Below are 72,089 nucleotides of genomic sequence, written 5' to 3'. Positions count from 1 at the left end.
CAGGGCCAACCAGAGCGTTTAGTTCCTACTTTAGTTTCATTGCTTTCCAGTGCAATAGCAGTATCGAGTGAAGAAGTCAAGAATCTGGTTAGTTTTGTACAAACGCCTGAGCACAGTGGACAGTGGGGGCGATTGAGAGTAAACAGAGACAGCGTGTTGATACCGGCAGGTCAGGTAGCATGGGTAAAGTGCAGAGTACCACCCAAAATGGATCAGTCTGGCACTATAGCCCTGTTTGAGCCAGATGTACACAATGTGCAGTTGGAGCAGCTGGATATGGGTGAAGGGCTTTTGGAAATCCAGAGTTCATACGTATCAGTCCCTGTCGGCAACCACTCTACATGCGACATCACCCTGCATCGCAACAGCATCCTAGGGTATGTCCACCCCATTGAGACAGTGTTGGAATCGGACATGTCAAATGAAACAAATACCAGTGGAAAGGTTCATGGTTCATCAGTGGCAGTGGTGGAGGAAAACTCAACCCTGTGGCATCCACCTGTCAATCTCAGCCATCTAAATGAGGATCAGCAAGCAGTGGTTAAGCAAATGTTGCATGAGGAGTCTGCATCCTTTGCCCGAGATGGAAGTGATGTTGGCTGCATCCCGAGTCTCCTAATGTCCATCAACCTCAAAGATGACATACCAGTACAACGTGCCTATTCCTCAATACCCAAACCCTTGTTCAAGGAAGTAAAGGATTGCATCCAAGACCTCCTAGCGAAAGGGTTGATTGTGAAATCTCAGTCCCCCTACTCGGCACCAGTACTCTGTGTTCGTAAAAAGGATGGTTCACTGCGTTTGTGTGTGGATTACAGCCTCCTTATTAAGAAGACCGTACCAGACAGACACCCTTTGCCGAGGATTCAAGACCTGATCAACACCCTGGGAGGGTATTCTTGGTTTAGCATCCTTGACCAGGGAAAGGCTTACCACCAGGGCTTCATAGCCGAGGGTTCGAGACACATGACTGCCTTTATCACTCCGTGGGGCCTATATGAGTGGGTAAGAATCTCTTTTGGCCTGTCCAATGCACCAGCGGCATTCCAACGCAGTATGGAAGGGATGCTGGATGACCTCAGGGATGAGTGCTGTGCTCCCTACCTTGATGATGTGTTGTGTTACGCCAGGTCATTTGAGGAACATGTAGAAGTAATCAGAAAAGTCCTTCAGACTCTTAGGCGCCACGGAGTAAAATTAAGGCCTGAGAAGTGTGAACTCTTTCGCCAGGATATCCGGTATGTGGGTCGTTTGGTGTCAGCCAATGGGGTAAGGATTGACCCTCACAATCTTGAGGCAGTGATAGCACTGAAGAGTAACAGACCCCAGACTGTTGGAGAGGTGCGGAGATTTCTTGGATTCCTTGGATATTATCGCCCATTCATACAAGACTTTTCACGTGTGGCCAAACCTATCTACGAAATACTCCAGACTCAGCCAGGGGCAACAAAGAACCAGTACAATCCAGGAAAGAGAAAAGGTCCCCAGATGCCTTCGCGAACGTCAATGGAATGGACCAGTGAACACCAGAAAACCCTCAACCTGCTAATAGACATGCTGGTAACCCCCCCAGTCCTGGCATACCCAGACTTCAACCTTCCATTCGTGCTGCACACTGATGCATCAGAAAGGGGCCTCGGCGCCATCCTATATCAGCACCAGGATGGGAGGTTGCGGGTCATCGCATACGGCTCTAGGACCCTTTCTCCAGCTGAAAAGGGTTACCGACTGCATAGTGCGAAGCTGGAATTTCTTGCCTTAAAATGGGCGGTGTGCGAGAAGTTTAGGGATTATTTGTTTTACGCCCCTCACTTTACCATCTACACCGACAATAATCCCTTGACCTACGTCATGAGCACGGCAAAATTGAATGCAGTAGGCAATCGATGGGTGGGAGAACTGGCGGATTTTCGCTTCGATATCAAGCACCGACCTGGCAAAGCCAACACTGATGCTGACACGCTGTCACGCCTTCCTCTTGATATTGAGAAATATGTTGCAGAGTGCACAGAGGACCTCTCACTAGAGGTGATACGAGCAATCTGGGATGGAACTCATGCAGCTAGGAAGAAGGATGTGGCTTGGATTGCAGCACTGAATATGGCTCAAGCAAACATGGACCAATCTTCCTCTGCCCCCTTGTTGCCGCCTGTAAGCAAGGATGAACTCGCCAAAGCTCAAAGGGATGACCCAGTGATCTTAAGGATAATGGAGATGAAAGAGACAGATAAGGTGCCGGATGAAGACAGTAGGAGAAGTGTGAGGGGTCCAGCCAGGAAACTCTTAAGAGAGTGGAGCAAGCTGTCTTTGGAAGATGGGTGTCTGTATCGGCACGTGGCTGGAAGAAAACAGCTTATTCTTCCAACAAAGTATAGACAACTGGCTTTAGAGTACCTGCATGATAGGATGGGACATGTAGGCCAAGAAAGAGTAATCCACTTAATGAGGGAGAGGTTCTACTGGCCACACATGAAGAAAGAAGTAGAGGAGTACATTACTAAAAAGTGCCCATGCATCAAAGCAAAAAAAACAGTGACACATGTCCGAGCACCTATGGGGAGTTTAACGTCCAGCTCGCCAATGGAACTTGTCTGCATCAATTTTCTGCATCTGGAACAGAGTCAGGGAGGGTACGAATATATATTAGTTGTCATAGACCACTTTACACGATTCGCTCAAGCTTACCCTACGAGAAATAAGTCCGGACGGACATCGGCTGAGCGGTTGTTCAGTGACTACATTCCTCGCTTCAGCTAACCTGGAAAGCTACATCACGACCAGGGCAGAGAGTTTGAGAATGCACTGTTCCGGAGTCTCAGACAATTGGCTGGAGTGCGTCACTCGAGAACATCTCCATATCACCCTCAAGGGAACCCAGCTGAGAGATTTAACCGGACTTTCCTCCAGATGCTCCGAACGATGGCTGACAAAGAAAAAGCAAAGTGGAAAGATCACCTACCCCAGATTGTACACGCCTACAATTGCACTCGTCATGAGTCAACCGGGTACTCTCCATTCTACCTGCTTTACGGAAGACATCCTCGCCTCCCAATTGATTTGATATTCGGGCTGGTTGAAGATGATGAGGGGCAAACACCCCGAGGTTTTGCTGAACAGTGGGCTAGAAGAATGGATGAGGCATACCAAATAGCAAGTGAAAACAGCAAGCAGGCAAGTGCACGAGGCAAAGCCCAGTACGACCTTAAAGTCAGAGGTGTAGTGCTAAGACCCGGAGACAGGGTATTGGTCAGAAATCTCAGTGAGCGAGGAGGTCCGGGAAAACTCAGACCATACTGGGAAAAAACATCTATTTGGTCACAGAGCAAGTAGCTGACAACCCGGTGTATAAGGTGAGCCCTGAAAATGGAAGCAAGAAGGGAACACGCACTCTGCATCTAAACCTGCTGTTATTGGTAAATGACTTACCCGTGGAAACTCCATTGGATCCTGGGAAACCTGTGAAGCGGAAGCAAAACAGTCAAAAGGACAGAGAGACACAAGGCAAGGAGCCCGCTTACCATGCAGGAGAAGAGACTTATTCGGATGAGAGTGATACTGGAAAGTGTTGGTTGAGGATTCCTGCTAGTTGGACAGAACCTAGAAGAGAGAATACTTACCTACCAAGTCCAGAACCAAATCAGGAGAATCTTCAGGTAGAAATGTTGTCACCAGTACCTGCCTGTGGAGAACAAGATCAAATGTCAGTGTCACTACAAGGGGAAGATATCCAAAGCAGTAGTCAGCCAATGGATGAAACAGTTCACTGCTCCATATTCCCACCAAGGAGTGAAGACTGTGAAGTGGAAAGTCCACAGATAAATGATGCAAGGGACTATCCAGCAGAAGAAGATCCGATATTCATAAGACGATCTGCACGGGAACGAAAACCAAAGTTCATGTTCACATATGAGACACTAGGTCAACCCTCAGTACAACCCCAGAACACACTCAATCATGTAGCAGCTTATATAGTCCCATACTTACCTGTGTGGACAACACCTTATCCTTTGACACACTCCTTTCAGATCTCACCTTACACTGACATGAACACATTCAGACCATTCACATATTCAATGCCAGTATATTGAAACAAATAGATGCAATGTGTTGAAGAGTATTTAATTGTGTGAGTTTTTTGTAACTGGAGCCTATTTCATTTTGTTGGGGAGGATGTGACACCCTAAAGTATGTACACATTATGGGTATTGTGATTTTGAAAGAACAAAGTTTGCTTTCTATACCCTGTTTTTCGTTTTATATATATATATATATATTGAATATGTTAAATGTAATTGAAAGCTAAAAAACCACAAAGTTTAAAATACTGTCTGTTACATATATTTCATATGCTCAATTTCATGGAGAGCTGAAAACTGCAACGTTTGAAAAGTTGTCTATTGCTGAGAAAGATCGGGACTCTTATTTTGAAAATGAACTGAGGATTTGCGTGAAGGAGCAGTGTCGCACAGGTGCTCTCACAATTGCTGGGGATTGTGTGCGACACAGACACGTTTGCTCCTGTCTCCTCATTTATTCCTGTTTTTACAGAACTTTTTAATCTGCTCACACAGCCTTTTGCACGGGGCCTGTAACAATATTTTAAACAGCAAGTGAACAGTCAAAGTTGATGTGTTGTAAGTAGGAAGGATAGACAAGCTGGTGGAAGAAGTGTGATGCTCTGGGCAATGTTCTACTAGAAGATATTGGTTCGTGATCTTTATGTGGATTTGACACATACCACCTACCTATCTTTCAGCAGGATAATGCACCCTGGCAAAAGAATGGTTTGAGGTACATGACAAATGGTTCAAGATGTTGACCTCCGGAGTCTCTCAATCGAGCATCTGTGGATGGAAAAAACTTCTTAGACGACTTATATGTTCTGGTCTTGATGTCAGATACCACAGCACATCTTCAGGAGGCTTATATCGGGTGGTATCAAAAAGTTTTAAGACTAATGGTGCTAACTGGTGCTATTCTAACCACGTGCATTACCACATATGTGATTTCATCATGGTCTGCAAGTTAGAACAAAGAGCAAACGTAAAATTCTTTGTGAAACTGGGCAAATCTGCCACAGGGACATTTGACCTGACATATGGCGATGATGCAATGAGTCCTTCAAGAGTTTTGAGTGGCACACGCACTTCAAGAAGATCATCACTGGTAGTCGACAAAAGATCAGGAAGACCTTGAACAAGGCAACTTGTGCATGATGATCGTCAGAAAACAATCCACATGATCTCACTTCAGCATCCACCCTACTCGCTAGATTTGGCTCCTGTGGACTTGCGGTCACCGTATACCATTGCAGAGATTCAGAAGGTGCTTGACGCATCGAAAAGACGACTTCCAGGACATATTCAAGAAGTAGCAGGAATGCTGGAAGCGCTGGATCTCCACAATGGTGTCAAAACATTGACTATTTTGAAGGTCATAACGTGTAAGCATAGATAATCAGCTTTCTTGTAAAGCCACCATGTAATTCATCCCTTGACAGGTCAGAAATGTTTTGATGCCACAATGTAACCTTTACAATATTAACCAGGTGAGTTTAAAATTATGGCCTATCGGTGTATTGGAACGTAACAATGAGAGGTTAATGGTAGCTAATTGTATAGGTAAGTCTCTCATATATACACTTTGCTCTTACTCAACATTGATTTATTAGAACATTAATGATTTATGGGCTGCGTTGTTTGGAAATGATTTTATTCAAAGGAACAAAACTAGACAGAACCATAGTAATAACTGTGTAAAAGGGCTGTAGGAAGAAACACTGCTACTACTAAATCTACAGAACCAGTCTCAAGCGACAGAAAACAAAATTGTTGCAGTGTAAGCACTACCAGGGCATTAAGTGCACTTTGTAGATATCAAGATATGTTAAGCATCCATACATCTTATATTGGACCGAAAAAAAAAATCCATTGTATAGTTTTGTGTGCTCGTGTCGAGCCTCCTACATGCAGGACTGAGAGAAAATGTGAAATATCACTCCCTCCTCTTCACTCATTCACTCCTCAGCTACATCCTCCCACTGCACAGCCCTTCTGAGCCACCATTGTCCTGTCAAGGCCGAGCAAACATCCACCCTGAGATCGACAGATGAGAGAGGGAGAATAAACATGACACGTCGGAAAACAAAGAGAGCAGGAGTAAAACATAAAAGATGATATTTATGAAGAAGCCGTAACTGCTACTGCCACTGAATGTCTGTGAAGCTTGCAAACGTCTTTAAAGTACAAACAGGGTTATTTTATTCTGATTTTTTATACACATGAGCACTAACATTTGAGCCATGACTTGTCTTTTATTATTATGATCTGCAAGTTGAAACTTTAGCAAGTTCATATACTATAGAAGTAGCTTTGAAGGTATACCATTACAATCGGCTCTTATTTACGCTGTCCATCAGTGGAAATAGGATCATCGCTGACCAGATGTTATGTAGGTGGAGGACCATTCTCAGCACAGGAGTGACATTGAGATGCGTGTGTGTGTGTGTGTGTGTGTGTGTGTGTGTGTGTGTGTGTGTGTGTGTGCACGCATGCAATTGAGGTGAATGTATCATGCACAGCACTGTTCCATAGATGTCTTACTGTGTTAAGAAACACAGCAAAAATTCTCCAGACAGCAGTGATACTGAGCTTATAAACTAAAACTCATGATTAATTGTAGCTCATCTGCCTTAAGGTTCTTACTTTTCTACACTGTCAGCTTTTTTCAGCTTGGACCTGTCCATTGTATTCTGATTTCTCTCACAAACAAGCTGGATATTTTTTTGTTGTTTGCACCATTCTGTGTAAACTCTGCACACTGCTTAATGTGAAAGTCCTTTTGTGTGAAAAGCTCTGCACTTAATAAAATGTTCAATCAAAACACTAGAGGCTATGTGCTTGCGACTAAGATCACATTTGAAATCCCATTCTGGGTTTTTTTATGTGGAAATTACCTGAAGCTCTTGATCTGTATCTGAATGATTATCTAAAATAAGTAGGTGAATAATATGGATGTTCTTAATAATGTGTTTTTTGAGTGTAATTGTGATTGTCATTCTTGTTTATTAAACAAAAATTATCGTGCACATTATAGCACATGGCCAAGCTGTAAATGCTAACATTTTAAATAATTAGGAATGCACGGTTTATTTATTTATTTAAATATTTCTTTAATAAAACCCATAAAATAGCATGTTTTATTTTCAAATACCAAAATAAAATGTATTGATTTGAATAGAAGATAGATTTTTTTATTTTTTACAAAAACAAATACCCATGAAGGTGCATAAAAAATGAGCTTAGCTACTCCTTTTTGTTTATTATATATATTTAAAAGGGTATGTAAAATTAATTTTATTACCATCAATTCTGTTTTGTCACATACATATCACATACAGTATACAAACAAAGGTAAAGCATACCATAATGGAGCTCACTGGAGCTCACAGAGCATTTCCATGCTGGAACAGATTTGGGTCTCCTAGTTTAAGTGAAGTGAAATTGGAATGCTTCTGCATCCAAAGACATCATTTAGAATTGTGTGCCTTCAGCTTTGTGGTGATAGTTTGGAGACGAACCACATATGGCTGGAAAGTCAGATGACCATAATAATACCTTTGTTCATATAGTGCATATCAAATATTTCAATCCTTGTACAGTCCCAGTGCAGTTCCTTTTCTTACATTATGGTATGTGAACCAATCCTATTTTATTTACAGCTAAGACTGCATCATCTTAGATCCCATTTTATGAATAGAATAGTGGTGTTGCACTTGATATGAATGAAGTAATTAAATCTATGAGCACCTTACAAATATATGAGCTCCTCCCCCCTTACCATAACTATAGTCATTCATAAGTTTACACACCAACTGGAGCAGTAAGTTTTGGCGTTTTTTTTTTTTAGCAGCAGCAGCAGCAGCAGCGTGCCATCCAGACCTGAGACACAAGACCAGGTTTCACATTTAGAAAAGCAGAAATGAATCAATTCATTGTAATCTCTTTATATAATGGAACAATAATTGCATTCATTATCTGCACATAACACTGCAAATCAGATTGAGATTTAGGTTGTTTTACTGGCCACAAAATATAAGAGCAAAACCTTGACAAAGAAGTCGCAATAATAAGTGAAAGTGTAACACTGAAAATAACAGTAAAATGAAACCAATTCTGTAGTGTCCCTCTCAAAGTATCTTCCCACATTACCTGAACTGCCTTCAGCAAACCGGCAACATGCCAACAGAGAAAACATCAAAACATTAGTGTCACCACACCTGGAGGATGGAGAAACACACACACACACACACACACACACACACACACACACACACACACACACACGCGCACACGTACACACGTGTGTGTGTGTATACATGTTTTTTAGATTAAAATTCTGATATGCACTAATGTGTAAGATAAAGATCTCGATTCCACTGAAGCAATCGAAAGAAAAAGCCATTTAGCCGAATTCCTACATATAAAAATATTATACAACATGATAGTATTTGTTACTGTGTTAACACCCCAGTGTTTATCCTTTTAATTTTTAATGTTTGTCAGGATTAGGCAAGTTCACAAAGCAGCCACACCTTCATTTCAGTAGAAAATGCTAGGTGAAGAAGGGCAAATTAATGATTAGTAACCAAAAACTTGAAATGAGTCACAACAGAAGAAAACAGGCAGAGGTTCACAAACCGCAAGAGAATGCTTAACTTTATACACTAGGAAATTTAGCGAAATTTTGCAAAAGGTAGTCTAGAACACTAACAGACGGGACTGATCGTTAGTAAGCCAGCACAGAGAATTCATGGAATCTTCTAGTATGTCTAAAAGTATGTCTACATTATAAGAGTGTCAGCTCCCCAGACACACAACCTGGGCACTAGCCGGGTAACTGAGGAGCAGCTTGACTAAGATCTGAGACGTCATTTGGTCATACACTTGGCCTATCATACACTGTAAACTCTGTAATTACTGTAGCAAATTGTGCACACAATAACTGTCTACTAATGGAGAAATGTAGGGCTCTTGGAGGAACCAGAAAGGAACCAGAAACCACCAATCGTAGAGGATTGCTAAATTTAAAGATTGCAGTACAGTTCAGTCAAGTGATAAGTTTCAGGGTTAACCTGTCAAGACAAAAGTATGAGTTCAGGGTAGAAACCAAGAAGCCGGGTTGGACTATAGGAAAGTTGCTATTATTTGGGATTATGTATTTGCCATTTTGAAAAAAAAATGTGTAAAGTTCTTCCAAGAATTACCTCCACTGGAAAATAGAGGGTGATCATTCAGGGTGAACTGATTTATGATATCAGTGAAGGAATGCTGCAACAGAGTTTTATTAATTTCCACATGGCTGGTAGCCAGATACCAAGTCTTGTTAGGGTAGGCTGAAGTAAACTGTGGTCTCTGTCTGAAACTACATTTTCAGGTATGATGCACAATATGGCATCAATGGACGTTTGTGAATGTATGTGGACACCTTTGCCAGAAAGTTTGAAGCACTCAATATAAAAAGTCTTTGTTTAGTGCACAATTTGTCTTTACTGCAACTGAGTGGTCAAGTTTAAATGCGTTCTAGGCACAATGTGACATCAATGAAGACATCGTTTGCCAAGGTTGGAGTGATAGTGACCTGTACATAGATCGGACTTCCTCACTGTACACTGTACACTGTATGACTTCCAGTGATATAAATTGGAACATAAACTGCACCCCAAGCCTTTTCATCTAGCCTCAGTGCGTGATCTCACTAATAATATTGAGAAAAAGAAAAAGGGGGTGACAATATCTAAAATGGTATATGGATACATATACACATATGGTTTGATGGTCAAGTGTCCACATAGAGAATTTTTCATTTAAAACTCTATCAACTATTATAATGTTGTGTTGCCTTGTGAGAATAGTAAATAAGATAATTATTATGTACTATGAGGTAAAAACACCTTCACACCAGCAGATCTTCATTACTGTGGCATAGTTGTGGTGCATGAACCATTTAAATGGAAATTTTATGGCTAAGTAGACTACCAGACTTTTTTGGTAAATTACTGAATGGTCTATACCTCAATGTTCCATTGCAACAGCAATACCTTTTTCAGTGATTAAAGTACATTTGAAAGTGTATTAGATGACAGATGCAACAAATGACAAGTAATGGATCATGGTTTCTTCGGGAACACAGTCTTTATCATAAGTACATTATAATCCAGGATACAATTTAGTGTAACAAGTAAATAGGAGAATCTTATTCAGATTAGAATACCTTGAATATCTTGAAGAGCAAGGATCTGATAGCTACCAATGAGTCTTAAAAGCTCTCCAAACAGTATCTGCATTCCTTGAAGGATATCTTAATAGCCAACAGCACATCTCCCCAGCACAATCCACAATCACCACATCTCCTGCGGAATACAGGTTTTAGAGATCTATGTGCACAGATTCATTTTTAAAAAAGATCCTGTTATTGAGGCAAAACCACTGTCACTTGGTAAAGTAATATTTTCATTATAAACTGCTGTAGAGGTTCAGGAGATTAGAGGCGTATTTTCTAACCATTTTTACTTTTTGAAATGATACAATTAGGAAGCAACTACACACAAATATTGTATCTCCAGCTAATTTTGTGACTACAACACCTTTTTATCATATTGTACCTTTTTTCAACTCTAATCACAACGTTTGGAATAAAATAGCGATTTTGTTTAAGAATCTTTTATGCATTAGAATTGATTTTCTAGCGGATGTGTCAACAGAAATTGTAGAAGTGTTCATAACAGATTATATGCATGCATATATATATATATATATATATATATATATATATATATATATATATATATATATATATATACAGTGCCCTCCACAATTATTGGCACCCCTGTTTAAGATGTGGTCGTGGACTTCTAAAAATTCTCCTTTTTTTTAAAACGACATAGAACCCAAATGCAAAAAAAGAGAAAAATCCAACCTTTCATTTAAGTACATAACTTTGGTGGTAAAAAAAATCATACATTTAGAAAAAAAAAAACTTGAAATCATGTGTCCCACAATTATTGGCACCCCTAACAATTCCTCTGTAAAATTTAATTGTTTTTTTTTATATATATTTTCTGTAGTTGCTAAGGTTGGTCAGGGTATCTAGGGACTTTTAATTAGTAATTCATGATTTCCTGTTTCCTGGGGTATAAATATGACGTGACACAGAGGCCTAATTCTCTTACCCATTTGTCAACATGGCAAAGACAAGAGAACACACCATTCAAGTAAGGCAGATGTGTGTTGACCTTCATAAGTCAGGCAATGGCTACAAGAAAATAGCCACTCGCCTTAACTTGCCGGTATCTACAGTCAGAGGAATCATTAGAAGTTTAAAACAACTGGAACAGTGACAAACAAGGCTGGAAGAGGTCCCAAGTTTATCTTGCCACAACGCACAGTGAGGAGGATGGTAAGAGAAGTAAAAAAATTTCCCAAGCTCACCGTCACAGAATTGCATCAAAGAGTGGCATCTTGGGGTCACAGAGTCTCCAAAACAACCATCAGACGCCTCTACATGCCAACAAGCTGTTTGGGAGGCATGCAAGGAAAAAGCCTTTTCTCACTAACACTCACAAACGTAAACGCCTGGAGTTTGCTAAGCGGTACTGGGACTTCAACTGGGATCGTGTGCTTTGGTCAGATGAGACTAAGATTGAGCTTTTGGCAACAAACACTCTAAGTGGGTCTGGCGTAAAACAAAAGATGAGTATGCCGAAAGCACCTCATGCCCACCGTGAAGTATGGTGGAGGATCTGTGATGCTGTGGGCCTGTTTCTCTTCCAAAGGCCCTGGGAACCTTGTTAGGGTGCATGGCATTATGAACGCTTTGAAGTACCAGGATATTTTAAATAAAAACCTGATGGCCTCTGCCAGAAAGCTGAAGATGGGTCGTCATTGGGTCTTTCAGCAGGATAATGATCCAAAACATGTGGCAAAATCTACACAAAAGTGGTTCAGCAGTCACAAACTCAAGGTCCTCCCATGGCCATCTCAGTCCCCAGACCTCAACCCAATCGAAAACCTGTGGGGCGAGCTAAAGAGAAGAGTGCATAAGAGAGGACCCAGGACACTGGATGATCTAGAAAGATTGTGCAAAGAAGAATGGTCAAAATCCTCTCTGTGTGTTCTCCAATCTTGTGAAATGTTATAGGAGGAGATTAAGTGCTGTCTTGTTGGCAAAAGGAGGTTGTACAAAGTATTAACATCAGGGTGCCAATAATTGTGGCACACATGATTTCAAGTTTTTTTTTTTTCTAAATGTGTGATTTTTTACCACCAAAGTAATGTACTTAAATTAAAGGTTGGATTTTTCTCTTTTTTTGCATTTGGGTTCTATGTTGTTTTAAAAAAAGAAGTGCCAATAATTGTGGAGGGCACTGTATATATATATATATATATATATATATATATATATATATATATATATATATATATATATATATATATATATATATATAGTGAGGAAAATAAGTATTTGAACACCCGGCTATTTTGCAAGTTCTCCCACTTAGAAATCATGGAGGGGTCTGAAATTGTCATCGTAGGTGCATGTCCACTGTAATCTAAAAAAAAAAATTGTCCAAATTCATTTCAGAAGTTTTAAATCACAAAAACACACACAATCAAAATTATGACCTGGCAATTGTGATCTATTTACTTAGAAACTTATTTTTACTAAATAAATAGACTATAAGATTTATTACCAAATTAGCCTATAATTATACATTAGGCACAGTGACCAGAATCCTGTGGGCCATATGTTTGAATTAAAAAAATCAAGCATAACGTCAACATTTAGCAAGAACAATAGGTGTAATCAGGCCAAGCAGACATGCCCATATTATACATGACAACCTGTCAAACCACTTTCTCTCAATGATTGCAAATATACACACGGATTAGCACAAACAGGAAAACACAGGTTTCTACTATCAAAACCACTCTATTGAAAATCCTTCATCCACTTAGCTCTGGCACGGCCACTCTTATTCAAACATGAGTATCTAAATAAATATTGGCCAGCCAGAACAGGAAATAATGGCCTACTTTACAGAATCAGCATGTGCAACTTTGGCTAAGATAGATGGTTTCTGATTTTTCTTCCATTACAACAATGTGTTGCTCTGAGACAGACCACACATCGGGTGAAGACAAGCCGAACAGAGAGTGTGGATGTGTGTAGAATTTGTTGGCCGTGGATCAGTAACAAGCGTTATCTCCGAATTTTAAGAATTTTTTAAGGAACATTTAACACAAGGTTGTATTATTTTGATTGGAATTTATTTAAAGTGTAAAATATAAAGTGTAGCTGTAACTTGAGTTCTGAGTTAATATTAGTAGTATATTTGTAAGGTGATTCACAGTGCATCTCTATTGATATATATTTATATATATACATTGGAGACCCCTGGGTAAGTGTACTTGTAAGTGATAGCATAACATCTGAGGCTACAATCTGGTGTTTGTTTCTTGAGGTTTAGGTTAAGTGTAAGGGTGAGAGAGAATGTTCTTAGAAAGCCCTTGTGTGGATCTCATACATAAGTAACATATTTTCTACTTTTTCCGCACAGTAGGAACATCTAGTTTGTAGAGACCGCTTGCTGGCTGAAGGGTTATATAGGTAGAATAGACACGGTTCAGTCCCGGGACATGCCTTGGAATTGTGAGTAGAAGCAGCTGGCATTTCCGCACACAGCAGGAAAATGCATTCTAAAGATGCCTGACCTTCAGAAACCTCAGAGGTGGTGCATTTTTTTGTAATGTACTGTACAATACTGTTTATTGATTTTGTTATTGAAAATGACTCTAATAGAGTATGATGGATTGTTTAGAGGGTTTTTTAGAACAACTTTGCAAGATTATACTGTCAGTAAACACTATGCTAACATGATCACATTAGGAATTCAAAGTGTTTGAGAGCAAGAACTCCTAAAAAATAGGATGTGATGTGGAAAATTCCACATTTATATTCACATGGAAATTCAACAATTTAAATAAATTGTATTTAATCATCATATCATTATAAGTCACCCAGGCGCTTGGCATCAAAACTGGAGAAATCTTTGTTGAAACAAATACATCTAAGAGAAGATTCTCAAAACAATTCTCACGGAAGTGTGATTGATTGCGTAAATCCATTTGGTGTAATAAACAGTGGACAGAATTATATTATATATATATATATATATATATATATATATATATATATATATATATATATATATATTATATACTATATGGACAAAGGATTGTAGACACTGTATGTCTATTTTGAACATCCCATTATAGACTTATTCCTCATTTGCTATTATATAATAATAACTTTCATTCGTCTGGGAAGATGTTCCACTAGATTTTGGAGTATGTTTGTGGAGATTTATGCTCATTCAGCCATAAGCTAAATAGAGCTGGTTTTTATGCACAGGAGCATTGTCATGCTGGAGCACGTTTCCCTACAAATTTTATGCTACTGCATCCAAAGACATCCTATACAGTTGTGTGCCTCCAACTTTGTGGTAATGATTTAGGGTGTAATGACTGAAAAAGTCATGTCTCCCAATATTCTTGTCCATATGCTTTATATTTATATACTAACTATATAAATATAATTATCTGCAAGTTTCTGGAAAATGTAGATTTCTCCAAAATATTTAAGGAAAATGAATTAAACACCCAAAACTACCTGCTGTCGTGTTTATAGAGTTAAGTTCTGCATTATAAGTGAATGAAACAGCTACAAATAAGTGTTTGAAGGTGTTTCCAAACTTGTTGATGTTTTAAAACAACAGTGTGGTAATAAGATAATAAGAAATACTCTCCGTTCTGTATCTTTACCTGCAGCAAAGTCCTTTTGGTCTTCTTTATTTGGTTATATTTTTTTGGGTTAAAGTATGGAAACTGCGAACAGGTTTCGTATAAATAACAAAATTAAGAAAGTGTCTTACAAAATACTCCATGGATTTACCCTGCTAAGCATGTTTTGGAAAGATATAAGCTGAATATTTCATATTGCTGTGAATTCTGTGGTCAAGAAAATGAAACTATTTTGCATTTTTTTTTCAAGGTTATTTTGGAAAGCTGTATAATTCTACATTAATAAAAAAAAATGGAAAGTGGGATACAAATATGTATATTTGATGTGCTGTTTTATACAGAACGTGAAAGCTTGAATTGTGAACAACATAATATTATACATTTGTTTGTTTTATTAGAACAATTCAATATTCATAAGAAAAAGTGGGCTCAATGTAGACCAAACTTTTCCCATTTTATTAATGACTTCAAATTGTATGTGAATCTTTTGAAAGAAACAAGAAACAAAAAAGCTCTGAAAACATGCAATGCTCTGAAAACTCTAAAGTTTTTGCAATTATTTAATTAAAATTTTTTTTTCTCTGTAAGTAAGTGTAAATTTAACATGAGTATGTAATACCTCTTGTTCTTTTGGCATTAATAAAAAAAAAAAAGGTGTTTCCAACATTTGTAGTGTAGTAAATAAATAGTGTGCATGCACATAAGACAACCATGGATACTGTTTTCATTGCATTCCTTGCCATAAGAAATTGAATGAATTGATTAACATTCTTAACATCGCTGAATACTTGTTACCATAATTGAGCATAGCATAGTTATACTAACCTGAGATGAATGATTAATGTACATTATGTCTATGTAATGAGGTATGAAATGACCTGGAGAAATCCAAATCCTGTTTATCCCTCTCTTTGCGAACAAAAAAAACACCATCGGAAACGTAAAGCAGAAGCAGAGAGGGTTTTGTTGTGTTGTGTAACCTGAGCAGTGTGTGTTCAGTGTTTAGCACTGGGTGTGGTGCGACAGCACTCTATAGATCAGTGCATTAAAGCTAACACACTAAAAACAAGGGATTAAAGGCAAGCGCACAATAATTGTCCGCCCCATGACATAAAAAAAAATAAGCGATTGGACAAATTTTATTTAAAAAAATTATATTTTATATATATATATATATATATATATATATATATATATATATATATATATATATATATGTATGTCAAAATATATTTGTTTTATAAACAAATATAAATAAGTCAATATAAAATTGGTGAAATTAAAACCGTCAACATTTATTTACAATGTCCTTTCTTTACTTATATAAAAAAAATTATAAACTCCGCCCACAAATTATTTTAAATCACTAAACATTTGTTTTACTCCTCTTCCAAGTCTCAAATAAAGCACCAAAAACCGCCATGATGCACCCGGCAGTTAAAACCGTCCGTGTGGAAACATGGCAAAAGTCCTGTTTAGTGTCCTGATGATTTGCGTAATTTAAAACATTATAATTAATTAAAAACATTTGCAAGACTATTTTGTCTTCATGCTCTATGTTGAGTTTGGTTTCACTAATAATAAACACACATTTGCATAAATATTTTATTAATTAGTACCTTAATCCCCCTGACAGTATTAATTGGCTATAATTAATAATACAGAGGTGAAAAGATATTGAAACTTCCCCAGACATGCGTGTCATGTAAGATCTTTCAACACACGAAATTTCAGGCTAATGATAGACATAGACATGTCAGGCGTCACATGACCAGAGTTGCAGGACAACCTCATAAAATTATTTTTGCAAGAAACAATGTACAAAAAGTATAAATAGTTCATGAAAAAGCTTGATTGTTTTGAACTATTTTAGCTGACCTTTTTATAATATCCAGCTTTTTTTGAAAAGTCCATCTTGTAAATGTTCTTGTGAGGATATCTGTGATCAAATCAATTTCTTCCTTTCTGTCAGTCATTACGGAATGAAAAAATCAAATTCAAACAAATATATTTGAGTTTGTACGGTTTACTATAGATGCAGGTTGTGAGCTCTGATTAGAGTGCTCTCTGACCATCCAATCAAAGGACGTGAAAATGCAGAGATGTTTGGACACCTAAAGTGGGCCTCAGAGTGGCAAAATCACCATCTGGTTGTTAAGAAGCAACAGCTTCAAGCAATATGGATTTGAATCAATAAGACGCCAGCAGTACTCACAGAGCTGGCCTCACATCAGATAACTTTGACCCCAGCGATGGGTGCCAGCTGAAATTTGATTGGATAGAAACTCAAACCTAAACTTTCATTTGATGCGCTGCTCAGAGACGCAGCACATACAAAAGAAACTATTGATAATAGACTATTGGTTATAGTTTCAAACATATTCATAGGCAAAAATATATTGAAACATAATCAGTGGGAAATAAAAATGTATTTATTTATACAGATTGCAATTTGCACTTCTAGTTAAAGGCTTACTACTTTTCATTTGTACTTTGCACAATGACAGTAAAATTGTCTATTGCATCCATATCTACCTGCTATAAATCCTATTTCAGATTTATTCTCCCTTTCCTGTTATATAAGCTCTAGTGTTAGGGAAAACATTTCACTGGATTTTGAAGCATGGTTGTGTGTTTGTGATCATTCGAAGCACAAGAGCATTAGTGTAAGAGTTGTGCGTTGATATTAAAGTGAGATTATTTCTCTGATAACCTTCACGTACACCGACGAGCTCTTTTTTTGTACTTTCCGTACTTTCGTACTTTTTTTTTTTCTCCACCCCCATGCTCCTGGGCACACCCCAAGAACACCTGCTTGCTCTCCTTCTTTTCAAAATCAAAGTACATCCAGAAATTCATTCTTTTCAGTGTCAAAATACAAGATCAATTCTTTCCTAAAATTATAGCATTCTTTAAATGCAATCCTCATACATTTTTACTCTTACACTAGTTAGATCAGGCATTGATAGTGGGTGAGGAGGTCTGGGGCTCAGGATTTTGTTTTAATTCATCAGGTGTTTAATGGGTTTGAGGTCAGAGTTCTCTGCAAGACACTCAAGTTCTTTCAATCTAACCCTAATACTCCATGTCATGGAGCTTGCTTTGTGTACAGGAGCATCGTCATGCCGGAACAGGATTGGTCCACACACACACACACGTTACTTATAGTGATTTACCCATAGCACCATAGATTTTTTCAAATCTTCAAAATCTGATTGGGCAGAAAAATACATTTATAGGATACATCTATAACATTATTATTTCTTAATTAAAAGGAACAGATGGATGCTCCACATAAGTGGGTCAAAAATGTCTATTTCTTGATACGGAGGGCTTTTTGCTACACAGAACCCTATCTGGCATTTATAGAAGAACTTTCCAGAGTCAAGAGCTGTAGCAATCATAAGTTTGGAAAGGTTTAGGGTTCACAGAAAGGTTTACACACTGTAGTTATTCGGAATAGTTATTTTGAATAGCTTAATTGTTTTTGCCTTTGGGAGTGACGGATGAGAGGTTGGGGAGGAATCAATATTGTGTGTGTGTGTGTGTGTGTGTGTGTGTGTGTGTGTGTGTGTGTGTGTCTCTTTTAATAAATCAGTGTAAAGACTTATTAGTAATTGTAACATTATTAATGCACTTCAACCTTTGATACCTAAAACAGACAAAAACAAAACATCTAGCAAACTCCCTTCACAAAAATCCATCCTCTCCTCATCAAGAGTCGAATAAAGTAAACAAAAGTTCAATCAACGTGAAGCGATGAGCTCTGGAGGGGAGGAGCGGCTGCAATGGAGGGAGGGAAGAAGGGAGGAGGAGGAGAAGTGAAGGCATTAGGACCTGCTGGCTCACTCTGTGCAAGTTCAGAGAGGAGAAATGTACGAGTGCAACTTTCACAGCCATCAGTTTTCAAAGAGTTGAGCCTGGATAATCAAAATATATATATATATATATATATTTATATAAATATACACACAATCCACAACAAGAGGATTCTGAGTTTGGGATAAAAAGAATTAATAATAAATTATTCAATAAAATTAAAGAAGCTGGACTATTGTCAACTTTGGGACTTGTTTTAGTTTTGTACACGGTTGCAAGAGAGGAAAAAGAGAAGAGATCTGAGAGATCTGAGGTAAGGCCCGACGGCTGATCTGCTCCTCGCTGAAGTGAGTGTCTATGTGTGTGTGTGTGTGTGTGTGTGTGTGTGTGTGTGTGTGTGTGTGTGTGTGTGTATGGACAAAGTTTTTGGCTGCTTTCTCTACCTGTCTGTGCAAAACGAGACGACTGTCATTATGTGCATGAAGCAGAAAGACCTGAAATGCAAGAAAGAAAATAATATAAGAATATCCCAAGAAAATAGTTACATACAGAACTGTATACTCTGTGTGTGTGTGTGTGTGTGTGTGTGTGTGTGTGTGTGTGTGTGGCAGGTTGGTTGATATACTGTAGAAAACTGAAGATAAAAGTACCATAAATGTGCACCTTGTGAAAGAGGAGTGTAATAAGTAAAATCATTTTAGTTTTAACAAGAGTACAGTCTGGAACAACTTCCCTCCAGTGTGTGTGTGTGTGTGTGTGTGTGTGTGTGTGTGTGTGTGTGTGTGTGTGTGTGTGGGAATTGATGGTGTGCAAGGTAAAGTGGGATCTTCTCAAACATTCTTTCCTCTTTCCCACAACGGAGAGACCCCTGAAACATCCACCATCAAATCCTCCACCCAGTCAACCCCTCTTTCCCTCAATTCCCCCTCCCCTTCTATATGTACTGATCGTGTTACACAACCAGAAAGGCTCGCTATCAGTGCAGACATGGAACACGTTACACGCTCGTAGCGTTTTCAGCGGGGCAGAGTCAAGGCTTAGCATGTCAACCTGACTGAGAAGGGATAACGATGGGGATAACATCAGTCTTATCAGAGTCAGGTTTAAGACAGGAAATGAAAATCATTTAGCAATTAGTCAGCTAAATAAATTTACATTATTATTATTATTATTAAAAGGGAATGCACAATATTGATAACAGCAATATTAAAAAAGTATGTATTTTGTGCATTTAATGCATAAAAAATGTTTCAATAAAAACAGCTATAACAGAAACCAAAATTTGCCTAAGCAGTAAAAAAGAAAAAGAAAAAAAAGACCATAATGGAAAAATTGAGATAAAGATTTAATAATAAAAGTTGTATCAAGGTGAGTAAAGATTAAAGGATACATTTTAAAAAATAGATATTTTTTCATACAATTAGAATTATATAGTGTATATATGCTACACAAATCACGTACAAAACAAATAAACATTAAACAGAACACCGGACAAAACGAGATTGACAAAATATATTTCTATGGTAAAGAATATGCAATGAATATTAAATATACAAAATATCAATACAAAAAATGTTAAAATAACTAACTATCAATGATTATATGGATAAAATATTTGAGGGAAATTTTATTTGAATACTTTTTTGTGTAGTATTTTATTATATTATGTAACACCAAGCAACTCAAATGCACGTTATGCACGTGTAACTGAAAAAGTTAAAGATAGACTATACAGATTTATTGTTGGTCATAAATGCTATTGTGAGTCTGGCTTTAATAACATCATCTCTCTGAAATATTTCCACAATGCATTGTGAAAGAAGTGTGGAGAAACAGCTTCATCTATATCATAAAAATGGAAAAAATGATCACACAATATACATCTACCTCTACATACAACTACACAATTAGAAATGATTTCTATCCAAACAGCTTAACTAAATTTTTTTCCCAAGTCTAAGACCTGAGAAGCTCTCTTTAGCATGTGAAATGTTATCCACTCACACGAGACACTGATGAAGTACAGCCACCGTCTGTAAAGGATAAAGAAAGATATTCAGTCAGAGCACTGTCTGGCAAAAAAGGGGAAAAAAAACCCTTCACACATATTTGTTTGTTTTCTTTCTCTGATGTGTTGATTTTGTTCTAACATTTAGATTCAATTTTTGTTTCTGACTGTCAGTTTAATTTCTGATAAACTTTCATGTCTATAAGTCGAAGTTCGATCCTGTAGAGCAGAAGTGTGTACAAAGCAGAAAGCCAAGACCTGCTTTTGTTCCATTCGATTTTAAATTCCTTCGTCTTGAACCTGAAAAACCAAGCGAATGTCTTATGGAAGTGAAGTGTCATAAATTAGCGGAATACAAGATGTCTGTTGGGAAAAAAAGTGTCTCTGAACACTAGATTTCAGTCTGGAGTTAACCAGAGAAAATCAAGCACGGCTGAACTTTTCAAATTTCCTAGTAAGCAAATGTCAATTTTTTTTTATAATTATAATAATGCAGTGTAATTCATATACATTTATGGTTTAACATTAAATCTTAAAGTTGCAAAGACACATCTGTACACACTGATTCCTGCAAATATATTTGACAGACAGACAGACAGACAGACAGACCGACAGACAGACAGACAGACAGACAGACAGACAGACAGACAGACAGACAGACAGACAGACAGACAGACAGATAGATAGATAGATAGATAGATAGATAGATAGATAGATAGATAGATAGATAGATAGATAGATAGATAGATATTATACAGAGTCATACAAAAGTGAGTACACCCCTCACATTTTACCAACCATTTCAGTATCTTCTTAAGGGACAATTTTATAGAAATGAAACTTTATATATTTTACAGTATTCAGTGTGCAGCCTGTAGAGCAGTACAGATTTACTGTCCACTAAAAATAACTCAACATACAGCCATTATTGTCAAAATAACTGCCAACAAAAGTGAGTACACCATAAGTGATAACAGCTGTACGTTTAACCATGCAAAGCCAAATGTCCTATTCATCATGTCCATGTTTTTGTCTGCTTGACAGGACCATAGAAATTTGTGTATCTTGTATTAGAGCAGTTAAAATATGAGTACAATTCTCTCATACTGTCCACTGGACATTCCAAGCATAGAAAACCTGGAAATAGTTAGCATTTGTCTTCAATGCTGAAGAATGAAAGACTAATCTCACTTATAGCAATTTAGAAAAAAAACTACCATATTCCTAACCAGAGTCTGGATTTGATCATCAAGCTTGAGACCACTAAGAGCTGCATTTATTCCATTCAAAGACAGAATGTCAAATTATATATGTATTTCTGTTTAAAGGATTTAACCCTGAGCTGCTCTCATTTGTATTAAAAATGTAATAAATGAAAGGACGAAAATAAATCGCATTTTGATCCGATAAAACCTGACAATGCTGCATATCTCCTCCTTTTCGTGTTCGCTATTACATAGCCATGCTTCATTAGATCTCCTTAGAGCTTGAATTTTTATTAAAAAATACATCCGAGGAAAGTTAGCATCCTTGAACGTTCTGTATTTTTTGGTACCATGACTTTAGCATTATATTGTTTACATTGACACAACAATGTACAGATTTGGGTTATATAGCTCCACTCGGTAACTGTCATCTATTTATGTCACCTAGCAACAGAGTTCCAACAACTTTAACCACGTAGACATGTCATGTGCATGTCAAAAAGCATGAATTGAACAGTTCTTCGTGAACGCCCTGTAATGTGGACTGTCATACAGATTGCACAATGTTTGTCAGTCTAAGAAATCATGAGCAATAACGTCCTATGTGTCATATAATGCCTATACATTAAGTTACATGCCTAAGAAAGTGTCAGAGCTTGGTTTAAAAAGTAACATGCCAAATAATCAAATGTGCTGGATCAAACGCTATTTTATAATCTGCAGAAAAAAGTAGAGAAGGTATTTAAAAAAAAAGGTTTTGTGGTAATTATTGTAAAAGCTATAATTATTTATACTATTTATTTTTCAGTCCAAATTCCTATACCTCTTTATTCTATAAAAATGTTAAACTAAACCCTTGCATTTAGGTAGTTGTGTAGACACTGACAAAACCCGTACACTTCTGGCCAAAATAATATCAGGCAACCTCAAAAATAGGACAATTTTAAAATTACACACAGCAGCTACGTAACCCAACTCTGAATACTCTGAACTTTCCTTGCAAACACACCACTATAGCTTTAACACACTGTAAATGATAGGAACATTGATTCTTCATAGTGAATAAATCAATTAAGAAATTCTGTGAGTATTCCCACATTAGATGATGCATTGCTGCAAGGGTGCTAGGTTTGTTTGTTTTTTTTAAAAAGAGCAAAACCGAAAAAAAAAAGGAAAACTTTCTACACAACATCAACTATACATGTCTGCATTTTTCCACACATTGTTTTGGGGGGTTTTGCCACTATTGCCTTTAGTTTGCACATCAGGGATACATTTATACATTTGAAAATGTCTTTAATGAAATCAATATATTTCCGTAATGCTTCTTTGTGACCATGTGTATATAAATGACATTGAATTAAATAGACATTAGTCCCTGTTAAGAAGTTTGGCATTCTGTGTTTCCTATAATAATTTTATGATTTAATGGTCAGATTTGATTAAGAGTCCATATCAGCAATATACTTTTTTTATTTTAATGCCTTGAAGGCTTCTATTGAAGTAATATCTGACAACCTCAGAGGGAGGACAAAGAACGCTTCACACGGCAAAATTAACTTAAGCAGCTGCATAACAGAACTCTGAATATATATATATATATATATATATATATATATATATATATATATATATATATATATATATATATATTTATTTATTTATACAAAAATATATCAAATTATATAGAGATTAATACAAAGTATACAGTATATATTTTAGTAAAGCTGCTTTGTGACAATAAAATATTGATTAAATTGAAAGGTCATTAGTACATGTTTGGCATTGAGTGTTTCAACATCAAACTCAACATTACAACAAGTAAAACCAACATCTAAAACCAACAAAAAAGTTTAAAAAGGTGAAAAGAAACACATCGTCAGTGCTGTAAAAGTATATGGTCCTGTCATGTCACGTCATGTCAAGTTTCACTGAATTGAATCGGGAGAAAAAAGAATAAAGGGAAAAAGAAAAGAGGGACAACGGTATGCATGGTAACACTGATCTGAGGTATGGAAGCAGATGGACAGTGGCCCTCTCCTCCTATACAATGATGTGTGTTGTTATTATTCATGAGGCTTCTCGGGTTTCCCATTGAACCTGAGTTAAAGGTCTCTCTCTGTAGATATGTGCTCACGCAGCGTAGCACGCCGCCGTGTAATGAGACGTAATGAGGCCTAATGAGAGCAGCTGGGACGCTCACGCAAACTCTCGGGGGAGTTACAGACGACTTCATTCAGCCAGCTTCCTCGTTCAGAATTCAAACAGTCCTTCATTTATTTACGAATAATACAGTATCTATTGTACAGATTAGCAATGCTGCATGTAGGGTTTATGAATTCGGCACTGATATTCACTGTAGAGACGCGCTCTTTGTGTCGCTCTGCTTGTGTATCAGCATCATCACATAGTTGATTTAGCCAAATTTTCATTAAGCTAATGATCAACACTTGTCTCACATCGCTCGTCTAGCTGCATGCTCATAGTGCACTAATCTCATCAAATCTCCAAATGTTCCTAAACAAAAGTTATTTATAATCTTAATTAATGCGGTCAAAAAGAAAAACTACACACAACAATTTGGCATCACTTTTTTAGTGCCTTATGTTCTGGAAAGTTCTGAAGGTTACTTCAGTTGAGATTCCAGAACCAATAAGGAAGAACACTAAACTTTTAAAAAGCAATACAATTTTATATCTAATCTTTCTTGTTAGTATATCAGATAATTAATGAATATGCAAAATTAGCCCTGGGAATCTAGTGCCCTAAGAATATTAATTCTGAAGATTAAGGGACGACCCTGGGAATATTGATCCTGAAGAACATGGGGCCCTGGAAAATATTAATGCTGATTAATAAAGGGCCCTGGATATATTATTCATGAAGAATAACCCTATGGATATTAAGTGGGACTATAGTGGGAAGTGGGACTATAAATCATGTGAAAGGAAATGGCCCTGGGAATATAAATCATGGGGCAAAAAAGTGGGAATATTTATCCTGGGGAATAAGGGCCCTGGAAATATTAAAATATAAAATATAAATATATTAAAATATAAATATTAAATATTAATCATATTGAATAAAGGGCCCTGAGAATATAAAATCTGGGAAATAAAGGGCCCTAGGTAAATGTAGCATTTCTCTAAGCGTCACCCTTTCCTTCCTGATTTGTATTTCAGTAGGAAAGGATTAATGTTCCTGATTACTCATCTTAGCTTCAGAATAATTTTTTATGTATCTTTCAATTAGTCCATATTTATTTAAACATAGCAAATTAGCCAAGATATTGGGGTAGCAGATAATAAACTAATGTAGCACTTGTAATCAGGCTCGTCTCTGCGTTGTGTTTTAAATAATGAAATTGGCTTGATGCTTCATTTCTGTGTTCGGACAATTTGCCTTGAAATGAAAACAGCCTGTAAAACTGATCAAAGTCTGTAAAAATAAAACGTTCTTTATGGGAATCACCACATGATATAAACAAGGATTTATAGAACAATAGATACAAAAATTATTTTAAAGCCAATGAGAAATTAGATGAAGGCAGAAGAGAGGAAGAGAAAAAGAAGAAGCCAAACAGACAGGCAGAGAAATGGAGTGAGAGAGATAGACAAACAGAAAGACACAAACAGACAGAGGGAGAAAGTGTCAAACAGACAAATAAGGAGAGGCAGGAGAAAGAGAGACAGACAGACAGACAGACAGACAGACAGATATACAAACAGAGAGAGGAAGAAAGAAAGTGAAAGAAGTAGACAGACAGGTAGAGACAAACAAAGGAAGAAGAGACAGACAGACAGACAGACAGACAGACAGAGACAGAAGAAGAGAGGAGACAGAGAGAGACACATAGTGAAACAAATTCACAGACAGACAGACAGACAGACAGACAGAGACAGACAGAGAGAGTAAAGAGAGTGAGAAAGGTGGACATACAAATACTGTAGAGACAGGCAGGCAAACAGACTTGAGGAGGAGAAAAAGATACAGACAGACAGAGAGACAGACAGAGAGACAGACAGACAGACAGACAGACAGACAGACAGACAGACAGACAGACAGACAGAAACTCCCATCGCAGTACATTGCAATACTTTCGTTGTTCTTCCGCATTTTTTATTAGAAAAGGAAAAAAAGGCAGAAGGTTGCAATTCCTGTCATCTGGCTCGTTTAGTTTGGCGCTCAGAACTCTTTATGTAGGACATTTTTTCCGAAATGTCTGTAGTGGTGATTAACGGGAAAGGAAACTTCCAGAATAAAGATTGCTTTTCAAAAGTGAACATTTGGTGTTGTACTTGGCCATGTCTGTTATTGCCTTGTTCTGTATTTATTGGGCCTATTGACTTTGATTATGCTCTGGTTTGGTTTTATGATTATAAACAGATGCACCAACATTTGGTTTGGAAAAAAAAAAAGCTGACTTCATTTAAACAAACCAGAGTTTTTGCAAAAAAAAAAAATCCCTATTTTGAGCCACAGGACCAGGTATAGAAGGACATTTTGCTTTGATAATAATGTAAAATAAAAATTCCTGTTCTGCACGGCCGTTTGAACGAACGTCAATACATGTTCAGAAATCCTTGTTTCCATTCAGCCGCTGCACGAACCAGTCACATTTAGTTCATCTTCACTGAGGCGGTAAACTGCACATCATGCCTAGTTTACGGTATTTACACTCACATCAAAAAATGACTGTCGGGTGTCGGGTTGTTTAACATGCAAAGATTTAAACATGATGGGGCATGCTTTTACAGGAAAATAACAAATGATAATTCATAAATTTGAATTAGTCCTAATTTTATTCCTCTTATCCAGGGAGGCACAAGGAAATGAGAAATTATGGAACTAGGAGTTGGTGACCCTAGGGCATCGGCTATCATTTGGAACCAGTGCAACCTCATTTAGAACCCCTTGCCATAAGTTATAGTGGAACAATGGACTGGTGCAGCAAACGAGCTTTCACTGAAAAGCATTTTCTAAGAGTGAAAAAACGTCATGATTGTGTCCTGTCTGCTCATTTTAAAGAAACGGGTTCAACCTTAAAAGATTTTCTCAGGTGGTGATCGAACGGCCCACACACCAGAGAACACTGAGGCTGTTTGAGCTGCCACCGTGAGGAGCCCCAGCACTTTGTTCCACAACACGCATCATTGCTATGTTGAGCTGTTTCTTCGAAATGACGCACCCATGTTGTAATCGCATGAGCAGACGGAGCATGATCACAACATCCTAACTGGTAACGATGCCGATATTCCCTTTGCCCGACACTATCACCATTCTTATTAAAGGTTTTACAGCAAACGCTCTTTGCGTACCCCTCCACTTCTCTATTATAACTACTGGCAAATGGTTCTAAATTACGTCACACTGGTTCCAAACAAATGCCGAAGTCCTAGTTCCAAAATGTCCTGTTTCCCTGCACAATCCACTACATTTATATCAACTTCCCAACTGTAATATTCTTTATTTATTTAATTTTAAAAAACGCTGCGTTTGATGTTGTGCAATGTCTAAGATAATATTTCCTGTTAACACTTGCGTTACAGCAGCTTCTAATCTTGAAATGTAACAGATGATTCAAAGAACTTAACAGCATGAAACATAGACGTAAACCTGAACATGAGCACGAGCACTGAACTGAAACTCACACGCACACACACTAAACTGTGTGACTGATCTCTACAACCCGGACTCAACACACACAATCGTATTCATTGCACACATCCATGCCCATAAAATATCACCTCAGTACAGAGTACAAACCATTTTGTGCACATTTTTTTAATTACAATGTTCACTTTAGTTCTCTTCAATACAGCGCACTGTGTAATATACAACAGCTTTACTGTGTTGTCTTGCACTGTCTTGTTTTGTCTTTGCACTGTCTGTCTTGCACTGTTCGCACCAGGTTGCACACGATGCACTTTATGTGGCGAAGGACAATTACTAGTCCTTTACTCTGTCCTTTTCTGTCATGTAGCTTTATGTTGTTTATGTAGCACCAGGGTTCTGGAGGAACGTTGTTTCATTTCACTGTGTACTACGTCAGCTATATATGGTTGAAATGACAATAAAAGCTTCTTGACTTGACTTGACTTGAGCAACATGAAATAACAAACAGAACAGAAAAGATGTGAAGGACAAAAGCTGTTTCTGAAATTGCTCACTCATTCATTCATTCATTCAAAAATTCATTTTTTTTTTAATTCATTATTATTATATAATTCATTAATGCATTAATCATCAATTTTGTCATTTACTACTTCTTATTTTGTTTGCTATATATAGCTGTATATACATATACAGTATATGTGGGTCTGGAAAACATTTGCATCTCTTGCTGATCTTGATTGGAAGTAAAATATGGTGCAGTTTTAATCGCAATTTTCATAATTTACAATGAAATGATTTATAAACTGAGCTAAAATGCAGCCTAAAAGCCATGATTTGATGTGTGTTGATTTCCCACGGAAACAGCAAGTCAGAGAAGAGGCGTTTTGTCTGTATCTCCTGCTGATTCAGCAATGGCTTAGCAATGTATATAAATAATAAGAACCTTCACCTCTTCTCCATGAAGATTTTTTTACCAGTTTGACGTGAAGATGTGCTTTGCCTGGGTTGGAGTGGAAGATCTTGAGCGGCCTTTTATTTATCAGGAATACATAAAGCAGGACTGGGGTTATGAGGATTTTGTGTGTTGGCATCTATATGTGAGTACAAAGATAAAATGAGAGGTATTGAAACTGGACTGATTCACGTTTGCACACACAGGTTTGTTTGTTTAAAGAGATGTTTTTTTATTATAATGTAGCCGCAATTCTGCACTATATAGACAGAAGTATTGGGAGCCCTCACTTTTCCAGCCATATGTGGTTCTTGTGGGGGATGAGTTGAAGGTAAACTCTGCGGTTAAGGCTCTGGATTACTGAATGGAAGGTCAGGGGGTTCAAGCCTGAGTATTGCCAAACTGCAAATCTTGGGCCCTTGAGCAAGGCTCTTTAACCTCTGTGTTTAAGGGGCACTGTATCATGCCTGACCCCAGCTTTCTAACATCACTGGGATATGGGAAAAAAATAATTTCACTGTGACAAGAAAAAGCCTCTTTCTATTTTCCTCAAACTGTTACCACAAATTTGTATACACAATTATATAAGATGTTTGGATGTGGTAGCATTATATTTGCTTTATATGGTTTGGAGTGGAAGATCTTCTTCTTTAGGGCTCTGAACTCAACCCTATTAAACACCTTTGGGATGAATTAAATGCTGACTGCACACCTCACCTACATCAGTACATGATTTTACTAACACCCTTGTAGCTGAATGAGCACAAATCTAAACAAGCACACTCCACAATCTAGTGGAATCTTCCCAGAAGAGTGGAGGTCTAAAATGGTTATTAAATGTGGTATTGGTTGTTCATAAAGCACAAGACTCCTAATATTTAGGTGTACATAAACGTTTGTTTATGTCATGTATATGATTTAAGTATATTATTTTTTTTTTTTTTGCCATATCTCAGCTCTGTTTGTTGTAAATTACAGATGTCTACGTATCTGCTTTTACCGTTAAAATCCAATGCACACAGGTTGCTTTACTGACTGATGGAAAATTCCACTGGACCTTACCAAAACAAATGTTTTTCTACAACAGTTTGTCATTTGCTCATTGCTCCAGCATCTCTGGTTTGAGTTGAATTTCCTGTCTGTTCTAAGTTTTTTTTTATGTTCTCCCAAGGCCCATATGGTTCTTCAGGTTCCTCTTTTTTCCAGTAGGTGAACTGACTGCTCTAAATTCGAAATGCCCTAAAATCAGTCAGCCTTGATGTAACCATAAACTGTACTTTTCTTTTGCATATTGATAATCCAACAATCACATGCTCAGAGATAAAACTGTTATAAAATAATGTATAAGTTTGTTCTTTATAATTGTACGTTTTCCCCAATAAGCGAGCCAGTGGCGAATGTGGCAAGGAAAAAATCCCTTAGATGGCATGAGGAAAAACAGTTGAACACTCAAAAAGGGAACCCATCTTCATTTGGGTGGCACTGAATGTCCATTCATTACAGATTCGTCATTGTTAAGGTGCACAGTGATTGGCACTTAAATGCAACCTTGTTTTCAACCTGCCTAGATTCTTCCACACTACCCTACTACTATACTCCTTCCACTGGCCTCCTGCAGCCACCAAACATCATATTTAAAACACTGATGCTCACAAACAAAGCCAAACGATAGCAAGCAAAGCTTCATCATAGCATTTTTCTCATCTCGCACTGCACCACGCTCCCTCTGAACCTCAACCATTGCTCGACTTAACCATTTATCTCTCAGGGAAAACTTTAGGACTCTTCTCTGTTCTGGCACCTCGGTGATAAAATTAACTTCCACTTGATGCCCGGACAGAGTCACTAACAGTCTTCAAACAATATCTCTCCTTGCACTATATAAATAGCACTTCTCATCCCCTTTTACTCAGATTGTGTTCTATTGAACCTGTATTAGAAACCCTGATAAAGACTTCAGAGCAATGAAAAGTCACTCTGGGCAGAACTGTCTTCCAAATGCCAACAATGTAAATGTAAATTGTTCATAAATGGGTCTCTAAACATTCTCTTCTGCTTTCTAAAATTAGAAATGAAAAATCTTGCTTCATTTTCAAGCATGTGCAACATAAAAGTGTTCTACTTTGACATCAGTCTGTGTACGTTGCATTCGTTAAATGTTTGTTTTGACAATAAAAAAACTATGAAATAATTATTTAAAATATATTTTTATTTAAAATATGCCTCGGTTTCTTGTCACCGAATTGATTCCTACACTTTGTGATTAATTGAATAGAGAAAAAATTATAAATAAGCAAACAATGAAAGAAACAAAAAAAAACGATTTTCTCTTTTATTTTATCCAAATTAAAACAAAAAAGGAACCAAGGGGTCATAGTTCTGAACCTGTAGTGACGTATTGCTTTTGTAGTTCTGCAATTATACAGTACAGACCAAAAGTTTGGACACACCTTCTCATTCAAAGAGTTTTCTTTATTTTCATGACTATGAAAATTGTAGATTCACACTGAAGGCATCAAAACTATGAATTAAGACATGTGGAATTATATATGGAATTATATACATAACAAAAAAGTGTAAAACAACTGAAAAATGTCATATTCTAGGTTCTTCAAAGTAGCCACCTTTTGCTTTGATTACTGCTTTGCACACTCTTGGCATTCTCTTGATGAGCTTCAAGAGGTAGTCACCTGAAATGGTCTTCCAACAGTCTTGAAGGAGTTCCCTGAGGGATGCTTGGCACTTGTTGGCCCTTTTGCCTTCACTCTGCGGTCCAGCTCACCCCTAAACCATCTCGATTAGGTTCAGGTCCGGTGACTGTGGAGGCCAGGTCATCTGGCGCAGCACCCCATCACTCTCCTTCTTGGTCAAATAGCCCTTGATGCCTTCAGTGTGACTCTACAATTTTCATAGTCATAAAAATAAAGAAGACTCTTTGAATGAGAAGGTGTGTCCAAACTTTTGGTCTGTACTGTACATCTAAAAAAAAATCAAGCCTTTTTCTTTTTCACACATCCATAAAGAAACAGGAAAATCACTTGTTTTCCATAGTTTGTTTCTTGAGTATTAGAAGAAAAATTAATAAATAAAAGAAAGAATGAATGCAACTTACACTAAAACTTACTCTTAGATTATGATGGTTAGTAAAAGTCCCTAATCCAATTCAAATCTTGTTAAACTCTCTGACTTACCCAGAGCCATGTATATGTGAGTGTGTTTGTGTGTGTGTGTGTGTGTGTGTGTGTGTGTGTGTGTGTGTGTGTGTGTTGTTATAGTAGCGTCTTGTTTATTTAAGAAGTGATTACCAAACGGCCCCAAGGCCCGTGCAACACTAAAACCCTTTACAGCAGTTTGTAACCTGTTTATATAAAACGTGTGTATTCTGTACCGCTTAACTCGTGCTGAAAGAACTCTAACACACCCCACAGTGTGATCATGATCATGCGCCAACTTACAATTTATACCCAATCACCAAAACATTTTGCTAACGGTTCTACTCTTTTTTATCACCATAACCACTGCTTATTATGATGATTGAAAGTTAATAGTTCGCACAGGTGTGGAACAGCTGCACAAACAGTGTTAGAAGTATTATGTGTGTGTGCACACATAATATTTCTTTTTGAGGTCTGGATTTGAAGTGTGTATGCACGGATGTCTAGCATTGTTTGTGCAGCTGCAATGCACCTGAAAATTATCAAACAAACATGTTAATCATCATACAAATCATCTTTTCTTTTTGTTTGGGTTTATCCCATTTTTCTTCCAGATTGGTTACAGCTAGTTTCCAACTTCTGGCTAGCTCTCGACGATTACATGACACCTACCAAGCTGATCAGATGTCTGTCAGATGTTACGCCTGACACAGTTTCTTTTTTTATATTATAGTGACTTTAAAGATACATTGGAGTAACACTGAATGTTTGTTGTAGCAGATTTGTAGGGTAACAGAGGCGTATAGAATAAAAGAAGTATTTGAGCTAGCATATGCAGTCTATGCATATAGTCTGGAAAAACATAAGTATGTGCAGAAGCATTTGTGTGTGGTGTAACAGAACTGTGAGGTGTAAGAAATGCTTGTGGAAACACAGACATGTGTCCAAAGTGTGTGAGTAAATGGTTGTGTAATAATAGAAACATAAGGTGTGAGAAATAACAGAAGTATGTGGATTAGCAGAAGTGTGTGGAGTAACAGAAGTTTGTGGATCAGCAGAAGTGTGTGGAGTAACAGAAGTATGTGGATCAGCAGAAGTGTGTGGAAAAACAGAAGTGTGTGGAGTAACAATAGTTTGTGGATCAGCAGAAGTGTGTGGAAAAACAGAAGTGTGTGGAGTAACAGAAGTATGTGGATCAGCAGAAGTGTGTGGAGTAACAGAAGTATGTGGATTAGCAGAAGTGTGTGGAGTAACAGAAGTTTGTGGATCAGCAGAAGTGTGTGGAAAAACAGAAGTGTGGAGTAACAGAAGTATGTGGATTAGCAGAAGTGTGTGGAGTAACAGAAGTTTGTGGATCAGCAGAAGTGTGTGGAGTAACAGAAGTATGTGGATTAGCAGAAGTGTGTGGAGTAACAGAAGTATGTGGATCAGCAGAGTGTGTGGAAAAACAGAAGTGTGTGGAGTAACAGAAGTATGTGGATTAGCAGAAGTGTGTGGAGTAACAGAAGTATGTGGATCAGCAGAGGTGTGTGGAAAAACAGAAGTGTGTGGAGTAACAGAAGTATGTGGATTAGCAGAAGTGTGTGGAGTAACAGAAGCATGTGGATCAGCAGAAGTGTGTGGAAAAACAGAAGTGTGTGGAGTAACAGAAGTATGTGGATCAGCAGAAGTGTGTGAGTAACAGAAGTATGTGAATTAGCAGAAGTGTGTGGAAAAACAGAAGTGTGTGAGTAACAGAAGTATGTGAAATAAAACAGAAGTGTGTGGAGTAACAGAAGTATGTGGATTAGCAGAAGTGTGTGGAGTAACAGAAGTTTGTGGATCAGCAGAAGTGTGTGGAGTAACAGAAGTATGTGGATCAGCAGAAGTGTGTGGAAAAACAGAAGTGTGTGGAGTAACAATAGTTTGTGGATCAGCAGAAGTGTGTGGAAAAACAGAAGTGTGTGGAGTAACAGAAGTATGTGGATCAGCAGAAGTGTGTGGAGTAACAGAAGTATGTGGATTAGCAGAAGTGTGTGGAGTAACAGAAGTTTGTGGATCAGCAGAAGTGTGTGGAAAAACAGAAGTGTGGAGTAACAGAAGTATGTGGATTAGCAGAAGTGTGTGGAGTAACAGAAGTTTGTGGATCAGCAGAAGTGTGTGGAGTAACAGAAGTATGTGGATCAGAAGTGTGTGGAGTAACAGAAGTATGTGGATCAGCAGAGTGTGTGGAAAAACAGAAGTGTGTGGAGTAACAGAAGTATGTGGATTAGCAGAAGTGTGTGGAGTAACAGAAGTATGTGGATCAGCAGAGGTGTGTGGAAAAACAGAAGTGTGTGGAGTAACAGAAGTATGTGGATTAGCAGAAGTGTGTGGAGTAACAGAAGCATGTGGATCAGCAGAAGTGTGTGGAAAAACAGAAGTGTGTGGAGTAACAGAAGTATGTGGATCAGCAGAAGTGTGTGAGTAACAGAAGTATGTGAATTAGCAGAAGTGTGTGGAAAAACAGAAGTGTGTGAGTAACAGAAGTATGTGAAATAAAACAGAAGTGTGTGGAGTAACAGAAGTATGTGGATCAGCAGAGGTGTGTGGAAAAACAGAAGTGTGTGGAGTAACAGAAGTATGTGGATTAGCAGAAGTGTGTGGAGTAACAGAAGCATGTGGATCAGCGAAGTGTGTGGAAAAACAGAAGTGTGTGGAGTAACAGAAGTATGTGGATCAGCAGAGGTGTGTGGAAAAACAGAAGTGTGTGGAGTAACAGAAGTATGTGGATCAGCAGAAGTGTGTGGAGTAACAGAAGTATGTGAATTAGCAGAAGTGTGTGGAAAAACAGAAGTGTGTGGATTAGCAGAAGTGTGTGGAGTAACAGAAGTTTGTGGATTAGCAGAAGTGTGTGGAGTAACAGAAGTTTGTGGATTAGCAGGAGTGTTTGGAGTAACAGAAGTATGTGGATTAGCAGAAGTGTGTGGAGTAACAGAAGTTTGTGGAGGTACAGAAGTGTGTGGAGTAACAGTCGTGTGCGGATTAGCAGGAGTGTGTAAATTAAAAGACCCTATTCTCCATGCCTTAAATGCTTTATTACGTGCAACTTGAAGTTAATAAAGTTATTGAAGTTACTTGAGTATGGATGTGTGAAATGTATCCAGCTAAACACCTGCTAAAATGTACAAATGTGCATATTGTATAAATTATCAGGCAACCAGAAACAGCCAAAAATTCCAAGAATGTGACCTACCTCTCTCAGTCTTTCTCTCAGTGTGTATAATTACACCTCAGTGCTTCCGTTATTTATATAAACGCTGTAATGAGTCAGGTGTGTAAGATACATTTTGGAGTGGCGTGTGTATGCCAGATGAAATTATGTCAGGTTAGAGCTAGTGTGTGTGTGGGTGTGTGTGCATGTGTGTGTTTATAAAAAAAGTGAAAGTGTGAAAGAATGAAGGTTTACATTCTCATTCCATGATATAAAATTACTACTGTTACCAGTTCATATAGATAATGGCTTTATACAAGGCATTTGGAATTATTCTATATTATTTAATTATATTCATTCCAAAATCATGTTTTATCTGATTTCAGTGCTGTTCAGCCTTGGAGTTCAGACACGAAAAACGTTTCTATTTTTTATTTAAGGTCTTTGATGTTTTATTTGACCATTTATATATGATTTGGTGTCGTTTTTCATTTTGTCAGATCAAAAAACCTGGTTCCGTTATTTTTTATGGTTGAATAAAGAGCGTGCAGACAGCAGAAGGTCGTTTTTAAAGCAGCAGATGTGAGCAGGAGTGCTGAAAGATGGTAAACTCATCGATGGGAAGCGCAGTGGCGTTTAGCCGAACAGCAACGACTCCAGTGTCATGAGAACATCGTTGAATGTCAAGGCCGTAAAGACATAGCAATCTGGAAAATGTGTCGGAGTGGTGCTCAAGGTCTTTTCCTCCCACGCTACTTCTGTTCTTATGTACATGTTCAATTTTATCAGCCAGTTGCAAAACATGGCCGTGTAACACGTGCCAATTAGCAACAACAACAAAAAAAACGGTAATCTAGGAATTTAAGTAAAGGTGTTTTAGTCTAAAGTCTAAAATTTTACATTTAATCTTAAAACTTAAGCCCAAGAAATATGGGTCAGGAAATATAGCTGGAAAATTTCATACAAAGATCTTAAGCAGAAGACCTTTAGCCCAAGACCTGCATTTGAGGAACTCTATGTCCTGTAATTTAACTTTTGCCCTGAAAATGTATTTCATATACTATAGGTGAGACTTTTACTAGGAACTTAACATTAGAAACTAAGGCTAAGGAAGGCAAGAAATGTTAGGCCAAGAACTATAAATGAGAAATTTAAACCAAGGTACTTTCATTTCTTAGAATGCCCTTATACAATTCCTCAGCTATAGTTCCTGATAACATTCCTTGTTTAAAATTTCTTCAGCTAAATTTCCATAGCTGAAATGTCTGTTAAAGCTCCTGACCTTAAGTTCTTTGGCTTGCTTTAGTTTAGAAGCATTAGATCAAGAAAAATACCTGTGAAATTTTGGCCAAGGAGCTTAAGTGCAAGAACCTTTCACCCAGAACCTTCAGCTGAGGAGCTTTTACCTAGTAATTTACAACCCCAAACTTTATCCTAGCAACTGTAGGTCAGGAACTGTAAATAAAAAATTTTGCCAAGATATTTTAGTCCAGGAAATCAAAACAGGAACTACTGCTGTGGAATTGGTCCCAATATACTTAAACCCAAGGACATCCAAGTGCAGTTCTCATTGTGGCTCTTGGTGCAATTTGCCATTGTTGTTCTAGGAGCCAGGAAATGTGTCAACAAACCCATCAAGAACCTAACCAATTAGCAACAACAACAAAAAAACGGTAATCTAGGAATTTAAGTAAAGGTGTTTTAGTCTAAAGTCTAAAATTTTACATTTAATCTTAAAACTTAAGCCCAAGAAATATGGGTCAGGAAATATAGCTGGAAAATTTCATACAAAGATCTTAAGCAGAAGACCTTTAGCCCAAGACCTGCATTTGAGGAACTCTATGTCCTGTAATTTAACTTTTGCCCTGAAAATGTATTTCATATACTATAGGTGAGACTTTTACTAGGAACTTAACATTAGAAACTAAGGCTAAGGAAGGCAAGAAATGTTAGGCCAAGAACTATAAATGAGAAATTTAAACCAAGGTACTTTCATTTCTTAGAATGCCCTTATACAATTCCTCAGCTATAGTTCCTGATAACATTCCTTGTTTAAAATTTCTTCAGCTAAATTTCCATAGCTGAAATGTCTGTTAAAGCTCCTGACCTTAAGTTCTTTGGCTTGCTTTAGTTTAGAAGCATTAGATCAAGAAAAATACCTGTGAAATTTTGGCCAAGGAGCTTAAGTGCAAGAACCTTTCACCCAGAACCTTCAGCTGAGGAGCTTTTACCTAGTAATTTACAACCCCAAACTTTATCCTAGCAACTGTAGGTCAGGAACTGTAAATAAAAAATTTTGCCAAGATATTTTAGTCCAGGAAATCAAAACAGGAACTACTGCTGTGGAATTGGTCCCAATATACTTAAACCCAAGGACATCCAAGTGCAGTTCTCATTGTGGCTCTTGGTGCAATTTGCCATTGTTGTTCTAGGAGCCAGGAAATGTGTCAACAAACCCATCAAGAACCTAACCAATTAACAACAACAAATCAAAACCAGTTTGAAAGTGGTAACCATACCACATAAATACAATGTAATCATTGATTATTCTGTTTAGTTCGGACCCTGCCTCCTACTTTCAATCATAAAGAAAGTTTGACCTCAAGAAGGTTTGAATGATACAAGGTTTGGATGAGAAGGCCTCACACGATGTTATTATACACATCAATGTTTTATTAATGTAACAATATCATGCTATTATCACAACTGACTGTAAGTACTCATACGTCATGGCAGCTCTTTTCCAGATCATGTAGAGCAGCTTATATTATCATTTCTGAGGTCCACTAACTTCAAGTTGATATGGGACTATGTTTGTATGTACAGGGAGTGCAGAATTATTAGGCAACTTCCTTTCCTTTGGCAAATGGGTCAAAAGAAGGACTTGACAGGCTCAGAAAAGTCAAAAATAGTGAGATATATTGCAGAGGGATGCAGCAGTCTTAAAATAGCCAAGCTTCTGAAGCGTGATCATCGAACAATCAAGCGTTTCATTCAAAATAGTCGACAGGGTCGCAAGAAGCGTGTGGAAAAACCAAGGCGCAAAATAACTGCCCGTGAACTGAGAAAAGTCAAGCGTGCAGCTGCCAAGATGCCACTTGCCACCAGTTTGGCCATATTTCAGAGCTGCAACATCACTGAGTGCCCAAAAGCACAAGGTGTGCAATACTCAGAGACATGGCCAAGGTAAGAAAGGCAGAAAGTCGACCACCACTGAACAAGACACACAAGCTGAAACGTCAAGACTGGGCCAAGAAATATCTCAAGACTGATTTTTCTAAGGTTTTATGGACTGATGAAATGAGAGTGAGTCTTGATGGGCCAGATGGATGGGCCCGTGGCTGGATTGGTAAAGGGCAGAGAGCTCCAGTCCGACTCAGACGCCAGCAAGGTGGAGGTGGAGTACTGGTTTGGGCTGGTATCATCAAAGATGAGCTTGTGGGGCCTTTTCGGGTTGAGGATGGAGTCAAGCTGAACTCCCAGTCCTACTTACAGGAAGAAGTCTGCATCCTTCAAGAAAAACATGATTTTCATGCAGGACAATGCTCCATCACACACGTCCAAGTACTCCACAGCGTGGCTGGCAAGAAAGGGTATAAAAGAAGAAAATCTAATGATATGGCCTCCTTGTTCACCTGATCTGAACCCCATTGAGAACCTGTGGTCCATCATCAAATGTGCGATTTACAAGGAGGAAAACAGTACACCTCTCTGAACAGTGTCTGGGAGGCTGTGGTTGCTGCTGCACGCAATGTTGATGGTGAACAGATCAAAACACTGACAGAATCCATGGATGGCAGGCTTTTGAGTGTCCTTGCAAAGAAAGGTGGCTATATTGGTCACTGATTTGTTTTTGTTTGGTTTTGAATGTCAGAAATGTATATTTGTGAATGTTGAGATGTTATATTGGTTTCACTGGTAAAATAAATAATTGAAATGGGTATGAATTTGTTTTTGTTGTTGCCTAATAATTATGCACAGTAATAGTCACCTGCACACACAGATATCCCCTAAAATAGCTAAAACTAAAAACTACTTCCAAAAATATTCAGCTTTGATATTAATGAGTTTTTTGTGTTCATTGAGAACATGGTTGTTGTTCAAATTAAATCCTCAAATAAAATTAATCCTCAAAAATACAACTTGCCTAATAATTCTGCACTCCCTGTATGAAGGAGTTGCATTGCGTGTTTTTGGATTTGGAGAAAGCGTACGACAGAGTGCCAAGAGAGGAGTTGTGGTATTGTATGAGGAAGTCTGGTGTGTCAGAGAAGTATGTGAGGGTTGTGCATGATATGTATGAGGACAGTGTGACAGCAGTAAAGTGTGCAGTAGGAACAACAGACTGGTTCAAGGTGGAGGTTGGACTGCATCAAGGATCAGCTATGAGCCCTTTCCTGTTTGCAGTGGTGATGGACAGGTTGACGGACGAGGTCAGACAGGAGTCTCCATGGACTATGATGTTTGCAGATGCTATTGTGATTTGTGACGGGAGTAGTGAGCAGAGTGAGAAGAGCCTGGAGAGGTGGAGGTACGTGCTGGAGAGAATGGGAATGAAAGTCAGTAGGAGTAAGACAGAGTACATGTGTATGAATGAGAGGAACGGCAGTGGAGCGGTGTGGTTGCAGGGAGAAGAGGTGGTTAAAGTGGATGAGTTTAAGTACCTGGGGTCAACAGTACAAAGTAATGGTGTGTTAGAAAAGTGAAGAAAAGAGTGCAGGCAGGGTGGAGTGAGAGGAGAAGAGTGATAGCAGGAGTGACACGTGATAGAAGGGTGAAAGGGAAATTTTATAGGACTGTGGTGAGACCTTCTATGTTGTATGGTTTAGAGACAGTGGCATAAGTAGCAGAGATGAAGATGCTGTAATTTTCTTTGGAAATGGAGTACATGGGGTATATCGGTATTAGAATGCTGCGGATGGAGCCGCCAGTAAGGAGGAAAAGAGGAAGGCCAAAGAGGAGGTTTGTGGATGTGGTGAGTAAGGACATTTAGGTAGTTGGTTTGAAAGAGGTAGATGTAGAGGACACGGGAATATGGAGATGGATGATCCGCTTTGGTGACCCCTAATGGGAGCAGCCAAAAGAAGAAGAAGAAGTAATTCTATGATTCTCAAGACAGTTATATTCTAAAAACAGTGTGGTTTTAGGATTCTCACTATGTCCCTGGATAGTTCTAGGATCCCTGGTGGTCTAGTGGTTAGAATGCGGCGCTCTCACCGCTGCGGCCTGGGTTCGATCCCCGGTCAGGGAACCAACCCCAGTCACTCTCAGTGCCGGTCCCAAGCCCGGATAAATGGGGAGGGTTGTGTTAGGAAGGGCATCCAGCGTAAAAACATCTGAAAAAATCAAACATGCGGAGGATCTGCCGTGGCGACCCCTAATGGGAGAAGCCGAAAGAAAGTTTAGTGCAGTTCTAGGATCCTTAATGTCGTTTTTGTGTTCTAGGCTTAGTTGTACCTCACTTAAATGCTCTCCCCATTGTGCAATAAAAAAAATATACGTGCAATGCCACTTATTTACTTATTCCTGTCTTTTACTGTGCAATAATAGCTTTTATATAATTTTTGAATAAAAATGTGCAATACCAATTACATTTTATTTAATTGTATTTATTTTTTTTTCCTGATTCTGATTGTAGGCTATTTAGGTGAGGTTTAGGTTCCTCTGTGTTGTTTGTTTAGCATTGATCTTGGTTTCCCTGTATAGTTCTTAGAACCTCAGTGTGGTTTTAGGGAAATCATTGTGGTTATAATTTCACCACCGCTGTTTAGTGTGGCTATAGGATCCCTAATATGATTCTCCAGGTTGAGCTAGGATTCTACAAGCCTCAAAGCATGATCCTCAATGTGGTTTGAGCATCATCCTCAGAGTTGTTTTCGGATCCTCAGTACATTTCCAGAATCTGCACTGCAGTATTTTGCTCCCTAGGATAGTTCTCTAGAGAGTTCCTGGATCCTCATTGTGGATCAGGTTGGGATCAGATTTGACTGCTTGTCTGAATGAGCTATTTAGGGTGGATCATTTCTGATCTGAGAAAACCAACAATGTTTCGTAGATATTGAAGTGATGAAAGCATTGTGATTGCTGATGACCTCAGCAGTTTATTAATGAAAACACTTAAACGCTAGCACTTAAACGCTATTTCCATGTGTATATTTTTTCAATCAGAGTTCACAAAATATTGAGTAATGGAGTGAGACCGATTACACGGCAGGGACGTCCGAAATCACGGCACTAACTATAAAGTCTGTCCCCATGCTCCATCTGCTTTCACTGTTAGACAACTTAATGATCTTAGCAGCAGAGCATTCAGGAAATCTTCAGTTGTTCTCTTCTTCTTAAAATCTTTAATTGGTTTCATCTTTTATCTTTTTATTTGTTGCTTTTATTGCAGTAGTGTGCCTCCAACGGTGAGACACACATATAATACATTTCCTAGAGTAAAAGTGACAAAGTTTCGAAATGACTGAAATCTGCAAGCAATTGAAAAATTTCTAGTAGTTAAATATTTTTTTTACACTGTTCATTCAAAAACCTGGGAAAATCTGCTTTTTTTTTCACCCAATATCAAATTTTTTTCCCCAGGTTTTTGAATGAACAGTATAAAACAATTTTTTTACTACAAACATTTTTCAATTTCTTGCAGATTTCAGTCATTTCGAAACTTTGTCACTTTTAATCTAGGAAATTTATTATATGTGTTTCTCAAAGTTGGAGGCACACTACTATATAGGATATCTTTGCATTTGACAGAATTCAATTTTATCCTCACTTGAACTAGCAGACCCAAACCTGTTCCAGTATGACAGTGCCCCTGTGCACAAAGACAGCTCCATAAAGATGTAGTTTATACAGGTTAGAGTGGAAGATCTGCTGTTATAGAGCTATAAACCTGATTGAACACCATAGGGATTATTTGGAAAACTGCCTGCACCCCAGGCCTCCTCATCTCACCTTTAGTGTGTATTAAGAGCTTCAAAAGTACCACGAGTACCTTCTTAAGGCCTGACAATGTGCACAAACACCAGCTTACTTTATATTATACCTTATTATATTCTCCCTTCACTTAAACCAGGAAACCCAAACCTGTTCCAGCTTGACACTGCCAGTGTACAAAGCCAGCTCCATGAAGATATGCTTTACACGGTTTGGAGAGGAAGATCTCCTGCTACAGATCTCTGACCTCAACCCTATTGAACACCTTTGGGATGAATTGGAACTCTGACTGTACCCCAGACCTCCTCACCTCACCTACATCAGTACCTGACTTCATTAACACCCTTATGGCTGAAGCACAAATCTCTATAAGCACATTCCAAAATCTAGTGGAACAGATTCCCATAAGAGTGAAAGTTATTATATCAGAAATGTGGAAATATTCAAAAAGTGCATAAGAATCCCTATGGTCAGGTGTAATGTATTATAGTAATGTGTTAGGAGTAACGCTTTTTCGACATTTTAACAGCCGTTATCTACCTACAAACTAAAGTGATTAGAATTAACTCATTAATTCACTATTTTTCACTATTTAATTTAACTTGATCTAATCGTGTTATTTACTGTGTAAGTACAACAAATAGTAGACTGGTTTTGAAACATTACATAACATGACCTTTGCAGGAATTTAGCCATGGCAATAAATAAACTTGTGAAATATAGCTGCGTTTTTATTTAAAGTTCTCAGGAATAATTGCTCAACTCATTAATCAAACCCAAATGGCATTTACAAAACGACAACACATTCATCTTTTTTAATACAAGTTTACAATTCAACTATGAGTCATTTATGCAAGTGACAGATACATGATCAGGTTGAGATTTTGTTTTTGATACTGTACAGAGATTAGTATAAATCCCGGGACTGCCACAGAGCCGACGGGCAAACCTGCACACTGTGTTCACTAAGGGAAAAGCCGAGAAGGGCAAAGGAAGGGTAACTGTGTTTTGACATGGCCTGTGACATCTATTATCTGAGAGCGTGCCCAAACATGCCAGATATTCATTTGAAGTCATGTGCACTTGATATATGGATAGCTTTAAACCTTTCCACAGTCTGTGCAATTTCTTTACTAAAACTTCCAGAGTAGTCAATGTTTGTCTTGAGGCCAATGATTGTTGACAGTCTACATGAACTATGGATTATGTGTATCCACTGTTTTAAGGATACAAATTGATAGTTCGGTGCATCCAGGGTCCAATACTGACACTTATAGCTCAGGTAATTTTTTGTCCTGTGACATAGCGGGTCTAACAGCACAGCAGGTCTAGTAGCTAGAGCTAACAGGCCACACCCACCTTGACCATTTTTTAATTCATTCGGATCAGTGAGTTCGGCTGGGACTTTTGTTTATTTCTGACAAAGTATTTTTTAAATAATATTTCACACTATACTGTAAAATATGACATATTAAATAAAAAAATACACGACTGGGAGATTCTTGAGTTTATAAATGTTGAGATTTAATTTATTTAATAAAACAGTATCATTTTTTAGCAATATTAGCATTAACCAATTCTTCCACCAGGCAGTATAGTTCAACGAGATGTTTTTATAGCTAAGCATCATAACAGAAAATGATTAGCATAGCCTATGCACTAATCTTTAATTGGTCTCATCTGCTATATTTTTTCACAATGCTTTTTTTGCTAATAAAAAATATATATATATTATATATATAACATAAAACACATATTAAATGTACAGTAATAACTAATTCTTTTACCAGGCAGTGAAGTTCAACAGTAAGTTTTTGTAGCTAAACAACATAATGGACAAAGATTAGTGTAACAAATTGCAATTATGGTGATGTGGTCACTGCACACTTCAAACAAACCTCAGCCAATTAGAATTTAGAAACATGTATTATATTATCAAAGGCATCAATTCACCCACTCTAGCCATGGACTGTTTACTTCTACACTGTATTTTACCATGGACTGTGCCCATCTGGGAGATGGTATAGGCGCCTTCGCTGTCACACCATCAGACCCAGGAACAGTCTTTCTTTTCCTCAGTTGTCAACCTACTGAACTCCTCATCCAACTCATTTAACTTAACACTACTCATAAAGACTGCATTGTACATTAACATGTCTCCATACTTTACACTTCAATTCTTTTCCGTGATGTCTCTTAGTGTTACTGCCTACTGCTGCACATTCTCTTACTATTGCAGAATTTACAACATTCTACCTCATGTTGCCTTTTTGCACAGTTATAGTCACTTTTCAAACTTTCTCTTCACATTCGCATTCACATTATATTAGATTTATTTATTTATATACATTGCCATTTGCACGTCTGGTTGGATTCTAGCTGCATTTCATTGACCCTGTAGCAAATATCATTTAAAAAAAAAATACTGTACTTTATTAATGCAATCTGTCACTTGTCATTTGCATGACCATATTAATTGCTTTATATCATTACAATGTGATAACAGAGAAAGAGGCATTTCACATATGGAGGGTAAATACCATTTTACTAAAGCAAGCTCCAAACCTCTACACTACCACCACAATTGTGCCACCTACATCATCTGGAGCAGTTCTGAATCAATATTTGTTTAATAACATGACAAAATCATTACAAACTTTAATACAATACAACCTACTCACCAGAGATTGCACTCAGCACCTGTAAGCCAGTGGTACAGCTTGATTCACTCGGTCTAGAAGTGGTGAACAAACCCTTTCACGGGCTGAGACAAGCTAGCTAGCTTCGGGGTTCGCCGAACTGCATTACGATGTCTACCTTTTTTTGAAAATGGATGTTCGAAACCAAATCAATTTCTCTTTCTCCGTAGGCATAAAAAAAAATGTGTGCAGAGCTACACACGTGTTTTGCAAGTCAAACTTGGCTGTAACAGTATCCCTCTAACCAACCAATCAGAGGACTGAAAAAAGCTGACGCTATTCTGGGCAAGCTAGCTGCCCTGTGGGACGAATTTGAAATCTGATCGGTTAAAAAAACAGAACTATTTCTTAAGGAGACTATGGTAAAAAAGCCAGTAGTACAGCCTTCGAAGGCCCTGGAAGGATAAGATTGACATGGCAGCACATAGAGGCTGAAATCTGATTGGACAAAAACTCTGACATCCACATACACGTACTGGAAGCAGTGCAGCCGAAAGAAACGCTACGAAATGAAGAGAATAAACTGTTGGGAATAATTTAATACAATTTCATGGAACAAATATTAGAATTTAGGTTGTAAATGTAGGTCAGTGCTTCTTATAGTGTTTAGGCCAGCAGAGAAGGCTTTGCTGACCCCGACCGTACTGCCATATATCCTCTGGTTCAATGCTCAGCAACCGAATGCAAAAAAAATGTGGATGTTTTATCTAAGGGTGAATTGTAGGAAAGGTCAAATATCAACACTGATCAGATATTGCTTGCATGTTGTATTTCTTGAATAAATAAAAAATCTATCCATTTCAAGAATTATTTTTAAGATTAGTATATAATTCCTTGGACTTCATGGATTCGTTTGTGCTCTGACATGCACTGTTAACTGCGGGACCGTATGTAGATAGGTGTGTGCTTTTCCAAATCATGTCCAATCAAATAAATTTACCACAGGTGGACTCCAATCAAGTTGTAGAAACATCTCAAGGATGATCAGTGGAAACAGGATGCACCCGAGCTCAATTTTGAGTGTCATGGCAAAGGCTGTGAATACATATAGTATGTACATGTGATATCTATTTTTTCTTTTTAATACATTTTCAAAGATTTTAAACACACTTCTTTCACATTGCAATTATGGGGTATTGTTTGTAGAATATTGAGGAAAATAGTGAACCTAATGCATTTTGGAATAGGGTTGCATAACAAAATGTGGAAAAAGTAAAGAGCTGTGAATACTTTTCCGTATACTTCTTAGAATGTGCAAAACATCCAAACTTGAGGTCAATGAGCTACAGTACACCAGCAGAACACCACTTTATCAAGATTAATTGGTAAATCCTGTGAGGAGGATTTCTTCACCTTGGACAGTTGTATGCTTTGAATGTTAAGCAACAAAATGCACAATGATTAGCATATTCAATGGCAAAATAGTAGGATCGAAAGATTCACTTGTTCATTAGAGCATTGACATTAAAGTTAATGAAGATGTGATGCATCTGTCTGAAAAAATAATAAGGATACAATTTGGGATGTGTAAAGTGATGCATCGTTTTTACCAAAATTGCATTAGTAAAAAACTATTTATTTATATATAAATTATAAGCAGATATGCTATACTTTCATTATTTTGAAAGGGACCAATAATTTGTGACCAGTATTTTATATGTAGATTGATTTCTGTTTGCTAAAGTGTTGGTCTGTTGTACAGGACTATGCAGACCGAGGCATGTACTGAGAGTCACATAGAATATAGATTAACATCGCAGAGGTAGAGCTGCATCTTCCTGCAAACAAAACAGAAAAAGAATGTCTGGTTTTATTTATTTATTTATTTTTATTTTTGCACCAAAAAGGCCTGTTTGTGAAGGGGTTATGTGTTAGAAATCAGAAGGGCACTTAAGTAAATTTATGATTTGCTGTCGATCTAAACCAAAGAAATAAAAGCAAACTATCTATACCATACTGAGTTGGATAGCATCATATTTTTCCGAACTAATTAAATTGAATAGTGTTGAATCAGTTGGAAATCGTACTACATAGGTATCTGCTTTATATGTATCTTTAATGTATCATAGGCTATGCATCGAGATGCGAATCGCATTGGCCTTAGTTATGGAGAGGCACGTCCTTACAATAGTGGCAGTGTAACATTTGTACTGGTTAAATAGAGAGTTCTGTATTGTCGTGAATTGCAGAATGGATTGTACAACCACTTAGCCAATATACATTATGCTTTTTTTCGAATAATATGCATCGGCATTGAACCAAGCATAGTTCTACAACTCCATCCGGATTTCTGTGAAACTGCGTAGTGACAAAGTGCTTTACAAACACAACTCAACTGTATAGAATCCGAGCCCATGAGAATATTTAGTTTTCAGAATCATGTATAATTATCTATAATCATGTTTAATTTCACTCTGTGAAGTGGTTTGTTAGGGCTGGGGTTCCTACAGTTATTTACAATAGCTCATTCAGTTTTTTTCCATCATTTCACACTGGAGCATCTTAGTATTCATTCATTTCACGGTGTCTCTCTCTCTCTCTCTCTCTCTCTCCAATATTGACTGATTAGAAAGACCTGTTTCTCATTAACTTGAGTACAAATATCCGCTCCAAACCCGATCTGGTCGATTTCCTGTTGCTGTTGTTTCCTGACATTTTGTCTGATCTGATTATTGGTCAAGACTCAAGCTTTCTAGAATAATTTGCTATTCTACTCTTTCTGCTGCTCAATTCTAGCAGTAGGACCTGCTTCAGGTCAGTGGTTACGGTTTGGGTGGTAATGCTTAGCAGGTCATGGGTTTCAATGGTATGACTGCAAGAGACATTTTCTGTTGTGTTTAACTCAAGGAACCTATTTAGAACATGTAAGAAGATTTATTGGTGCTACAGATTCTGCTTACATTGTTTCGAGGTTATTCAGCAAGTTCTGTAATTTTGTCAATCAGGATCCAGTTTCCTGGCAAAAGTATGTCCAAAATCCAGAGCAAAAAAATAACCCATACTTCCTATTAGCAATAATAAATCTATCCCATAAAAGATTGGATGAGGATAAAGACAATGGCGCACATTTATTCCCTCTCTAGCAGTTTATTAATACATTTAATTCTAATAACATACATAAATTCAGCTCAACTAGCTAACTAGCTTGCCATATGTTGTTATATTAGATGCTACTTACTCAGTTTCCAGGAAACCAACACACAAGACTTTAACTTAAAACATCAGTACAATAACTCCATTAAATACATAAAGGCTTTTCTAGTGGCTCCAGAAAACTGAGAGTGATCTCTAAACAAATGTGAACACTTTTTTCTTTTGTACTCTTTATATCACATCCATAAGCACTAGGCTCAACTTAAATAATGCTTTAAAAGCATATCCTAACCCTGCTGAACAGAAAGGCTGAACAATGACAAGCTGTCAAATTCAATAGACAACCAGCTAAAGCTTGGACTCTTGAATGGTTGCTGCAAAAGCTACAGTTCAGCTTTGACCTTCAGCACACCAAATTACAATCCCTTCGAGATTATGTCTTTAGTAAGCTCTTATATTCGGTCACTCAGCGAGTCGTTCTGTAAGTTCAAACGTATCGTTGTTCAGCAAATCCTGTTGTGACGTATTTCAAAGGGAACTTCATCACAAATCATTAAAAGAGAATTCCATTAAGTATCGTCCTTTCTTTCAGCAGGAAATACATCAGTTTGCCAAGAGGTTACAAACTCCACTGAGTTACTGATCTCTAATCCTATGTAAAAGGTTTTTTCTGTGCTGTTTATTTTACAGCCATCTACATTTCTGTTGTGTAAAAACATGTAAAATCAGATTGAATGAAGTGCCAGATGTATTGAAGAGACCAGGGCTTAAAATGAATAGACATTAAAGTCAGTTGCAACTGAACATCATCATTTGTACATCATCAGGTAAACATCATAATTTAAATAATTATTAGCCAGAGTATAAAGGCCTAACCTGGTAGTTATGAGTAAACTATTGTAGAAATTTGGTAGAATTTTGGTGCATTGGCTATGATAAAGCTTTCTGATTCCAACATTCTCTTTAATTTGCTGGGGAAAAAAGGAAAAATCTGCCCCAAATGAGATTATATAGCAAGTCAGATACCTGTTTTGAAGAATATTAGAAAAAGAGGATGCTAATACTTCATCAACAAGGCCTGAATGACAATATCCTCAATGACTTGATGTTGTGCTATTTTATGATTTGCTTAGTAACTCCTGGTTCCATAATCTCAAATGACTGTATAAAATTGTAGAAAGGACATTACTTATAATCTTATACTCCGGTGCTCATGTTAGTTCTCACTCTCCAGTGTTCTGTATTGTTTTTAAGACTATAATCACACTTTTGATATCACCCAAATGACCTTTTAAATTTGGTTCCTCTGAAGGTTTCTTCCTCATAACATCTAAGGGAGTTTTTCCTTGCCACAGTCACCATGGCTGCTCATCAGGGATTAATGCACACCGTTCACCTTAACTCTTAAAATTCTGTAAAGCTGCTTTGAGAAAGCGCTATAGAAATAAACTTGACTTGATAAATTGTCTAAATGAAGAAACCTCTTTTCCAGAATGTCCTATAAAGCTTTCTGAATGACTTGGATTTTACAACTTAATGTTATCATGGAAGATTCTCTGGCAATTTGTTTATACCAACTTAATTAGTTTAAACCAAAATATTTTAAAGGTTTTGGTTTTGTGTCATAAAAAGTATGCAGTTGGGCTTTTGTAATCATAGTTATATAATCATACCTTATTCTTAGGCTGAAACCTGCAAATAAATGATTATAAATTTTTAGGTGAAAATATCGGGTGGGAAATCTGCCTACATTATAGCCAGAAGAATTATTAAGAGAGTGTAACAAATATACAAACTGTACTTTTTTAAACAAGAGAAATTCTGGCTTATTTATTGTTGCTCATAAACCTTACTAGATTTTTTTTATAGGCCTATAGATTGGAACATGTGCAATAGCCCTTCCACTGAAAATTCATTAATTTGACATGTTTTCCTGACTTGGCATTAAACCAACATACTTCTAGGAAGAATTGCAAAATATCAGGAGTTAAATAGTTTTGGTATTTTTACTGGTATTTACATTATGTTCCCGCATTTTCATTTCCCTGACACCCCTTTGCCCCTATCTCTTAGAAAGTTAAGTTATATAGCAATCTTTCCATTTCAGCTAGCTAGAACATCAACTTTATTCCTTTCTAAAGTGACAACCACTCTGAAATAGACCTATTTTCAATATAAACAAACTGTTCTCTATTGGATCACTTAAGTTCACCATGACCCCCGCCCCTTCACGTCTTTATTCAAGAAGAACTTGTAATGGTATATGGGCTGTTCACCCTGCTGCTATTTACAAATAATTAGACCCCATACTATGGTTTAAAGTGGTTTTGTGAAATCACTGGTATTTAGAGAACTTTAGGGTTGTTATTTGTGCTGAATCCAGTTAGATAACATGAATGTTGTTTGTTATTACACCATTTTATAGTTTCTCATGGTTGTCCTTGGGTCTTGTTTGTGCCGCAGTGTTCTTGGCTCCAGTTTACTGGAAATTTTGATTGTCCAAAGATATAATCATCATGGCCTGCGTCTTTATGTTGGCATATCCGCCAGCAATGCAACAAGTCAAATTAAAAGTGCTTTGCGTAATTCTGCTTGTCTTTAGATACTATGGCTTTAGGGTAATGACAATAGTTTATGTCCCACATCTCTTGCAAGGTTAGAAAAACTGAACTGGGAATTTTGACTCATCAGTTGACACATTTGCACAGGTACCAGGTCCATTTCAGAAAAAATTGGGTCCATTTAAAAATCATTACCATAAGTTATCAATTCAAGGGGAATGTTAAAGTGTAAAATAAGTGCAGATGTAAAATAAGTAGATGGTCTTACAGTAAACAAGGCGATAATGCTCAACGGAAAGAGTCACAAAGAAAACAATGCAGAATTGATCCCTTTACTCATAACTTTAATATTAGCCATCATCAATTTTGAAACTTTCTCTGTGGCAACACAATCCCCTTAACAGTATCAGAATTTTGTGTACATTTGGGACACACAACACTGTGTTTCATTGCTCAACTGTTTGTCTTTAGCCTCAATATAAATACCGGCTTTCCACACTGAACCTTACAGCGTCTTCATTTGTGCTCAGTCATAAGCATTCTTGGCATCCTGTTGTTTCCCACTAATTGCTTGAGTTGCTATTGCTTTTGCTTCCCTTCTTTTTTCATAAGACATTACTTGGCCAGTGTTCATTTCTCCTGTTAACATCTGTAATGAATTATTTGCCTGTCCATATATTTGTGCCAAACCCACACTTTAAATCATTCACTCGAAAATTTACAATAATGTACAGGCATCAGAGTTGCCAGTAAAGTAATTTTTTTAACAGTAGATTTATATTGAAAATATTTACAGGAAAATACTATATCTGCATATAGATTATTACGATTTACAATGTATTCCTGTATGTGTACAGTATTACTACCTTGCATTACTGTACAGAACATTTCAAAAGTAAAATACTTGTAAATATAATTAAAGTATGAAATTACAATGTAATCCTGTAACTTAAAGCCTGGGGCACCAAAGCATATAAAGTTAGTTTTAGCCGAAAATGTTAGATGTCCCATGATGCATTGTGTTTCCTAGAATTTTACTGCAAACCAAATGCACTGTTCTAATTACAGAACAGGAGTATTCTTTTGTAAAATACATTTTGTACATTTACACTATTAAATGCAAAACATATTAAAAAAATATGTACTTTTTTATTACTATATATAAATACATCTTCATTCAGCTGCTCCCAATAGGGGTCACCACAGTGGATCATCCGTCTCCATATCACTCTGTCTTTACCTACATCTGCCTATTTCAAACCAACCACCTGCTTGTCTTCCCTCATTACATCCATAAAACTCCTTGGCCTTCCTCTTTTTCTCCTGCCTGGCAACTCCATCCTCAGCATTCTTCTACAAATATACTTCATGTCCCTTCTCTGCACATTAACAAATCACGTCAATTGCGCCTCTCTCACCTTGTCTCCAAAACATCGTACCCGCATGGTCCCTGTAATAAGAAAGTGGCCTCTAGCTTGCTTATTATAGAAACTAGGGATTTTACAATCCCTACGATACAATAACAATACGATACATTAAAGATACATATGAAGCAGCTACTGAGGCGATGCGCTACAATTCACCCCATTACGATGCAGTGCGTTCTGATTTTTATTTGATTCAACACAATACGATTCATTGAAATACTATGCAGATAGTTAACTTTTATTTCAGTGGTTCAGACAGACAGCAAATCATAAATTCACAGTACTTAAGTGCCTTCAGACTTCTAATGCATGGCCCTTTTCAGAAACAGAAAAAATAAGAAATAAGATTCAATAAAACCAGATGTTATTTCCTGTTCTGTCTCGAGGAAAATGCAGCTCTACCTCTCCCATGTTAATCTGTATTCTATGTGACTCTCAGGACACGCCTCGGTCTCCGTAGTGTTGTGATACGTCATATACATGTGCTGTGGTGCTGAGAGAACGCACTTGACAAACAGTTTAGTTAGGAGAAATCAATCTACATATTACAAATTATTGGTCACCTTCTAAATAATACAAGAATTGTGCATCTACTAATAATTATATGTAAATCAATCGTTTTTTTTTTTAATTATGCAAACGCCAACTTATATCCAATGCACATTTTACATTGTTAACTTTTATGCCGATGCACCAATGCAAATCAGTGAATTCTACCATCCCTAAAAGACACACTTATGTGGATCAATTTTTTACATTAATATGTAATTTCGGAATCTGTTTTTTTTTTTAAGTTGGTTTATGCCAATCTCCATTGTTAAAAGCCCAACACAAATAAAATTCAATTGAATTTAAAAGATATTATGTCTAAGATAATGGCCTCCCTATGTGAATATAAACTGAAGCATCATATCAATTAATTTAATTGCCCATTTAATAGCTTGTTACATGACCTGCTCAATGGACCGGCTTTATTTCCTTTTAATAGACTCGCCCATCAAACTGCTTTTCGATGCAAGCATCAACATCTGCTTGAAAAATCAGCATGCTGATGCAGCGTATATCCGGACAGCCACGAAGTTTTTCAGCCCACCCCTGAGTTATTTTGGTATCAAGGTATCCCTCAGGGGAGAAGAGAAAGAACTGGAAATGAAATCATTTAGTATCACCTGTAAGGGACTTGTAAGTTTGCATCGCAATCAGAGCGTACAACCGGTTGTTCCCGTTGTGTATTCTGGACTACATGTGCATGAACTGTTGAACATATATAAAGTTGTCATCAGTCGTTCTGCTTTAAAGTGATATACTCAACCACCATAATCGCTATGGAATAATGGCTCTGTGTATTGACTGAAATGTGCATTTAGAATAACACATGATAATAATAATGGTTTTGACCTCAATATTAACCACCAGTAGGATTTTATGGGACAGCATGTGAAAGAGAAAGAAGGAGAACAAGAGACAGAATTGGAACTTTCAGAAAAAAAATATTATTTATGAAAGTGATATTTCTGGTATTAAGGCTCCCCGGTTCTGTATTCCAGTTCAGTTTATCAGATCCAAGTTGTGCTATTCAGGTGAGCATGCTAATTAAAGACTGAACTTCACATGGAAGCCTTCACTGAGCCTCACAGAAGACAATAAGGGAGTATTTAAATTCAAGTTAAAGCTTTTTCTATCCAAGGCATGACTTGAATTGTTCAGAAAGATTCTTAGCTGTCATTTTTATTTCATTAAAACAATACATTGGATTTTAAAGGTCTGGGATGACCAGTGGCAAAAAAATAAATAAATTTAAGGTAAGAATACAAAAAATGGCATAATATATTTTAGCATTGATAGACGCTTGAGGGAAAATAGTAAAACCTTTAAAATAGTGACATGAATTTGTTACGAGTTGCTTAGTGTTTGCAACGTCTCCTTTCCACTTTAATGACAATGTGCACTTGAATTCAGACTCAGCAGTTTTAAAATTAATTTATTTGAAATTAATTGTAATTATTTTTATAGCTAATGAAAGGGTTTTAGATTAAATCCTTCACAGTGTCCAACTGAACACTCTTTTCTCGCACTCTCCAGTGTTTTGTATTGTTTTAAAGATTTATAATCACACTCTTGAAATAATCCAAATGAGGATGGGTTCCCCTTTTGAGTCCGGCTCCTCTCCAGTTTACTTCCTTATGACATCGAGGGGAGTTTTTCCTTGCCACAGTTGCCCCAGGCTGATCATCAGAGATAAATACACCTCAATCACTGTAATTCTCAAATTCTCTAAAGCTGCTTTAAGACAATGTCCATTGTGAAAAGTGCTAAAGAAATAAACTTGACTTGACTTGACATTAAACCTCACTTTCTCTATATTGCCATTTCTTTTTAAATAAATAAAAGTTTATTTATTTATTAATATCATTATTAAAAAGAAGAAGGAATGGGATAAAGTTACCTTATAGGCAGTAACTAATCCATATTTTACAATCTATTTATCTCTGTATAGCTGCTTTGGGATAATGTCCATTGTTAAAAGCAGTATAAAAATTAAATTACATTTTGAAATTAATTTAATTAAATCAATATTTAATAATAATAATAATAATAATAATAATAATAATAATAATAATAGTGTCTGGCTCTGACTTTTCTTTTGTAAACTGTAACCATGATTCAACAAAACAAAATTCTGTGGTTAAGCCGTCTTCAAAAGCATGCTATTGTATACAAATGAATCTGATTTTGGTCCGTAGCCAGAGACGCATTGTTCGATTGCATGCAATTCAAATATAAACTGATTTTTTTTTATTGCTATTTCAATCTCTAATACATACCCTGTCAATTGTCCTGATGACAAAAATGAGGCCATCAGCCTTTAACACCACTTCATAATCCTGTTGTTGCTGTCAGCACCTCAGCGCGTATGTGTACTTTGGCAGAAGCACCATGTCGACACCCAACACTGAATCAGTTAACACACTGCACTCGATGTGTAAGATGTAGTGTTCAGTAGCAGGATGTTTGTGTTTCTGAAGGACGTTCATTTATCCGACGCTGACAATCAATTAGCGCAGGATGCTGTAGGTTAAATGCATCGAATGTGTACAATACATCAGCTGCAGCATTAAAGTCTCATATCAATATGCACCTAGCATTTTATTCAAGCTAATGATGTTATTTCAGTGCAAACACTGTGACTTCAATCACAAGCTTCACAGTTGAGATAAACGTAAAAGTAAGCAAAAAAGTATAAAAGCAACTAGCTGTCTACACAGAAAAATCAGGGTACAGAAATGTACCTACGAAGAGGACAAATGCTTTGCTAGCAGGGTAGCAGGGTACAGTAACATAGCTCTAAACATTGGTACATTTTTATACCTTCTTGTTTGTATTTTTTAGGTACATTCCTGTAGTACAGCTAGCTAAGTTAAGCTAGTCTTCCACCTGCAATTAGCATGCACATATTTGGGCAAAAGTTTTCCAGCCGAAAACTAGCTAATAGATAGCTAATACTAGTGCCAAATACTGTATGTTGTTGAGATATAACAAAAGAGTGACATACTATAAGGTTGTTTAATCATTGGAGAAAATAAAAACACGTAACTGTTTTATTCACCTTCCTTGAAATTTCAGAAACAGCTTTCTTCTCTCTTATGTCCTTTTAGAGCCAAGTCTAATATTTTGCGGACCACAGATTATTTTTCAACCAGCAAGCTTTTTCCAGTATTATCTAATAAAAAAAATAATAAAAGTCTCTGGAAAATGCTAATATATACTACATAAAAATTCTGTTTACTCAGAAATGTGGACTTAGCAAATATTCAGATATATCGCTAAAAATAACATTGCTGTAAAAGTAAGAAAGTAAGCAGTAATTGGGAATTAAACTGTCATTTTCTATCTTTTTTTGCTGTTGTTGCTGTTGTTAATATATCATTTGCCATGACAATGTGTTGAAAATCCCAGTTCAAAACCACAACCACTTCCATTTTCCAAAGAAAGATGTTCCACTAAATTTTGGGGCTGAGATTTACAGTTATGGTATTTTGCTCAAGTGCAAAGTAGTGGCAGCTTGGTTGAGCTTACCTTCTTATCAGAAGTCCAGCACCTTAACCACTGAGCTACCACTACCCTAGCTGTGATTTCATGAACTGTGATCATTCACATAAAAAAGCGTTAGTAAGATCAGGCACTGACACTGCACTAAGGAGGTGCAGGCCATCTTCCAGTTCATCACAAATGTGTTTAACAGGGTTAAGGTCAGGACATTTCAGTGAAATGCATTATATATTTTTATCAACCAGAATATTGCAAGTGAAAGATAATCAAATCGTCCTTCGAAGAAAAAAATCGCTATTCATTTACATTCATCGCATTTCTTTTACACAATGCATTTCGGTTTCATTCACAGGCCCGTGTTTAATACGAGTGTGCTACAAGTCTTAAATGCAGAAGGGAAAAAGAAAAAAAAGGTCAATGCAAATATTAGAAGATCTGCACCATAGTGACTGAGTCACTTTGGTTTATTAACCTTTATTTTTGTTGTTTTTTGCATTCTTTATTGCAAATTGCATAAACAAATGTTTTGCTTTTAATCAATTAACTGTTGTGTTAATTTGCTCAGATTTTATTTTCATTGCCTTTGCTATTGGTAGCACTAATACGTCTTTTTTTAAATGTCTGTGCTTGTGTGCGATCGTGTATGTCATAATTGCACAGTTCAGACAATTCCCTGTACGCTGTATATCTAATTCAATTGTGTGTGGTTTGTGACGTGATCTCAGACAGTGACCATGAGTTAAGTAGAAAACAGAGGAAAGTAAGAAAACCTTAAGACTTCACAAAGTTGCTGTCATTGCTTAAATATAGGATTTGTATATTTTAGTGTAACATGTGCTTTGGAATGCAGTCATGACTACATGAAGGTTTTTCAGCATTGGTGTGAACCAAAAGTGTATGTTCCAGCCTCTCTGTGGCCTAAACCACATCCTAATGATCTGAATGATGTTGTGGATGATACAATATCATGAATTAGTGGAATGTGCTACCTGTGGTAAACTAAGGTAATAGATAATTTTTTTTATCAGTTATTGAGTACACTGTTTACTGTATGGTTTGGGACACAGCCCTTTGCTGTGTGTGGTTGGTTGAGACGTAAGAATAGTGTTGTTGTTGTGTGTGTGTGTGTGTGTGTGTGTGTGTGTGTGTGTGTGTGTGTGTGTGTGTGTGTGTGTTTGCTTCTCACCTTTTGAAGGCTTTATCTTGTTCCACATCGTCCAAAACATTACAGGTCCTCAGAAGAAAATCCTATGGCTGTTGATAAAAATGTGAACAATTAGCAAACGATATCATTGTGTATCTGTAGCTGTGTCTTAGTCCAATGATTGATGTCTGTAGTATTTAGGGGTAGTGTGAAGTGTGCACTGAAACAAGCTGTCAGAAGGATTCGCTAAACCACTTTGACCTTCTGTGACTGAGCCAGTGTGTGTTTACAGAGGGAAGCATGGCGAGCACATTTCAGCGTTAAAGTGCAACGCACGCTTGTCCTAGTGTAAATACAAACCCCCTTTTTAGTCAGCCTGCATCCATCAAGTGAGTGTGTGTTTAGACGGACCGCACATGTGCTCCATGTGCAGGAAACACACCACAAGAAAGTGACCATTTGCACCAAAACCACACTTGGAGAAAGGCAGTGTGGGATTTTCCTCATGAGCTCAGCTTTCACTACTTCTTCTCTCCACTTGGAACACTTAAGACCAACACGGTCATGGGTGGTATCCCAAACCGCATTATAATGCACTACATGAGCATCTGTTTCAAAATATCAAGCTGTCTGTAACACATTATTTAGCAAGTGATTTCTTTTTTAATGGAATGAAGTTCTCGTTCTATCACCTCAGATTCTGTACAATATCCCAAAAGTCACTTTATGACATCATCAAAACACGAACAGATCTAATAAATAGAGAACTTCTACGTTCTCTGTAAGAAGGCCACTTAAATGTCTACACCGTTATGAAACAGAGTAACACACGCCTTTCCTTTCCCTTGTCATTCGTTCCTTGTGTCTAATTTTCCCTGTAGAGGTGACAGAAATTAACCTTTAAAAGTATTACACTTTTTAGTGCTCATAAATGTGTACTCTAAAACCGTATTAAAGGTAAATGGGTGGTTGTCAAAGTCAAATTGTCTACAACACAATAGATGCGCATGTGAGCTAATTCTCACTAGCTAGATGCAATAAAGTCATTCAGAATCAATCAGAAATGAAATTTTGAGTTAAAATGATTACAGATGCTTCACATTTTTAAAGAAATACAAAAGTGGACTGTGAGAGACAGACACTGTGTCTTTCCTTACAGTCCAGTCCCAGTGATGTCAATAAATTGGTTCTAATTTGGATGGCAGAGTTTTGCTAACAAAGCTAGTATGGACTGAGGAAAAGAGACAGCAGGTGTGTGTGAGTAGGTTTGGGGGGTTAAAATCATTGTATGCCCAGGAGTTTTGTCATACACAAAGCAAATCGATTCTTTTATTCGCTGTTATGTGAACGTTGTGAGCCGAACAAGTCGTATACAATAAATCCCTTTACTTTCTTTTAGAAAAGTCTCAGTGGATACGTTTGTTTGTTTTTTGTCATTCGTTGTGTGAATGTTGAGCCGAGTGTTTTACTCTGTTTTGCAGCACCGCAACCAGGGAGTCAATTTAGTGTGCTGGAATTAATTAAATATATTGTCTAAAGTCATAGGGTTTTGTTTATTCCAATGAAATATAAAATTTGGTGTTCGAACGTGAATGAACAAACAATTGTCAAGATATTTTAAACTTTTTCTGGTTTTGAAGGCAGTAAATCGGTCAAGAGCTGAAAGAGTCGACTCTTATTGGTGAGACAAGGAGCCGAGTGATTCAGCAGGAATCCCCATTGTTTATAAAACTACCTCATTTTGGATTCAAGAGAGTCTGTGCGTGCGTGCGTGCGTGCGTGCGATAGATTCAAAGTGCACGTTTCTAAATTTGCTCGAAAATGAAGTGCTTTACTGCCCTCTAGTGGTTATATTTTTATAACAGCTTGGACAAGAGAACAGGTTGGACAAAAAAGAAAGGCATTTCTTAAAGTGGACAGATTGAAGCCTAATCATTAGCAAAATTAGAAGTTGGAGTAAAATAGTACCAACTCTTGTGGGGCGGTGGTGACTCAAAGGTTAAGACTCTGGGGATACTGATTGGAAGGTCAGGGGCTCTTTGCTCTTTGGCTCACCCTGTGTTCTGGCCCCCATATATATATATATATATATATATATATATATATATATATATATATATATAAAAAATATATTTATTTATTTATTTATATAGATAGAGAGAGAGAGAGAGAGAGAGAGAGAGAGAGAGAAATTTATTCCAAATCCTAGACCATAAAGATCGGTAGTTAATACTTTGTTGCAATAACTGTGTGTGTGTGTGTGTGTGTGTGTGTGTTACAGAGAAAAAGCACACAGGCTGGTCCTGATGGCAGGCTCTCAGGGCTCAGCCAGCACTGGACACTGGCTTTAGGAGCCCACGAGACGTTCCCTTCAACCAAGAACATTTCACAGGTGAACCAGATGTCTTACACTACAGCTGAAACAGTGAACAAACATTTACATTTAGAGAGTTTGGCAGACACTTTATTTGCTGATCGACAATGATCTGAGCAGATGAGGTTTTAGGACCTTGCTCAAGGGCCCAACAGTGATAGTGCTGGGATTTCACATTAATTTTGCCTAGAGTTAGATGTTAGATCTGATTAGTCTGACATCTCTCTCTGTCTCTTTGTCTCTCTCTCTCTCTCTCTAGCTCGTGTGCCCATGAGGTCGTCGACGCCGGTCCTGCTCTTCCTGATCAGCGTCCAGGCTGCACTCAACATGGTGGGAAACGCCCACTTACATGAACCAGCCAATCAGAAGGCAGGAAACCAGGACTTGACCCACGATGACCTCATTCCCACAGTTGACCCTAAACTGTTCAACAAGCGCCGTTACCGATCACCCCGTGTGCTCTTCAGTGACGTAGTGCCCCCCAATGGCCATTCAGAGCCTCGGAGTCCTCGTACACGGCGAAGAGTGCGAGACTTCCAGAACCGCGGCGAATACTCCGCCTGCGACAGCGAAAACCACTGGGTGGGAAACATGACCCGGGCAACGGACTTAGCAGGAAACGAAGTGATGGTGCTCCCTGACGTTCGCATCAACAACGTGGTCAAGAAGCAGATGTTTTATGAAACTACATGCCGTGTCACAAATCGTGGCCCAACCCACCGTGGGATGAAGGCGGGAACAACCGGGTGTCGTGGGATCGATAACAAGCGCTGGAACTCCTATTGTACCAATACACACACGTATGTTCGGGCGCTAACTTCTTTCAAGAATCAGGTCACCTGGAGGTTCATCAGAATTAATGCCGCATGTGTGTGCGTGGTCAGTCGAAAATCGTGGAAACACTGATTCACAAGTCATTTCACCTGTTTCCCGAGTGCATGAATCGCGGTCGTGCTTGCGGAGAAAGCTCGTTCTCTGGAAATAGCTGGATGCGCTAATTGTTGGTCCGAACCCACCCATCCATCTTCTCCGGAAAGAAAAAAACCACACGCATACAAATTGTACTGCCAATTCAGCATACCAGACTCCTTACCCCCCTTTTATTTTTTTTTCCACCTACAACACCCTGACCCTGTCCTGCCCTACCTCACACTGTAAATTATTGGTCTGTTAAGTTATGATGACTGCATGACATATTTATATAGTTTATACAAGCAAAAAATATTAAATATGTATTTGTATATACAGTATACATCCGGAAAGCAAGCATATGTTGTGTCATTGATGTTGTTCATGCTGTTATTTATTAAACACTTCAGTACAGTGCATGATGTCTCCTTTGAGTCGAGTGGATTCGATTGGTGTGCCTCAATATCACTTTTACCCAGTACATTACATGCAAAGTGGAAATGCACATTGGTGTAGGACAAAAATATGTGATAAATGCACACAGAGCATGCAAACTTAAAACCGCCAACTGAAAAATATCTCTGCTAATCGCTAATCATTGGCATTAGAGACAAATTACCACAAAACATTTTCATTTTAAGATATCATAAGGAATCGGCACTCTTAAACACAACTGAAAACCATTTGCTTGATTTAAAATGCTGGCTTGGTAAGGGGAAGCTAAATAGAGTAGCTTCATATAAAAATTAGCTAACAGCCACCCAAAACGATGCATTTAATATATGTAGTTGTCTGAGGGGGTTGCCATGTTGGCAAAAAAATAAATAAATAAAAATAGCTTCGTACTGTAGATACTCTCTCGAAAGGTATTAAATCTACTGGTTTTTCATTAAGTAGAGCCACTGAAGTACGAAAATTTTAGCTACATAACTGTTTTATCCAAAAAACTGTAGTGTTAGAGTATGTTGTATAGTTTTAGACACCACACACACAACTGCACAAAGCCTTCTGAGATCATTGTGATGATTAGACCTGCAGTTTGCACAATGTTAAACTTGCCAGCTTACCTGGTAGCTGCATTGGCTTTGCAGTTTTTAGTGTAAAACTGAAAAAGCAGACACCTTTTTTTTTTCAGGTGTGGAATTGGGTCGATACAGACATCTGGAATTGTGAGCTTTGGAATTAGTGAGCTCCGGAGCAGCCATGTTTTATCCAAGAGGATGTTTACACATCCTGGGAATGATGACAGAGAGGAAGAAAGAGACAGAAGAGGACCTGTGGGAGCAGTGTATGTTTGTGTGTGTGTGTGTGTGTGTGTGTGTGTGTGTGTGTGTGTTATTCAATGAAGCAAGGCTCATTTACTACTGGACAGGTGTTAATAAAATATTCATATGAAGGACATTTAAAAACATTTTACTCTACATTCAGGTACGTCATCTTACAGCGTAATACACATGCCAGCTAGTTTGTTATGCTGCGTTCCACTGCATCCACATTTCACAGTTGGGTTTTCCAGATTTCCAGTCCAAAGCTGGAAAAAGCATTTGTACTTCCAAATTCCTAATACCACAGTGCTTTTGAATGAATCTGATTGGTCGGAAGGTGTTGAGTGATTTTTCGATAAATATGTGGATAAAAAGAGAGGCTGGGGAAGGAACGACTGTCTATAGTTGCTATGAAATAAGTGACAACATGATCTACAGTAGTTTGCATCGAAGATGTTATGCAAATGAAAAATACTGATAAATAATGGCATGTAGATCTTTAAAAAAATGACACTGTTTTTTTATTTGTGAAAACATCACGCCACCTTGTCAAGGGATATTTATTCTGCTACGGCACACCCTCAAGTGTTAAAAATGTACTTGAACATTATATTATAACAGTAGCAGCCCAGGCATTTCACCCATAGGCCTTCAGTGAGTCCTACCTGAATCAATCCACCTTTCAATACCATCATTATGACACTATAACTATGGAAACCATCAATATTATAGTGAAATGCAGTATAACAGAGCGCTGCATCACAGACAGTTATCTCATTCAGCGAAAAAGAACACAATTCACCAAGTCACATTTCACTGCAGCCACACCTGTGCACCCGCTTACATCATCTCCAGCAGAAATATCTATACTAACTTTATAAAATTACCTGTTTTTTTTTTAAGTTGGGACACTGTGTAAAATGTAAATAAAAACAGAATGCAATGATCTGCAAATCTCATAAACCCTTATTTTATTCACAATAGAACCTAAAAACATCAAATGATCATAATCACTCGGAATTTGATGGCTGCAACACGTCTCAAAAAAGTTGGGATGAGGCAACAAAGGTCTGGAAAAAGTAATTAAAATTAAACAGTTGAAAAAACATTTTTAAACTAATAAGGTTACTTGACAACAAGTCAGTAAGATGATCAGGTATACATAGTTCATCTTAGGAAGAGTCTCTCAGAAGTAAAGATGAGCAGAGCTCTGTGGAAGACTGAAATATGGAACAGCTCCATCAATGCAGAATGGTATATTCAGATTTTAGAGCAACAAATGCTTCTAACCAGGAAACGTCTTTTTCAATGAAGGCCTTGCATATTTGAGCAAGACAAAGATAACTGCATTCTGCATCTATTACATCTGAACTGGCCTGCCTGCAGTCTAGACCTTTCACCACCTGAAGACATTTGGTGTGTCATGAAACAAAAAATAAACACAAGGACACCCAGTACTGTTGAGCAGCTAAAATCCTGTATCAGACACATATGAGACAACATTCCTCTCTCAAAACTTCAGCAACTGGTCTCCTCAGTTCCCAGATGTATACAGAAGATGTGATGCTACACAGTGGTAAACATGGCATTGTCCCAACTTTCTTGAGATCTACAGTACTGCAGCCTGTTGCAAATTCAAAATGACTCTTATGAAAAAAATGACCTTAAAATGAAATATATTTTTAATTTAAACATTTGATTTATATATTTTTTATGAATAGAATACAGATTTATGAGATTTCAAATCTGCATTGTTCATTTATTTATATTTTACACAGTGGAACAGTGTAATTCTTTGGAATTGGGGTTGTAAACAAGTCCAACAAGATTAAGGAGGCTTACTAGAGCGACGAACGCCGTTCTTCCAGAAGATTTACTCTCATTTTGATGACAGTCGAAACACTGGTATTAAAACCCGATTTGAAACACAGCCGTTCAACAATTCAGAGATGACAAGTTGAGTTCAGTAAACCAGCACTTGATGATTGGATGTCCAGCTGTGTTGAATTTCACACACACATCTGGATCTTTGTAGACTGATTCTCTCTGATCATGCTCACCCTAAAACCCTGAAATGTGTGCAGTAAATCTTAGAGGGTGTTTGTGAGTCCCTCCATGAGAACATGAACCGCTTGTGTTTGAAACATTTCCTTTCCCCCCACTGTGGACCCTCACGTCTTGAAATAACGATGGAAAAAAAGCCAGAAACTGTCAACTCGAGTCAGAGGAGTGTTATAACGAAGTTGGCCTACAAGCTAATACTGACATGTTTAAAGTTTGAATAACTTGTGCATCTAGGTTGAACATGCCTAATTTTGCTGTTTAACATTACAAAAAAATACACTATATGGAAAAAAGTTTCACTAGATTTTGGAGTGTGCTTGTGGAGATTGTGCTCATTCAGTCACAAGGGTGTTAGTAATGTCAGGTTCTGATGCAGGTGGGGTGAGGAGGCCTGGGGTGCAGTCGGCATTCCAATTCATCCCAAAAGGTTTTCATTAGGGTTGAGGTCAGAGCTCTATAGCAGATAACTCAAGACACTTCAACCCATGGAAACAATATCTTCATGAAGCTGACTTTGTGCAAATGGGCATTGTCATAATGGAACATGTTTGGGTCTCATAGTTCAATTGTAGGGAAAATTTCATGCTAGCACAGCCAAAGACATCCTATAACAATTATGTGCCTCCAACTTTATGGTAATAGTTTGGGGAAGAACCGCATATCACTGAAAAAGTTAGATGCCCTAATACATTTGTCCATATAGTGTATATAAATGAATGAAACTATTCACAAAGCTAATGTGTACCTTTGTATACCTCATATATTTATGTTGGGTCCTTATCTTTTTCTCTCATTTTTTAATACTAGGAATAAACAAGAATGCTAGTTAAGATGATTTTTTTTGGCAAATAATAACTTCTCAGTCAGATACACACCTAGCCAACAAGCTAATTGTTTGTTCATATACCTAAATACAAAAATAAAGTAGCTTTCTTTCCGATTTTTATTTTTAACATCAGTACAACAAATGAACAGGCTAGCTAGTCAATGAAGTTTCTTGCTAAGAGTAACTGTCCACATACTTATTTATCTATCTATTAACAATGCTAATTTTGTAAAACAAAAGTGTACCAAAATGCACAAGGGAGCATTCATACATTGTTTGAATATTTTGAATATTTAAATAATTGTTTAATATTTTGACATCTGGCAGATACTCTTATCCAAAGTGACTTACAGCAGTCAAAGGTTAAGGGCCTTGCTGAAGAGCCCAGAAGTGGGAGCTGGGTGGTGCTGGGATTTAAACAACCTTTCGATCAGAATCAGACATCTTAATGTTCTAACTATTATTTAAACTTAAAAAAAATTGGGGGCATCCAAATACCTACTTAGCCAGCAAGAAAATGTTCAAAAGAGTTTATGATTAATATACTGTATGACTCTGGGTAGCACTCGTACAATGTTTTTTCTGAACCTTGCAACCTTAAAATTATTCCAGAATCAGAAATCAGAATCAGAATCGGAAATAGCTTTATTATTAAGTATACTTACACACACAAGGAATTTGACTTGGTGTCAGGAGCTTCCAGTGCAGAAGTACAGACATAATGTAACAGAATAGTAAACCAGACAGTTAAATAATGCAATATATACAAGGTAAAAAAGTTGTTGAATAAATGTACAGATGTTATTTGCAAGTGTTCAGTTTACAAATGGACGATTTGAATTCTATGTACAAGCATGACAGTTATGATGGGCAATGTGTAGTTATAAATATTTTAATTGTTCATGCTGAATATAGCCTGAGGGAAGATACTGTTTTGTGCCTGGCTGTTCTGGTGGACGAGGCTCTGTAGCAGTTTAAAGAAAGAGTGGGCTGGGTGTGTGGGGTCCAAAGGTAGCCTCTGATTTGGTAGCTGAACCAAAACAGACAGTTATAGATCTACACAGGACAGACTCAATGATGGCCGAGTAGAATTGTTTCAGCACCTCCTGAGGCAGGTTGAATCTCCTCAGTTGACAAAGGAAGTACAACCTCTGCTGGGCCTTTTTAGCAATGGAGTCAATGTTATTGTCCCACTTCAGGTCCTGAGAGATGGTGGTACCCAGAAACTTGAATGACTCCACTGTTGTTACAGTGATGTTTATGATGGTGAGTGGGAGGAGTGCTGGGGGATTTCTCCTGAAGTCCATGATCATCTCCATTGTTTTGAACGTGTTGAGCTCCAGGTTGTGGTGGTTGCACCAGACAGCCAGCTCTTTAACCTCCTGTCTGTCTACATCCTCGTTCTACATCCTGGATAAGTCCGATGACTGTAGTGTCGTCCGCAAACTTCAGGAGTTTGACAGAGAGGTTTTTTTGACAGAGGGGTTATTTTCTTCTTTACTCACTGATTCAGTAATTTATTATTTTAAAATATTTAAATTAATTTAATTAATATTTTTTGCACCTTGCAGTGCATTAGTGCACACTGCCATCTTGTGGTAAATTTTTCGAATCACAGCACAGTTACAAAATGGCTGAATGGTGTGGTAAGGAGATGGACAGTTTTTACACGTGTCTGTCCTAGCATGAGGCATAGAACTTTCAATGGAGAAGCTTAGATACCAGACTGTTCCTGAGGACACATGTGTCTCCAGTTGAACTAGCCGCCATTGAACTAAACAATGTACGCATTAGACACTATTCGGTGATGGTATTAATGGTTAAACACCGATGGTTTTTAATGGTAATTGTAGTGCAGCCATTAGAGTTTTTGTTCTGGTTTCTGTCTCCTGTTTTTTGTTTTTGTTTTTGTTTTTTTTTAACAATTCACACATTACCCCACTAGGGGGCGACGCAGTTCTTCACCAGCAAACTTGCACGCCTGATTACCTCATCCTTATTTATGACTTTCCACACAATTTAGCTGACAAAACAAAGGTCTAGCGAGACAATATGCTTTGAAAGACCCCAGAGAGAAAGATTTCACCTACCAATTAAAATTAGCGAAGGGAAAACACACACAAACACACAAACGAAAATACACATTTACTGGTTTAGGTTCAAGGTCTTGGCTCTCTTTTGGGAATTTTGATGTATTCTTATCTCTGGTGTTTCAGTAAAGCAGAATGCATGTTAGTCTTTATGTACTGATTTTCCTTAAAATAGTGGATTTCATGCCAACCGTAATGTGCGTGGGTGCTTGGTTTGATTTGGACAGCAGTTCCATATTACGTTCTCACATCATTCATTCACTCAAGTTCAGAGCTTTCCATGTTACTGTGAAACCTGAAAGTGTAATCTATATCCTGAAGACTTTCCTGTGGAGGAAAACTTCCTGAATGTTGCACTGGAGTGCGCACACTTTAGACTCCTTACATCTTACATCTCTGTACATAAAACATCCTGCAAGTCATTAGAGGTTTTTCCTCAACAACACTCAAAATTTGTTCATGATGCTAAGTTGCCAAACGAGTCCCTATAAAATAAGCTGTTACGATAGAAGAAAATAACATAAAATCTGTACAAATAAAAGCTAATTATGCTTTTCAGTCCTTTCACTACCTCATTTCTCCTAATGCTAATTATTTATTAGCCATTGTTTTTTCTTTATTTGTTTAGCTATTGCTAGTTTTTAAGCTATTGCTAGTGTTTAGCTATTGCTAGTTTGATTCAAGCTGATGGGTGGCGCTTCACACAGCGATAATCTTGGAGCCATTTCCATTACAGTGATTTGTACATTGAATCGGAAATCCAGTTGGCACTTAATCCCATTACACTGCATCACAGCAGACATCTAAATGCATTCTAAATGCTTTTTTTCCTCTAAACCCCCTCAGAGATATACACACTCCCTAGCTTCTCTTCTCCTATGTTGCTAGGTTATGGTTTGAACGTTGCTAGGAGTTGGCAGACCCACAATGCAGCCGGGCTCTCATGAGAGGTGTTAAAAAGAACACGGGCATTAGTTAGAAGAGGTTGTGGTGGAGTGGCAGTGAGACACTTCCTTCCTTGATGAATGCATTGTAATTTTGGGTTTGAAAGAAAAACGACACAGAGATCAAATCAACCTCGCTGAGTTGGATGTGAAATCAGCAGTGAGAGGTTTTTTTATCGCTGAAACAAATTCAAACCCGCACGCTAACAAGAAGAAAAACAGGGATGTGATGATGCTGTGACCAGAGCTTACTTTATCTTATATATAACTAATTTACAGGAACACCAGCCAACCATGCACATTCAGTTCCTTTCCCCCAGAATGATGGGACCCCTATTTTTGCCCGTTTTATCCGCAGATGTATCCCACCCACCTCAGTTTGTTTGAATTCCCATGCTTTTCTGCTCGATACTGCTTTAAAGAGTGTTTATTTGATTAACCGTATCCTTCCTGTTTGCTCGACCCAGACTCAACATTCTCCTCTTTACCTCGGATGTTTTTTGCACTCATGGCAACTTGCAGATATCACATTTTTCCTCGGCCTACATGACGTGACCATTAAGCGAAGCTCTTGGCCTGTTTTTTTTTATTATTATTTATTTTTTTGCTTTGCCCTCTTTCAACATGATTAGCTGACTGAATATTTGTATGAAGTGTAGGCATACAGATGTTCCTAATAAATTGGCTGGTCAGTTAATATATATACTTCAGCTGAACAACCATAATGCAGTTTTTTGGTGATAATGTACTGTATACACTAATTTACTTATGGGCTGCGTACTTTTAACAAAAGATGTGGGCGCAAAGCAAATGTATAGATAGTTCTTTGAGGGAGAAGTTCTAGAGATGACATGGTGATATGACATAACCTTGATGGAAACCAGCCTGCAAAGGGTACCGCTATTCTGAGTGACGCCGTATACAGGGATTGGAAATCTTACAGAAAGTTATCAAATAGAAAAAAAAAACACAATGTAAAGCATCCAAGTATACTGGATTTAGACATGAGCATACTAAGGAAATGAGATTTTAGCAGTGGTGGTCGAAGTACAGAAAGCATGTACTTCAGTAAAAGATACAGAAGGTAAAATATGACTTCAGAAAAAGTAAAAGTGCTCCCTTAAAACTTTCCTTTGAGTAAAAGTTCAAAAGTATTTGCCTTCACATATATTTACATATCCAGGTACTAAGATTTATTATGACTATGATGTCTTATTATAATTTTTATCATTGCTTAATCAATTCAGTTTATGTGAAAAGACTCTAATGTTACTCTTAGCATGCTGATCTATTAACAGAATGATATTGATGAGTCAAACACCGAATGATATTTAATAAATAATCATGGGCCTAAAAATCTTTTTCTACGATTTAAAAATAATCGTGCAAATAAGTCCACAGGAGTTGTGGCAAGTTTGAGTCAGGAGTCTCTTCCATCATTTAGTCCTCTCATAATGTTCTGCTTGTTGTTAAACTGATGCTGAAATTGCGGTTTTAGCTTAAATGACTCCCTGGGTGAACCATGCTATGACCCAACTTCTCCTTCATTGATTAGTTAGCTTCATCACTGGATGAGTAAAACATGTTCTCACAGCAGTCCACAAATTTAGATACATTTCTGAGAACTCCATTTCTTGTAACAATATCACCCTAAATGCATTTATTGCACAGTTAAATACACACGTCATTGTGCACAATTTATGAAACTTTTAGAACTAGAACTATACAACTCCTTGGCTAATTGTAGCCATAAGATACATACAAAATCTATATCCTTATATATCTTTTAAATTATCATTTTAAGCTGCACTGGAGATTTCCCCTTTACTAAAATCAGTTCAGGACCCATTCCGTTCAATCACAGAAAACATTTATAATTTATTTATTTATCATTAACCTTAATTAAAGGCAACCAAATGTATAAGTGCTAGTTTAACTATAATCTAACTAGACTAGCTAGATTGTAATTGTTTTGTACACACCTTATGATAAAATACAAATACCTGTATACAAAATTATAATGTTATGCAATCTAAAAGAAATATTGTTGCTCTATGCGTAAAAGCATAAAACCATTATGCAGTTATTAGCCTATTTAATTAAATGCATTAGCTTATACTATTCTCATAACGAGATGAGTGATAGAGCTGCATACACACTGTTATCCTTTGCACAATTTCCGCATACTTTTTTCTGAATTGGGTTCCTGAGGATTTAGATCTTTTTTGTTATCCATAGTTTAAATTTGGACTCCTTATTGACGTGACGTCACCCAAACCCCACCTCTTCTTTCTGTGTGTATCAGTGAGGTAACTTCTCCGGGGGGGTGGGTGCACACTCCGCGTCCTGACCAGGTTCATTGACCGTGACATGATAACAAATGATGCAACCGTGCAAATAAGCGGTAAAAGAAAAACAAACAAAAAACTTTTTTTTGCCATGGGTGCCCAGTGCCGCTCCCAGATACACAAAAACAACTTAAGTACAGTTACGAATTACATTTACTTCATTACTGTCCACCACTGGATTTTAAATGATCACTTACTGAGAGGTTCAAGTCTTCTAAGGTATTCATGTGTCAGGTCTCAGCTGAATTCTAACTCGCTGTAAAAACATGGCCTACAAACAGCCGCAGATTATAACATCCAAACCACACATACACACTTCTATGCTCACATCACATATGCATACCTGTTCCCAATCACACACACATACAAACACACTCAGAAATGCCTTTCATTCATCGATGCTGTTTGTGAAGTATACACTCTGTTTGTGCTCTCAATAAATACCTGTCTGTTCTGGGTCTCATTTTGTTCAAGTTTTGCCTAGCGGATGGTGTTTGCTGATTGGTTGAATTGTATGTTTTGAATTGAATTGTATTGAATTGTATGTTGGTTGAATTGTTTTTTACCTTAATTCCCATCCTGGAGTTGTAGCCATCACGTTATTAAAGTGTCTAAAATATATTTGGATTGGTCTGCCTCCTCATTGTATTTCTCATGCTTTATTGCTTGTTTCACATCCTGGGAAAAGTGGGTGGAAAAATGAATAAATGTTATTATGTGTAATAAATGTGACTATGGCAACAATAAACTGAAAAATAAGTAGATTAAGTCTGAATGTTTTGCCTGGCTAGCTCCATACAAACAAATTTGCATGGATTGTAAAGCTATCATTTACATTTATGGTATTAGCAGACATCCTTATCCAGAGCGACAATAATCGCATTGATACAAATGAGCAGTTCAGGGTTAAGGGCCCAAAAGTGGCAGCTTTGATGTTATGGTGACTTTTCACTAAGGATATTAAAAGTTTACTAAACATTTACTGAATAGTCGGAGACTTTTTGTGTCATATGGACAAAAGTATTGACGCCTGACTTTTGCAGCCATTAGTTCTTCCCCAAACTGTTTCCACACATTTGGAGACACACAATTGTATAGAATGTCTTTGGATTGTGTTAGCGTTACATTTTCCCTTAAACTAGGAGACCCAAACCTGTTCCAGCATCACACTGCCCCTGTGCACAAAGCCAGCTACATGAAGATGTACTTTACATGGGTAGAAGTGGACTTTTTTTGTCGAATTAACTGTAAGAAACTATGGACTTTTTAGGTTATGATGTAGCTGTCGATAACAGAAACTAGCACATTGATGTTGCACATTATATGTAATGAAATGAAGCATGTGTTGTGCTTTAATAATAAACCTTGAAAATAGAAAATGAAAGCAAGAAATGAATGGCATCATTAGTTATGTCCACATCAATTGTTTTTATTTCTTATTCTTTTTAAACCTAAGCTGAGTAGTTTGTGATGGTTTTGTTCTTAATATTCGGAATCTATTTCCTACCACTACTAGCATTAGGACGTGTTTTCAAAAGCACTTTTGGAAGTCACTCTGGATGAGAGCATCTGCCAAACGCCATCAACGTTCAGGTAAACACATTTTTTTTAAACACAGGTTGATAAAACATGAAATATCCCCTATCAAGACATCCCATCAGAGTTAAATCTGTCTTCTAGTGTTTAAATGAAGTCATGAACCTGCTACAAACACTTATCTAAGTTGAGTGAAGTAAAAAAGTAAAAGTGTGTGAAAGATGTCAGTGTGACAGGTATGAGGATGCAAGAGAGGTCTCTAAGAGCAGAATCAGAAAATGCTCTTCAGGAGGATTAAGAGATTTCCTTAGTCGCTTTGTAATAATAAAAATAGGCAAGGAAACTGAACAGGCTGCCGACAGTCCGACTAAAAATACCACGAGTGTGTCTCATGGGGAACACACACACACATGCACACATTTGAGTAACAGATGTCATCTGCTCTGGGGTTCAAAGACCTCACTGAAGCCAAATATATTTGACTAGCCCAGACACCACACTTATTTTTTCTACACTTATATTTACAAATTACAGAGCCAAGAAACAATGTCTTTCTTGTTCTTGTTTTTCATAGCCGCAATAAACAGCTTACTCTTCAATATATATGACAACAAAGCAGCTTGTCATGTTACAAAGCAACCATTAAGTCTTGAAGGCTTTCCCTCGAGGGAAAACTTATTAGTCTTAGATTGCTGTTAGATTGCTGATTGCTAGTCTTTGTTGCTAGGGTTGTTGCCATAGAAACATTAAATAACATTTTAAAACAGTCAGCAATAAGATTAGGTGGTGAATTGTTATAATAATTAGAATAAATAACAATAATAATTAATAATTATTATAACTGTTATGCTTTTTGTATGTTTGCAACGTCTCTAAGCCTCAGGCCACTACTTCATCTCATGAACTCTAGTATAAAATCAAGGGTGGATTTGGATCTGATCGATCTAATCAAACTCCTTTTATAAGTCCTAACTGGTTAATCACAGGGAATTGTACAAGTCAAAACAACTCATTTATCTGGTCTGAAATATGCTT

At 37.4% G+C, this 72,089-nt stretch overlaps 1 protein-coding gene across 4 annotated transcripts; it reads left to right on the top strand.

Annotated features, from left to right (window-relative positions):
* The first annotated feature begins 18,719 nt into the window (after positions 1–18,719).
* ngfa (nerve growth factor a (beta polypeptide)) lies at positions 18,720–60,398 on the top strand. Of its 4 annotated transcripts, none has more exons than XM_046868849.1 (3): positions 18,720–18,993; positions 58,980–59,090; positions 59,332–60,398. In XM_046868849.1, the coding sequence occupies exon 3, from the start codon at positions 59,343–59,345 to the stop codon at positions 59,976–59,978; it is 636 nt and encodes a 211-aa protein (XP_046724805.1). In that variant the 5' UTR covers positions 18,720–18,993; positions 58,980–59,090; positions 59,332–59,342; the 3' UTR covers positions 59,979–60,398. The 4 variants fall into 4 exon arrangements, with proteins under 4 accessions (XP_046724805.1, XP_046724806.1, XP_046724807.1 ...); XM_046868850.1 differs by having other exon boundaries at positions 18,720–19,027; XM_046868851.1 differs by lacking the exon at positions 18,720–18,993 and adding an exon at positions 47,138–47,177.
* Positions 60,399–72,089: the final 11,691 nt, after the last annotated feature.

This window comes from Silurus meridionalis, chromosome 16 (assembly GCF_014805685.1).
Source record: "Silurus meridionalis isolate SWU-2019-XX chromosome 16, ASM1480568v1, whole genome shotgun sequence".
NCBI lineage: Eukaryota > Metazoa > Chordata > Actinopteri > Siluriformes > Siluridae > Silurus > Silurus meridionalis.
Note: the sequence above shows the minus strand (reverse complement) of the source record. Positions and strands in the feature narration are given on the sequence as shown.

What these genes read in the sequence shown, in the direction of transcription:
- ngfa (XM_046868849.1), top strand. Translation starts at nt 59,343, where the DNA reads ATGAGGTCGTCGACGCCGGTCCTGCTCTTCCTGATCAGCGTCCAGGCT.